This window comes from Coenobita brevimanus, chromosome 64, assembly GCF_032717465.1.
Source record: "Coenobita brevimanus isolate Jiangsu-jjx chromosome 64, ASM3271746v2, whole genome shotgun sequence".
In the NCBI taxonomy this organism is placed as follows: Eukaryota; Metazoa; Arthropoda; class Malacostraca; order Decapoda; family Coenobitidae; genus Coenobita; species Coenobita brevimanus.
This window is the reverse complement of record NC_137017.1, coordinates 9,157,218-9,229,306: the sequence shown is the minus strand read 5'-3', so window position 1 is coordinate 9,229,306 and position 72,089 is coordinate 9,157,218. Positions and strand designations below refer to the sequence as shown.

The window sequence follows — 72,089 nt, the reverse complement described above, 5'->3', positions numbered from 1 at the left end:
ACACAAATACCCAGAAAACATCACTGGATATTCATTACGGGGCTGGAAGTAATATACATCATGTGAGGTGAATGAAGAATTCTGAAGAAAAGTACACATTTTACAAGTACTATGTCACGATAATCGGTTGAATTATATTATCTGCACCGTGATAAAAATAATGTAATCTGCGGTGTGACGGGAGGGGCAGCTATTGATTGGAACACTGTTAATGTTTGGATGTGTTTTACCGGTTGATGACGGGAAGATATTTTGCTCTAGAATGGGAGACTGGTTAATTTCCACCCCTCCAGTGCGATGGTGACTTGCTTTGTAATTCATTCGTGCTATCACCAGGCTGTCTTATTCAGCTTTGATAAGACTCTTCGCAGCTATGGGAGGATTTTGTTCAAGAATTCAAGGCGACGAATTATGTTAACCCTTTACGGTAACATGATGTCTTGCATTTCATTCTTGCTACCGCCAGTTAATCTAAATCCGTCAATCGAAGAAACCTCGCGTAGGAAAAGTCTTAAAATGGTTTCCAGTAACTACAGAATCAAATTTCTTCTGTTTTATTTCTGTTACCACCAGACGACCAGAGGTGTAACACGAGAGGATTTTGTGACACGGACAAGGTAGGAAATGTTTTGCTAACTGTGTTGACAAATACATTTCAATCTGGAATTGGATATTACGTATTATTTTGACTCTTGCTGTAGGTCAGTGTTCTATATTTCGTTTTTGTTACCGTCTGGCGATATTATTCAACTCAGGAAATACTCCTCGCATCTCCATGCAACTACGGAGATGAGTACCATGGCTAAGCACCTCTGTTTTTCCAAATGATGATTTTCAATCATCATTATTTCTGTTAGAAATATTTCAAATTACCCCCAAAAAAAGAAAGAAAAGAAAAAAAGGAAAAAAGAATGAAAATTTTTTTCAGTAAGGTCAGGATTTTGGTAAAAGATTATGCAATGAAATTTGATTAGGAATTTGGAAACCTGAATCGTTCGAGTGCGGCCAAAATACAGTGCTACATTCGTTTTTAGGAGCGTCACTGTTAATCTAGATAGTTTTTAATATAGTCCTGTTGCTGCAAGTGTTTCTGAGAGAATATGATCGTCTGCTCACTGCCAGTATGGAACAGAAAGCTCATTAAGTTGCAGCGAAAGGGTGTTCTTACTGATTTCACTAACTCTGTAAGGCAGGGACAATCTTAATATTCTCTTACAACTAGCACCACTGACTTTAACTGAACTACGATTACGTTACAGGAATCTCTGTTTTAATTTCTTGTCTCTTTTTGTCGTATCGCACAGCAAGGATTATTAAATCATCATTCTCTGTGTTGTCGTGGACTAGAGACAATAAAAAATATTCCAATCACTTTCGGCATGGAATGTGAAGATTATTAAATTATTCTTCTCTGTTGTGTCGTGAACTCTGAGGGTTATCATATTATTCTTCGCATTTGTGCCTGCCCATGATATCAACAAAATCATAGAGTTTAATTATTAGGCAACACACTCCAGCCTTGCATATTTAACGACATTCACCAACCCTGCTGGAGGCAAGCAGATTGAGAGGACATATTTGATTACCTTCCTCATTCCCCACACACCCACCTCTTCCCCTTTCCCGTCCCATATACCTCCTCCCACTCTTTCCCCTTACCCATATCTTCCTCCCTCCCTTTTCCTAAACTCTCTCCAATTTTGCCTCCTCCAGTACTTCTCGTCCCCTTCCCTTCTCCAGCCCCCCTCCAATATACCTCCACATCCCCATCCTCCTCCAACCTTCCTCCCCCTCCTCTCTTTCCCATCCCCATCTCCTCTCCTTTGTCTGTCCTTTCTTCCTCTCTCCCTCCTTCTCTCTCAGCCTCCCCCTTCCCCTTCAACCTTACTTACTCACCCAGTCTCCCTACATCAAACCATCCCCCATCCCTTTCCCCTTCCCTGTCTCCGCTCACTCTTCCTCTTCACCCGTTACCATGCTCCCAACTTTAATTCAATTTGGAAAGTAATGTTTGCTGACTGTGTAACTGTAAGGCTTTCGGCGGAAGTTATATATAATTATGTGCGATATACTGATAAGAAATTAGCCGAGCCAGAGCTTATTACACCGGGAGGGCGCCTGAAATATGAAGAAATATTCGCTGGACAAAAAAATATGCAGAACCAATCCACGAGGGGCAAGGCTTATGAACTGAGTGACATCTGAGGCTGAATTTATAAAGAATGCCAACTGATCTACAGGATAAACAGGTCTCCTTATCAGTTAACCGTTTATCAAAGATCGCATAGTTTCTAGTATCATTTCTAATAACTCTTACTCTGCATATTAAGGCTTTGCTAGCTATATGTAAAGGCAAATACAAGAAACTCTATAGAGAACTTAAGCTTAGAGGGTTTATAAATGCGACGCCCTGACCAATAGCCATCGAGGGCAATACAGCGGCAGCCAATCACCGGCCGGCATGAAACGCAACAATCCTGGCCCACTATTTACGACTCCCCCGCCTTTATATATTCCCCCGAGCTCTTATTTCTCCCGGAATGGCGACCACAGCTCATTTTCAGCAACACGTAGTTCACAAACCCGGTGCAAGGCTGAGTTGCCGATTCAGCAATTTCGTACCTGGATCTGGAAATATACTTTACCATTTAGGGACAAGTTTATAGAATTCCTCACCTAGATTTATCAATATTCTAGCAGTTCTACCACATTTCCTGATGATTTTAGCTGGATTCTTAGGTTAGCAAGATTCCAGCGTTAAATTTGAGATCAAGTTTAGCCATATTTTTGCGCATCTGGCTTGGCATCTCCACCCAGAGGCCAACGCGACACTCACCTACCGAGAACTCGTCCCAGCGACATCCATCAGCATTATATCCCCTTACACTCCCGCCAAAACCAATAAACACGTGTCGATGTTCCATAAGCACGAAGAAAAAAAAAGGGAGAGAGAGAAAGAAGAGAGAGAGACCTGGAACCCCGCAAGCCTTGGAATGAATAAGTAAATAACAAATATATCCGATTTTTACGAGTGTTGATTGCGCTGGGCGAGGATACAGTGTGGGGCAAAAGTTCATCTGCTATTCCACTGCCCTTAACTTCACACTCAGTGCATGTCCGCCGTGTACCTACCCTACGCATCATATCAAAAGCGAAATCATCTATGGCCAGAGGCGCATACCAGGCCCCTCTCAGCTTAGGAATATCAGCCAGTGAAGGGAAGCGAGAGGCAGGAGAGCTGAAATATCGGAGCGAACTTTTGTCCCCATGTGCACCATTAGAGTGAGACACGCAGGGAAGGAAGGTGTTATGGGTCTTGTTTAGTGGTGTTTCCGTGAAGTTCGGGGGTCGTGATGGACCTCTAGCTCGCCCTCCCTACAAACGACCCTGACGAACACCTGAGAGAGAGAGAGAGAGAGAGAGAGAGAGAGAGAGAGATATGGTGTTGGTGGTGGTGGTCAAGTAATGCAAAGGTCGACTACTGTTCAAAAGGGCGCTAGATCGATCCGGGGCTAGGGCAGGGAACAATTTAAGGATCTGAATTTCGCTGAAACAATCCTAACAAATCTACAAGTCCCTTTCGGAGTGTCATAAAAACACCTCGTTAATTCTTTCACACCAGTTGTGAATGAGAGAGCTCTAACATGCATCTAGTATGGACGGTGGGTATTGGCGTGAAAATGCCGACGGGTGAATGTCAGTGGCCCCATTCATTGCTCATAGGAGGACTACTGGGATTAGTGAACGGACTCTGATCTATAATCTTAGCTGGATACACAATAAAAAAAAAAAAAATGAAGTGAAATCGGAGAGACAGAGGGATGGAGAGAAAACAAACTAGGTAGGTAAGACGTGGGGGAAAACAGGAAGGGGAGAAGCAGAAGGAAGTGGAGTGAAGGAGAAAGAGAGGAAGGCGAAAATGAAGGAGCGAGGCAATATGGGTGAGAGAGAATTTGCAAAGGGTACGAAAGATGGGAGGGGTCGGGAAACATTCGGGGTGACAGATGAGACTGAATGTTGATTACTAATGCAAGGATGAGGCTGACAAATTGAGGGACATACTATACAAGAGGAGGGAATAGAAAGGAGGAGGAGCGAGTAAGCGAGGGGAGATGGATAGAGAAAGATAAAGGACGAGGTAAAGATGAAGGAAAATATTAAAGAGAAGTAATGAAGGGGGGGTTGAGTGGAGGAGGTAGGAAAAAAGATACAGACTTGAAGTAGGAAGGAGTATAAATGAAAGATAGATAGAAGAGGAAGATCGTGAAGGAGGAAGGGGTACGCTGATCGAAAAAAAAAAAATGTACTGATCTTATACATGGACAAGGTGGAAAAGCTAAGGAATGGAAAATAAGATATAGGGAAGCAGAAAGAGAGGGAGAGTTCGGAAGAGACAGGACGGAGAGAATGAGGAGTGAGTATGAGGAAGGGAGGAAGGGACACATTCAAAGTGACAACGGAGAATGATATATTGATTTTTAGTACAAGGTGCAACGCTGTAAGGGTGATATGTAGAGCTTTTTATGTGAAGTGTAGCGCTGGTTTATGTGAAGGGCACTCTCGATAGTAGGTTGGTTTCTGATATACAGGGAGCAGGGCATATAACAGAGGGGGAAAGGAAATGGAATGGGAAGAGAAGGGAGGGTGGGGTGGGAGGTGAACTGGGATAGAAAGGAGAGGAGAGGGAAGGAGGAATGGAGAAAGATGGAGAGGAAGATGTTAGGGTGTATGAGTGTACGCGAGGGAAGGTATGGGTGATGGCGTGTGGGTGTTTATGATGATGGAAAAATAAGAGGTGATGGACACTGAAAATAAAGAGGAAAATGAGAAAAGTAAGCACGCACTGGTTTCAGATGCCTGCAATGATTTTATAAAGATCCGGCGAGGAAAAGTGTGCAAACTTTATGGTGGTAAGCATCAGCCTAACCTAAAAAGATATTTCATGAACAGTAATGGATATAAAAACAGAATGATAAGATAGTGGGTGTGTGGTAATATCCGGTGCTTGGAAAGACTGTTGGGGATTAGGGAACGGACTGAGCAACCAGTACTTAGATTCCGATCCACAGGAAAATAAAAAATATTTATATAATAAAATACAAAAAAACTACGATTCTTGCAGCTTTCACTTGAAGTCTTGCGGATCAGTCAGTTACTCCAAACAGTTTCATAGTTAGTCCAGCCAGTCAATCAGTTACTCGTTTGTTAATCTGTTAGTTATTCAGTTACTCTAGCTATTTAGTTACTCCAGTCATTTAGTTAGGCGGCAGTGCAGACAATGGCCGGTGGAATTCATACCTCGTCGTGCCAGTGATTATGACAATTATTCTGGACATCCCCAACGACTTTATTTAACTTAGTGGTAAAAAACACAATGAGTAAAAAAAATCTACAGTCCATTTAATATTTTCAGTAGGTCTACCAATGAGCATTCAGGTATCTTATGCTGGCTTCAACTATGAGTATACAGTATTTAACACAGCAGTGACTACCGGGACTTGACAGCAATAACTGCTTTCACCCTGTTCAGCACATATACCCCCTTGGCCGAACAAACTCGTGCTACGTTAACATGTACAAACTATTTTGGTGGAAATGAGAATAAAATATGTCAAGATACCTTGATTTTAAAATACTGACATCTATTGACAGGACTCCCCGAATCAGAATGAAACCCTACCTGCCATGCTAGGATTCCACACAATGTAAGGTTTGAACTGTTGGTTCGTTTAAGTCATCTGGATAGCTGAGATAGCAGTGCCGTTGTTTTGAAGGGAATGGTGAGCAAGGTTGGAAGTCAGTCAAACAATAGCTCGGTGTGAGGCAGTGTGGCTCTCTCAGGTGTCTACCCGAGGACTTGTGCTAGTCGGAGAGTGGGCAGACGCGAGTCCTGTCGAACATCCACGCTTTCTCATGTCACAAAAGGTATGTTGTTAGTGTTTAATCTGAGTTAATATCCAATGTTCAAAGTTCATACATGTATATATGAGTGGTTAAAGAAACTGTACAAGTTAATCAATCCGTTTTGTTTTGTTAATGTAACAATTCAGTTATTTAAAAATGTCGGCTAAATCGGTCAAGTGCTGTGCAAGTGAATGTTAGTATACTTCAATTGTGTGAGCTGATATTATTGGCTTGAAGCCTGAACTGTCTCCTCTGTGTGCTTAAGTTTTCACTTATTAGTTTTTACCGTATTGTATTATCTGGATCCTGACATAAATGTCACAAGTGATGTTAAATATGCCACCTTTTGACTCATGGTGTATGAGAAGTGTTGTTAGTTCGGGGGAGCGTTTTTTGTTCATTAATGTAAGGTAACTAATTAGGCATGTCAATTAGTAAAAGTAAATAAAAATTGCAGGAGTTCTTGTGAGCAGAGCGAGGGGACGGACTAAGAGGACCATGGTGATAACGTGTGTTCACTGCTGGTTCGAGTCTGGCGCCATAGCAGTGTGAGGCGTTGTCGCAAGTGGAGCATGGGGTGCCAACCTCAATTTATCCATCCATCGACTGTACTTTCTTGTTTGGATATGTGGCAGCAAGAGTTCTGGCATTACGAGAGTGTAGAACTGCGAGAATATTGTAATTTTGGGGGTAGTTGTCATTATTAAACTGGTTACCTGAACTCTGTAATGTTATTGGTGTATATTGAGATGTATTATTTAATTATACTCGTATGTATATATTTGTTTTACCTTTCCTTTATCTAATCCCTTACTGACGGGCTCGCCAGGATGCACAGTAATTTCTTCTGACTATATGATGAATGTGAGCTTTCCTAAGGACACGAATATATCCTTACAATAACGGAGTGAAACAAATGACATAAGACGCCACCGTACTAAGGGGGTTTAAGCTTCCTGGCCTAGGGCAAGGCGACTAGACTACTTCCCGACGGGGCGCGCATTAGAATTCCTAGTAGAGGTCCCGGGGCGGTCTGACTGAGGTGGTGGAGGCTGCGGTAGGTCGGATAGCCTATATAGATCCTCAGTTATACGCCTTGATTGCCTACACTATCTTTTTGGTGTGTCAGATGTTTACCGGTAGGTGTGAATCGGTTTTGATGCTTCTGATCAGTTTTGGTATTTTTTACTGTTTCCATATTTCGTTTTTTTTGTTTGATATTTCTAGGGTCAATGTATTCTAAATTATTTAAACTTCTCTGAAAAAGGAAGGTTTTAAGTAAAGCTGAACCATATAGTTTGGCAGTAGCATTCATCACGAGACTATAATCAGGAGACTAAAGGAATTAAAAAAATAAGAGAGGGGGAGCTAACGAAACTGGCTGGAGATGAAGTCACTCACACGGTCATATTGGAAGCTCGTTTGTACAGTTTCTTTACCAATTTACTTCTACATATTTCATGAACGCGTTGTCATGTATGGTATTATTGTAAACTTTGAGTAATACAAAAAGTAATGTTTACTATGCAAGATCAATCCACACCCACAAGTACACACGCCCACGCTCACAACCACAACTTCAACCACAACACTCACCCTCCTCCATCACACGCTCATCACGGTCCGCACAAAGGAACTCCCGTATCATTATCAGTCATTAACTCTCACAATACGCTCATTATTCGGTGGTCGTAATTATAAAGGCAAATAAAAACATAATTGCCTCTACAGCGGCGTTAATTTGTGCCGATGTATGAGCAATCAAGGGTTCACTCTACGATGATGATTTTCGACCGCCCAAGTAGACTGCATAAGTTTTGGGTCGAATTTGTCTTTGTGAACCTTTAGACTCCGAATTATTCTCTTAATTTTATATGGGCTTGCATCTGATCCAAGAGAAACCCAGAGCGCCACAGTGAAAAATAACAATTCAAGTTCTGACAGAGAGGAATTTCGTATTTAATCCCGCTTACGATAGAGGATTTTGTTCCATTCCCAAATACTAAACTACGCCACATACTACTATTCGAACCCATATAAAATTGTCATTCACAGGCACTAAGTATAAACAAAGTATGTCATTATAGTAAAATTAACGATAAAAATGACAAATAGAAATGGAAAAGTACAGTACTCTAGGTGAAACAGAATGGTTAGGTGAGACTGGTTCGGCGAGACAATACATTAGCCTTTTTACCTTGGCGAAAAATAAATAATTTACATCAACGTAAAATAGAGCCTTAAAAAAAAAAAAAAAAAGTGGAAACCTGAAACAAGAGGAAGCGCTGTATACTTGAAATAGTTTATAGGTTACACACAACCCTGGTATTTTCCTTAGGCTAATAATCCGACTCTCAGAAAAACAGAATAAAAGAGAAGCATCAAAGTAGTAGGGAGAGTAAATTTTTAGCGTTGTGAACTTGAAGGGGAAGTAGCCAGTGAGCAGGGTTACGTTACACATGACTGGCCCCCTACCTTGGCTAATAACCAGAGCTCAATATTCAATTACGTGGGGATGGGAAGTGCTGTTATGATGGCTTAATATGAGGCAGGCAGAGGAGAAGGGGGAGAATAAATAGATACTGAGGGAGGGGAGAACGAAAGAAAGCAGATGGAGTTAGTGAGAAAGAGGGAGGGGAGAGTGAGGGTAATAATCGAAGAAGGAAAGGGAAGAAGGGAGGAGTTTCATGTGCTAGCGTAATAATAATTTGAAATGAGGAGAGAAGGGAGTGAATAGAGAAAAGAAAGAATGGAAAGGAAAGAGTGAAGAGGGAAGGAAGATGAGAATGGAAAATGGAAGAAAAGGGAAAAGGTAAATGAAAGGGGAAAAATAACGAAAGGGTTGTAAGAGAAAAAGGGAGTGGGATGTTAAGGAAGAGGGGGAGGGGAAAGGAACAGTGGAGGGAGAGAAGGCAGACAAGTAGGAAGTACAGGGGGAGGATAAGACGGTGAAGAGTGGAGAAAAACAGCTTGGAAGAATAATAAAGGTAAAGAAGAAGAGAGGAGAGAAAGGGAGGGTGATGCAGAAAGGGAGAGAGAGAGGGGTAAGAGGAGGAGGAAAGGGGGAGGAGGGAGAGAAGGGGAAGGATGACAAGTTTCTATGATGGATGGATTAATCTTCGGTGAACACTGGGGGGAGGGGGAGGCGGGGAGGAAGAAGAGACAGACGAGATAAAGTGACACTAGGAAGACCAGGCAACAAATAACACTGACAAAGGGGAAAAGAAAATATGAAATATTAGGGTATACTCTCAGAGATACATTTCATGTTTGCCAAAGTAAGATACATAACGGTACTTCTGATAACGGATACTAGTAAAAAGGGCAAGCGTCTTATAACAATCAATGCAAACAAAGAAAATAATAGATGAAATATTCTACTGTAATTTAAAACGAGTATATATGTAATTCCAAGGGAAAGACAGTGGTAGATGCCTTTTCCTCTGTACCTTATCCACGCTCATAAATTACCTCGCATGCACTATTTTAAAATGGATTGGGCAAGATCAAGAAATAAAAACGTCAAAATCATGAGAAGCACTCGGCGTCAAATGTAATAACACAACCATATTTCCGAGTAAAACAGTAAGTGTATATCATAATCATTGCCAGTCTAATCCCATTGCACACTGCTCTGTGCGGTGGGCAAATTCCAGATGCAGTAAAATGAGACCGTAGACTGAAGAAAAAGATGAAAATGACTAGGAAAACGGACAATAATTAATGCACCATATCCGTACACACACAATGTAATGAGCCCCTTTTATGTGACATAGCCTCTTTAATTTTACTACTTCCAAAATAATTTTTTTCCCTTAGTTTACGGGAGACCTCTCTTAGTGAAGCGATGGTATCAGTTTTCCATTTAAGAATCTGGACCAATATTTTTTTTTTGTAATTCCTACTACTACTAGGTGATACTACGTCTTTTAGCGAAAGAATTAAAAAGCGACATAAATTTGCTCCTCGAAGTTAGGCAGCCAATGCAGGAAATGTGAAATTGTAAGAACCCTTAAAAAGTCCACGCCAGCTTCAGTACAAAGCGACACAAGCTGAAATATTCATGTTTTGATGCCATTGATCAGACCCGTTGTATTGGGGTTAAGAAGTGAAATGGCTCACATGAATGGGACTAACCTTTACTAGCCCAGCCAACGCAGCCAACACGTGCTGAAATATATACTCGTACATTTTGACGTCATTGATTAGCTGGGTTAATCAATGGAGGTTAAGAAATTATACTGCTTAAAATGAATGACAGCAAAACCAGTAAAATAGTTCAACTGACTTGAGCACATACAGCCATCTTCCTGAAATATATATCACTCACTAGTCTGCTGTTCAATGAAGGCTGAAAAATGGCGCTGCTTTAAATAAGTGTGGGTGTACAAAACCTATACCAGTTTCGCATTGACTTCATGCAGCACAGAGTGAACACCTGCTGGACTTTATGTTCTTATATCATTGATCAGGTCGGCTGCACAATGAGACTTACGAAAGAATTTATAAGGAGTGACTTACGTGGCTATCGATACCAAAGCACCACAATTATCAAACACACTTACCAACAGAAAGCAATGTGTGAGCGGGCATGGAACGACCACTAAACTCTAGACGTGAAAATTTTGGTTCGAGTTGCACTACGAAGCTAACTACAACGCTATCTCCACTAAAACACCACAGTTACAAAAAGTGGTTACCAATAAACAGCAGTGTATTTTCAGGCACGGCAGTAAAACCACGATAACTTCATAATGCTAAATACTAACGACTGAATGTTCAAGAGGAAAACGCCAAGAAGGGAATTTGTCTTATCAAATCCCCCCCAAGTACCATAATTAACAATTGGTCACCAACAGAGAGAATGTGTGATCGAGCAAGACACCATAATTACATTCGATAACCTTACGATACACATTTTATAAACGTGGAACACTTTTTAGAGGACAATGATAAAAGGCGATATCTTATCATCGCGACCCAAGTACCATAATAATCAAAACGAACTACCGATAAACAGCAATTTGTGATCGGGAATAGCAGTCACACCAACCCAAAACTACCTATTTTAAGTTTACAATATTATAATTTAAAGAAATAGAATATTCTCAGAGGGCAATAATAAGAAGTGAACTACCTTGCTATCGCCACCAAAGCACCCACAATTATCCTTAACAATTACCAATATAAAAGAAGGTGTTATCGGGAAAGGGACCGCACCAACTCACAACTACCCTCCATAACTTTACAATAAGCACATTTTATAGACACGAAAATTTCTGAAGGACCGTGATTCATGACCCTTTCACGTACTGGGATCAAACACCACAAGTTACCGTGCGTTACCGGTGATCAATACGTTTCCAAATACTTAGGTTGTGCGATAATATGACAATAGATCAAGCTGCCCATAAAGAGCCAATAGTTAGCTGCCCACTATGCAATTTAGAACAATTTTATGACCTAGTTTCGTCCAGGTATAAGACCGCTCACAATCGCCGCTGCCGTGATGGACTGCCTCGCTCCCCAAAGACCTCCGTATTTACCCCAAGATTGAGATAATTTGATAAACATTCGAGTTGCGGCGCCCGTTTTCAGGGTATATTGTGCCTGACAATAACCACGTCGGACTGCATCAATAGAAGGGATATTTATGTGGTGTGGTGTACCTGTGACGGTGGTTCAACGTGGCGGTCTATATAACGTAATCTATACAACTCTACCACTTTCGGCGGATCTGGTCAGGCACGATACGTATATCACACCGATCCAGGACGCAAGTTTCCGATCTGTAGTTGCTTTGGGTACGTTTTTCTTTTCCATGAAAGTTTAAGTAAGGTTAGGTTACATTAGGTTTGGTCAGGTTATTATTTATTTATTTTGAGCTAAGGCCAAGTTGGGCTGTGTAAGGTAAGGTCAGGTTGGTCTGTTTGGGGTGAATCGGGTTAGATTAGGTTATTCTGCTAGGATCAGGTTAATTTGTTGGGGCTGATTACGTCTGTTATGGTTAGGTTGGGTCAGTTGTTGGGCAATATTAGGTTAGTTTTTTCAGTGTTGGTTACGTTGGTTTGTTAGGGTTGGGCTCGATGAGTTCAGATTGGGTTACGTTAGGGTCAACAGTAAATAACAAAAGCAACCAACCAGGGAAGAGAAAAACATGCGCGCGTGAAGCTAAAAGGGCTTACAGTACAGAAATACAGACCCAGGACGAAGTAAAGTATAAAAGCAGATATATCTCACTGCTCATTGTGGCTGGTAGTGTAATATTGACGTGACGGAGTGAAAGGCCACGGGTTTCACTCAGCCTTTAGTGGCATTAGGAACTTGAAAGAAATGTCCTCATGAACTCTGGCAGTACAATAAATCTCATTCAGAAATGATATACAAGGTTCAGTCCTTACACTGTATGAATCAGCTGGTGAGGCTGGCTTGGGTGGGTAGACATAGCGGAAGTCATTTTCAGTGTTTAATCAGCTTTGTTCCAATGAGGAAGACGTGCCAAAGAACCCAGTAAGCCCACGAAAATAAGGCCCTAAAAGAAGCGCTTGACTTTCGGAACGCCTAAATGCATCAACAACAACATTTCCTTCTAATATTTAGCGTGAATTAGATTCTGAAACGTGGAAATGAAAACCTAACCTAAAAAAAAGGGACAAGAATAAGTGCTGAACACCAAATGTTCTCAGGTGTGTTATCGATAAATGATCTTCAGGTATTACCGTCTCTACTCGGTAACGACCATTCCTTCCGCAACACCATCCTGGGTCAAATTCTAGGTGACTTTGGAGATTTAGTAACACCTCTTCCTTGGTAATATATTTTGGGTTATTGCAATTCAATATCCTCATGTTACACTGCAATCACGTCCACTTGTTGTTGATGCAATTATGTTAATATTAAAAAACGATGTAAATATGTACGAGAGAATGTGACTGTAATAAATTGCTAAAAAGAGGATGCTATGAAACTTGTAGAATTCAGCCCCCTTACTCACACACAATTGCGTCTGACGTTTCCACATCGTTCTTGATCTGCCTCGTCTGCTTCCAACACTCTACATTCGTACATATTATCTCGCTCAAGTACTTTTGTTTTTTGCCTATTAACGACCCCTCTCCAGACCATCCTCCCAGCTAGCTTGACCTTCTTTCTTGTCTCATCTTCCAGTCTAATATCTCAACCTCTCAATTCAGTACAGCCATCTCCATAAATCAAGATCTATCTACAATCAGTGAATGGGGACAAAACAACCTTGTCTCTTTTAATGCTAGTAAAACTAAATATATACAGTTTACTAATTGACAGATATTGCCAGATTCGTACATTACCTTCAGTGCTACTAATATTCCCATCTCCAAAAGTATTGAAATTCTTGGTGTCTCACTTAACAGTGCCCTCAGCTGGACCTCTCATGTCAGATCACTTGCTAAAACCGCCTCAAAGAAACTTGGATTATTGTACAGAGTCCGTAACTTCTTCGCCGATGAGCAGTTAGCTATAATTTATAAGAGTCATGTGCGCTCTCAGCTTGAATATTGCTCACCCTTGTGGAATGGTTGTGGAGAGGTTGCATTAAGACAACTAGACAAAATTCAGAATAAAGCTGTTAGAATCATTAACAATCCTGCCATTACATATAAACGTGAAGTACGTGAAAGGGTACAGCAGGGAAGAAAGGTTGTTGGTACACTGAAAGCAGTGATGAGAAATAGGGAGGTGAGTATGGAAGTTAAGAAGTCACTGCATGATGGTATTGTGATCCCTACCCTGACGTATGGAAGCGAGGCGTGGACCTTGCAAGAGGGGAACAAGTCAAGAGTGAGAGCAGTGGAAATGAGTTACTTGAGAGGAGCATATGGAGTGACGTGGAGGGACAGGTTGACGAATGAAGAAGTGAAGGAACGTTGTGGGGTAGATGTGGATGTGGTTGAAAAGATTAGGAGAAATACACTGAGGTGGTTTGGACATGTGGAGAGAACGGAGAATGAAAGACTGACTAAGAGGGTGTATGTAGGTGAGGTGGAGGGAGGGAGAGGGAGGGGTAGACCGAGGATGAGGTGGAGGGATGGAGTTGAGAGGTATATGAGGGAGGGGGGGGTGAGTTGGGGGGAGGGTAGTCGAATGGTGGGTGACAGAGTGACTTGGAGGCGTTTTGTCTGCGGCCACCCTTTGCGGGATTAGGGCGTCGGGCTATAGATAGATAGATAGACATATAAACTACCTCCCCTGCAAGTAAGAAGGAATGTTGCCTCCCTTGCATTATTTTACAGATATTTTCTTGGCAAATGCTCAGACGAAGTTGCGTCCATGGTGCCACCTCTCCATGCCTTCCCTCGTGCTACACGGGCATCTGGTAGCGCTCATGACTGGAATGTCACTCAACCATATTGCAGAACTTCTGCCTATCAGAATTCTTTCATTCCCCGAACTGCATCTCTCTGGAACTCGCTTCCCCAGAGTTGTTTTCCTCCAAATTTCAACCCACAACTGTTCAAGTCGAACTGTTACAGATATTTTATGAACAGAGGACACCAGTAATCTGGTGTATGGATTATTTTTTTTTACTCATTTGTTTTTCCTTCCTCCGTTCTGTTATTAAAAAAAAAAAAAAAAGTCACTCTGCAACCACACACTTGTTCACGACAGGATCCCACCTCCCAAATGCCACCCTCCCTCATCTGCTCCCTCACATTGTCCTTCTACTGTTAACATCACTCGAGTCATATTATTCTATACTCTTTTCACTTTAGCTAGGCGCAAAATTGATATCTCTCCATCTTGAATGATAAGATGTAACAACAGAGTAACATTAGAACAAGGTGCTACTCACGAAGAAGTGACAGAGAAAGGACGTAGTCTTGTTCTTCCATGAGTTACGGGAAATGGGCCGGAAAAGAACTGAAATCGCCACCTTGTGAAAATGAACTGTAGTCATTATCCTTCAGGTATTTTTGTCCCTTTTTCAGTAACAGCACTAATACCTATAACACAAAAACCTTTCATACACTATTTACTAATTTCCTTCTTGTATTAATTTTCTTGTTCCTATTCAATAACAAGCCCTCCACCCGCGACACACAAACCTGACTCTCATGCACTCTTCTTAAGTTTGTCCCTCCCCTCTCTCTCTCTCTCTCTCTTTTTCTCTCTTTCTCTCTCTCTCTCTTTCTCTCTCTCTCTCCCCTCATTTACGACTCCAGCCCCACGACATCACCCTCCCACATATACTCCTGGTCGTTTAGGCTTACATCAGCGTCCAGTCACTCAATTCTCCTACTCTTTTTCTATACTTTTATCACTTTAACTTGCCTCATATTTTCATCCTTTTGCAGCTTAGGTTCACACTACTCTGTGACAGAAAAAAGAAAAAGCTACAGCATTGCATATTTTCCATAGCATTTCTTTCTAGTTTTCATTATATTCCAGTGTCAATATTTTATTACAACTCAGCATTCAAGATCGAGAAACGGCAATTTTAGGCCAAGTTACAGTGAAATGCGTATAACTATGACTTCCTTAGAAGAACTATTGCAACAGACAAACTGCCATTGATAGATTACTCTTTTCGAGGTGTGTGGATCCAAGGCAATTGTAGTTCAGGGCTTTTAAGGGTAGGAGACCAACAAACGCATCAGGTAACATAACATGATCGAAAACCTTCAGTCACTTAGGAATAGTTAGCGACTGACTGAAAACAAAAAAGTAATACATTGAATTAAACAGCTGCAATGAAGACTTGAGTACTAACTGTATGGAGATATTTCTGTCCCAGATGACCTTAATAAACTTAGGGATCATGCATTTGGCCAATTAGTCTATCATCATCATCATCATCCCTAGATTCTCCCCTCTAAAATATGGAGTGAGGCAGGATCCACAAAGGGCATGCACAAAATTACGAGAGCTACCGAACAGCATGCCTGGTGTAATGAGTCACACGCAGTCTTCACACAGTATCTAAGACTTCGAAGTATTGAGTCTACCTCGGAAGAATAATAATCTCTTATACATTTTTAAAAATTTCATTACATTAGATCCGCTTCAACCACACATGGGACTGACTAATTCTGCCAACTACAGTTAAAAAAGGGGCAGAGTGGGAGAAGTCAATAAACAGAGGAAAACAGAGGAAATGGACAGAAGCACGTAACCGTTCAAAACAGTTACACGGATGACTAAGAGAAAATAACATTAATGGTCGAACACGGAGGCGATTTTTCTGCCACCTTGGATGAACTCTGGGATTAAGTGACTGGCAACAAAAAAGAGAAAAATCGTGCTAAGTAACTGTACACAGTTATATAGTTCCATAGATGACCTGGATAGCCACCTTGGACGAACTCTAAAATCAGGCTTTGGCAAAAGACTGGAAAATAGACAGGAAGAGGGTGAGTACAGTACAGTAAATTGCACGGGGAAACGAGATGAACACTAACAGCATGAAGACCCGAACAAGGCATTTACGTTGCAGCCCCTCTGAACGAACTCAGGAATTAGGCGTCTGGCAATAGACTGAAGAGGGTGGGTGCATTAGACTGCTGCACGGAGGGAGGACCTAAGCAATAAATAACATGAAGAGGCAGCAGCATCCGTGGTGGGGGTGTGGGGGAAGAAGCATAGGGAAGGAGGGGAGGGGAAACAAAGGAGAGGTGGGGAAGAACTGGGGGTGTGGGGCAGGGGAACAAGTGGTGGGCTGTTTATCTGCAATAATGAGGGCGGCGCCGGGGGGCTGCTGCTGGTGTGGGGCTGCCCTCCATCACTCACGGGCCCTTACCGCCGCCCCGCACCGCCCCGCACACCCAGGACCACCCGCCCCACAACCCACCCTAATTTGACACCCGAGTGGCCCGCCCTGTTAGAATATCTCCATTAACCACGTCACTTCACTCCCTGATTGAGCTATTCATGGTTCCCTTTGATATGCCGGTCTCTCCTCCCCATTGGCGAATTGATATCGAAGCGGCCATCCAGCGAGGAGGGCGGCGCGTAACTCCACCCAACTCCAATGTCTTGGCCAGTGGCTGAGGAGAGGAGGCGGGGCAGCTTGACACCCCGCCCCATCACGTGTGGTGGTCGCCGTGTGTGGTTGGCTGACGGCGCCTGTAGTCACTGGCGGGCGGCAAACATCAAAGGCGGCCATTAGGCGCGTGAAGGCCCTGGTCTATCATTAACCAGTCGACCAGTTGGCACATCTTCATCGGCGGCGCTGGACCCGAGTGATTACTCTCCGCCTGATGCCACCACCAGCATCAGTCTGTCGGTGACCAGCGCATAGACCGGAGGCAGTGGCAGTGGCAGTGTGGGCGGTGAGGTGAGACTGTGAGTGCGTGGGGTGAGACTCTGAGTGCGTGGGGAGGTGAGACTTTACGTGCGTCAGGCGAAACTGAGTGCGTTGTAGCGCTCGGTTGGTCGGTCGGTCATGGAGATCCGGGTGGAGTGCGTGGCCAGAATGGAAGACAGCGACTCGCCCGCCTCGCCCCGGGACCAGCGGCCGCCCAGCCCCTGCGAAAGTGAGATCAGCGTCGGGTGCGAGGGCGAGGCGAGACAGGACCTGCCGTCGCCTATGGACATGACCACACAGGCTGACACATCTACAGAGGACGAGGAAACAGAGCCACATTCCCCCTCCACATCACGGGGGGCGCCGTCCCCTACCCTATCCTCTGGCTCCATACACACAGAATCCTTCACTTATCTATCAGATGACGAGTACTTTAGACCGCTCAAGAGACTGGCCATGTCAAACACATCACCACCATCGCAACCACAGCAAGGACAGCCACAGAACCCACAGCAACAAGCGCCCGTCTCCCCACAGCAAGACCATGATCCCAAGCCCTCACCCTCGCCGGACCCGGCGCCGGAGCAAAATGAGGGTGGTGCGGGGTTAGCGGTACGAGGTGAGGTGGCGGGAGTAGATAAACAAGCGGCGGGTCTGCGTTCATTTTCCATCCTTGACATCCTTTCCTACAAGCCCTCCCGCAGGAAATCGTCTGTACCGGTGAAGATAGTGAGGCCCTGGGACACACGGGAGGAAGGAGCGCCGGACAACCCTCCTAAGGCAGCGGGGGTGAGTGAAAAGAAGACCGGAAGCAACGACAAGGGCAGCGCTCTGGACGCGCTCTTCAAGATGACCAACAAGACCTTAGACAACCTTAACAAGGACGAGAAGACTGGTGAGTGTTCTGCCTTCATTAATGATATCTCTCAGCTATTTTATGCCTGCTGCCACCGGACGACTGTATTAATTTGTCCTCAAAAGGTTTAAGTCGCCAGTAATTCCCTTCAGAAAATGAGAAATCTTCACAGAGTAGTATTATATCATTTCTACCGCCAGACGACTTTATTCAGCTAAGGAGTGACTTTCCCTCCATGAAAAAAAAATTACCCCACTAAATCTTAGCTAAATCACTCTTCATGCCACCATAAGATTTTACACTAATTTACTGATATCATACATCATCATCATCATCATCCGGACTTCCTTTCCCACCCTAGGGCACGGTGAGGAGTAGCATTTTACCAAATTAAGACTTTCCAATCTCTTCACTAAGAGAACTCTTCCTCAAGCTGAATAAAATCGTGTTGCGGCATTACGTATTAATCTGGTAAAGCTGTCTTCGTAGAGAACGGTTTAAGGAGCACTGTTGTTGAAATAAACTAACGCATAATCTTTTATTTCCCCCATTTAAGTGAATGTACCCGTGGCTAGAATACTGAAGGATAATTAAGGGTATATGACAGCCTACTTCCCTCGGCAGCATTTCAGTACTAAATGCCCAGGTGACATGGGTGGTCTTCTCGTGAACTTAGAAGACTCCCTTAAACCTCTTCCATTTCAGTTTATTTTCTACCTATGCCATATTAACCCTATCAGTATGGTGACAATTTTTTTAATTCTTGCTAATCTACACCATTCTCTTCAGTATTGGCAAAAGCTGTAGAGGTGCAGTGGATAGGAGGAAAACCCTCCATTAACCTCTTCACTATTTGGGGTCTCCTATCACGAGCAAGATGTATTTTATCGTACTGGAGAGCTAATAATTCAAGTAGTTTTATTCATGCAGCCCATGCCGACATCAAGGAGACATAAATATGATTCCGGTAAGAAAGTATTTGTGACATATGCAATATAAATCACTAAAGACAACGTAGAAGGGAAAAGGAGGGACACAAAAGGAAGACCGGAAGAGGATAAGAGAGGGAATGGGCGTGGACAGGAAAGAATTAAAGACCTAAGAGAGATCAGTAGGAACAACAGGGAAAAAACAAGCAGGAAACAAGTAAGGAAAACATGGGAAAGATATGGGAAAGGATAGGGATGTATAACAGAATAGTGAGGAATACATACACAGCAACAACAACAGCAAAAACTACAATAGTCTCACCGGTCTGAACTTTTTATCAAGTTAAGAATATAAATAAATCACTAAGATAAGGCAGGGGCAATGCAGAAGATAATTGTTTACATGGTGGGTGAGCAAGTAAGTGAGACTGCAAAGCTTACAAAATGCTGCCTATGGTTGAGTGTCCATGTCTGTAATATTACCATTCATCAAAGCAACAAGTGTATATAACAATCCTTTTCAGTATTACTTTGCAAACAGTCATCATCACACTAGGAAACACACACACACACACACACACACACACACACACACACACACACACACACACACACACACACACACACACACACACACACACACACACACACACACACACACACACACACACACACACACACACACACACACACACACACACACACACACACACACACACACACACACACACACACACACACACACACACACACACACACACACACACACACACACACACACACACACACACACACACACACACACACACACACACACACACACACACACACACACACACACACACACACACACACACACACACACACACACACACACACACAGTTAAGAAAACGAGTCTTCTGTGTACACGCGTGAGTCAAACACAACACTAGCCAGAGGAAATCAGTTTGTTTACATGTGCTGAGCGTGATGGGGGTCCCTCTCACGTCCGCAAGCATGACACTTCGCTAGGACGACACATTTTTTAAAAGTTTATTCTTGCTACTATTTGCTTGCTGCTTTTCGAATAAGGGGAATTATTATTTTTTCTTGACATCCTTTTTCGACTTTATTCAGCTTTAGACACATTGACCTGGTGAGGTCAGATATTGGCTTCATTAGTAACTTAATACGAGTTACCTCTCTGAAGACGAGCATGCATGAGTCAAGCACAAAAGAGTCAATGAATCAGCTTGTTTGGTGCTGAGTGGGTTGGTTCTCTTACAAGTCCGCAGGCAAAGAAGACATGACACTTACCAGGAATTATATCACACGAGAAGAGGGAAACAGCGAGGGTTTGTGGCTATAGAGGGATTGCGAATGGTGACGGTTTGCGATGGAGAGACTTATGAGTGATGAACTGTGATAAAAGAGGGCTGGAGTGATGATGAATGGACAGAGAAGCTCAGAGGGATGATAAGTTGTGCAACAGAGGTCTAGGGTGATGATGAGATGTGACAGAGGACCTTGGAGTTGTGAGGAGCTGTGATACGCTAGACACAGTATGATGTTGATACGTGATTACTGATAAAGAGACTCAAACAAATGGAAGTGAACGGTGATGATTTGTGGCAGAAAGGCAAAAGGGAGTGGTAACAGTAAGGCTTGGAGAGGTGGAAGGGAGTAGTGATGATTTATGACACAAACTTTGAAAGTTTATCTTAGACAGACAGACAGGCAGATTAAACAGACAGACAGACACACAGACCGACAGACAGATATAGATATATACGAAAATACATACGGTAATAATAGAAAAAAAAAATCCATATCTCAACCTTGTCTCAACTGTTTTCCTACATTTACTACAAAATTTATTGGCAATTGGACCACAGAGTAGTAATTAAGGCCAATACAAAAATAATTATCACATTTCTTGCATGTCCTCTCCTTGGTATTCAGAGTACATACATACATACAGTATATAGATAGATAGATAGATAGACAGACAGACAGACAGACAGACAGACAGACAGACATAGATAGACAGATAGACAGACAGACAGACATAGATAGACAGATAGACAGACAGACATAGATAGATAGATAGATAGATAGATAGATAGACACTCATCAGTTCCTTCAGCCCAAGGTTTTCAACTATATTCTTACTGCTGCACGATCTCATTCAGCTTAGGAGAGTACCACAGAACTAAAGGGGATAATGAATGCTATATACATGCAACCACTTGAGTTCGAAAAAACTCCTGACTAAATAAATTGTTTGAAAATAACATGAGTAAAGTATAAGAGGTACAGCAAAATACATATATTTTTTTTTTTATCACAAGCTATAGTTTATCATAATCATCATCATTCCAGGACTATTTCCTACCCATATCAAGGGGATGTGCACGATCCAGAAACAGGAAATGGAAAAACAAAAGTACGAGGAACTATCATCTCCATAATATGGGTTACACGTCCATTAACTCGTCACTTTGTATAAATAAAAGACAGAAAGCTAGGGTGTGGTGGTCTAATTAATACAAACTCGTTATGTACAGTCACCGAGAGGGCAAAAAATGATGATTTCCGCTACGCTTAACGTTTTTAAATATTACGAAAGGCTTTGAAAGATTAGAAGAATTATACAAACATGTGGAAATGTTGTTTACTGAAAATATTTTAGGGTCGACTTCGTCTCTAGGTACGAATACAAACTGAGCATGTGTGTATATATAGCAAGGTGAGAGGGAGGGGGGGGGAGGCAGGGAAGGGAGGGGGGAAAAGGTGGGAAGGGAAAAATCAGGAAGTTGTTGCACCCCCACAAACATGTCCATATCTGAGTATTATTCTTTCGTTTAAACGATTCATGACGCTATGAAATCAAGACTGATTAAAAATACTGCATTCAGCAAACGAACGATCCCTTATTCTCTCCGACAAGGAGAGTATGTTTTCAACCCTGTTTGTTTGTTTGTTTGTTTGCAGGAATACTCAAAAACTATAGATTGCCCATGTCCCAGGGAACAATCGGTTAACTTTTTGGACCGATCCGGATCGTACTGCGGATTCTGGATCCGGAAAACATTTTCTGTGAAACCCTGATCAATGATGAGAAAACCTAACCCATTATGAATACTGGTTTGGAAATTACGTTGCCTTTGTCGAAGAGATGCGCTCCACTGAGTGCCCCTCTAGCTATGATGGCAGAAACTGTGCCCCAATGATCTAAAATACAGTTACGGACAACAGTTCTCCTTATCCATCAACAGTCCATCTACAGACACAAGGTGCTGGTGTCTCCTCCCTATAGCCGGCGTCAAGAGAACAAACAGGCAGGAGTGGATCAATGGTGCTTAGTCGACGGGGACCACAAGGGGGGCCAAGAGGGTGGACGCGCCTACCTACTCACGCACTCGCAACGCACTGATTGAGTCACTGTGGCTATCTTGCGTACGAGGATCATGCGTACCACATCATGCGTACACGGATAATGCTGTGTACACGGATCATTCATACACAGATCGCGCGTACAATGGATTCTGTTCTAGACGGCATAGAAATTTTCCCAGCATAGTTTTCTTGGCGATTTATTATGCGTCTTACATCGTACCTTTCTTGATATCATCTACTCATATTTAGTATCGACAAATTTAGTTTCGGAAACGTACAGGATGATAAAAAGACATAACAGACAAAATAATTCGCTAAGGAAGAGGAGATACCAAACCTGAGAAGTGACTAAGAACACGGGTCTCATTCCCAAGGCACTGATTGAGTCGTTGTGGCCATAATGCATGCGTGTATTAGGAGTACAAGGATCATGCGTACAAAATCTTACGTCACGTTTCTTCTGGGTCGTGTGCTTATACTATTTCTTCTTCCATTAGTTTATACATTCACTTATTTTTATTTATTTACTCGCTTATCTGTTTAGTTTGGCTATCCACTTACTCATTTGGCAAGGGTAGGAGACACGGGGAGGGTTATTTTGAGTATTTTCTTTAAAATTATTATCTGAAGTTCGTTTTGAATATTATAAAACCGCCAGCAGAAAAAAAAAAAAACACCTTCTCAGGCACTATTTTCAAAGCTTTTCGATTTTTTTTTTTTTTTTTTTTTTTTTTTTGCCGGAGGGGGGATAAACCCCATACACAGGTTAGTGTCATAGCTGCTTTTTATCTGTGCGTGTGCGTGTGCGTTTAAGGGGGTATTACTGAATCCAACGATAGACACGGTTTACAAGAATACTGTCTCACATTTTTCCACTAAAAATTGCATTCATACATTCATAAAACACGAGAATGGTACGCCCAACATTGCTATGCTCTTAACAATATACGTGGCAGTAATGATCCTGTCGTTAGCTGCCTAAATAATAATCTAGTAAAATTAAAATATTGTTGTACAGTTCTCTTGATCGCTATTTCTTATGGAATTTACAGAAGGAAAAGGCCATTGTTTATGATTCATTATCTTGTCTAAGGTTTAAAAAAATATCCTGACGTAAATGCATTAACACTTTATCGAGCAAAAACAAAATCGTTTACAATAGTAGGCGCAGCTTCAATATACACTCCAAGCTTTGTGTTTCGTATGTTTAAAGTGATCGGGATTTATATACTGGAGAATTTTTTTTTTTTTAATTCCACAAAAATCCCTCAATGGTGGAAGGGCGCGAAACATTCCTAACTTTAAACACATTTTAGGCTTTTGGCTGCCATGCGATTCACTCGGCTGAATCAAATTGTATGACGTTAGATGGATTACATGAGAAAATTAGTACCTCAGTCATATAGGTTTAGACTGCTTTTTTTTTTCCCTCTCTCTCTCGGCGTTCGGTAGATTGTAATAAAATATCTTCCATTTTTTACTGGAAAATTTTCGGCACTGCACAGGGGCCTTGTATTATTTTTTAAACCGACATCAGAAGATTTCGTTCGGGCGAATGAATAGCCACCATCAATTTTAAAAGTTATGTCGATTAACCTTCCACTTATAGACACGCTTAATTTTATCCACACCTAAACTACACAATATTGTTCAACTAAACGAAATCTTTGTAGGAAGAGAAAGAGCAATTGGGAAAAATTTATGGATATAATTTGGCATATGAATTTTACGTAGGGAAGCTTTTAACGAATAATGCTTAATTTTCCGACCTCTAAACGGAGATGGAAAATTCATATAATCCTAGTTAAGATTTGCGGCAAAAGGTCACTGTTCGTTAGGGGCCGCACTCTCGTGAGCTTAGAAGCATCCCTAACGCCTAATTTTCGGCGATTTATTTTGGCATATACACCTAAACTAAGCACCTCTACATTAATATTATCTTTTTACTGTTGACATGGCATGAAAGATTAACATAATATTAATAAATTAACTGAAAAGGAAGTGGTAATACAGACACAAAGGCTTTACTGTATATTTCGTAAGCTTGAGAGACTAGCACTTCCTCAATGATTTATTTTACATACCATACGTACTTATTCTCTTCCATGTTATGCCTCTTTGATATCACCACAGATTCCATAAATAAATATGCAAGGAAATATTAACGGGCCATATTCAGACATAAACTAATAAAGATAAGTGCTACGGAGTCCTTAGCTGACAATATGACCCCAAATCCATGAAAACAACTTTCTGAACTAGGAATCTGGCATTCGTGACGAGTGATTGGACAGTTTTGTGCCACGAGAAGAATACTCTCACACGTAACAGGAGAACATGTTGGACTAAGAGCAGAAGAGTCTGACGTTTTTAAGTACAAAGTTAGATAAGCATAATAAATTACCTCCGACACTCTTCACCACAGTGTTAGATTATCAGCAGAATAATTTACCTTTAGCGAGAATAGATAAGATGTTTGGTTATGGACAGAGGACAAACAATAATCGTTGTAATAGGAATGGAAAAATTGGCAGTAATCAGATCAGACAACAGGAGAGTGATGCCTTCCGTGGGCGAGAACAGTTGAAAGTTAGGTTACATTTTTTTTTTTTAATGCAGCACGACTGAACCAAAGGCCGGAATCTTTCAAAAATTTTCTCTCCCAAAGAAACTTGAACAATGGCATGCCAATATCGAGACCGTTCATTTTGAGATTCCTGAACACATGGCACTTCAAAAACTGAAGGTCGTGGGAAGTGGGAAAGACGTGTGGAAAATTGTTCCAGAGTTGACGAGTTGCAGACAACACTATGGCTCCAGTTATTTAGACGGACAATTATGAAACTAACAATGCCCTGAGAAGTATACTGGGTGGCAGATATAACATCGCTAGGGCTCAAAACTTATTGCTCACCGTCTTATTTATCGTGATTAAGTGTATCGGTATTTATGTCCATAGCTTTATATGAAGGACTGAAACCAGCAGTTGACTCCTAGATTCCACCGAGACAGAAAGGCTGTGGGTGTAGGTGTGTGTGTGAAAAGACGAGAGCTGAGAGTCCGCGTAGAAAGTTGAGGGGAATGTTCAGAGTAAGTAGTTAGCCATTCCTGACATGAGATTATATAAAAAATAAAATATTATGAGTAGTGGGGCTTACCACTTGTTAAGACACATCACGCGTCATTCGGATATAGGTAAAATAATATGACAATGATGGGTTATTATTAGTAAGTTTGACAATGATAGGTATGAATAAAAGGCCTTGTCAGTGTTATATTATGCACAGGTGAGAGTTATTCACGCCGTCAGATCAGATAACGCTGTATTGTGAGATGAAGTGAGACATCCCGGGAGTGATATAAGACCCTACCATCAAGGGGCGGTATTCATAAACGATCTTAGCCATTTCCTACAATAAAGCAATCCAGAAATTAATTGTGATCAAGACTCCCATGTTTTCGCTATGTTTTTCACTTTAATATGCACTTGTTTCGTAGCAAAATGTTTGATATACTTTATGGGTGAAAGTAAGGGTACAAGCAGACACTTATTCACAGCTTAAAACTAAAGAGCGTTTGTGGATATGGCCCTGTGTTGAGTCTCGTGCCTGGTGTGGTTCTCTTCTTCCTGCTCCCTGCCTCCTCCTTCCTGTTTGTACACTTCACTCTCCATCTTATCCATTTCCCTCTGTTTACAATGCTAGCGTACACCTCTCCTCCTCCTCCTCCTCCTCCTCTCACCCACATCACCCCATCTCCTTCCACACGGTATCGCTGTTTCTTAACCCCTTCACTTCAATGGGTATTTTGTAGACATTATGTTACTGCTCCTGTTAGATGATTTTGCTCTACTTACGAAATGTGTCCTAATAAAAGGCCAAGTGAAGACCAGAAAATGTCCTGATAAGTGCCTAGTGAGGTTCAAGAAATGTCCTTTAAGAAAAAAAAAAAAAAAAAAAAACTAATGACCATATCTAGTTACTCCTGCTCGGAAATTCTCTCCTATGCTGAATATAACAGTCTGAAGACCCTATAACTTAACTGCAAAATTTGTCGTCGGAGTGAAGGGGCCAAGTTCGTGGTTTCTGCCCTTTTTCCAGATTATCTTATTCAACAAAGGGAAAATGCGCATCAGACTGAAGGACTCAACCATCATTAACCTCTCGGAAAAGGGTTTTTTTCTTTAAGCTGACCAATATCATCTGTTGGTAGCCTGGGTAAAATACTTAAGCTGGTTCCTCCATAAAGAATAGTTAAGCCTTTTACGGCTATTGTCGCACTTCGAGAATCAATCTAACGTTAGACGATGTTTTTCTGGAAAAAAAAACAAAATCCATCATTGACAGCACACACAAATCCTCCATACAGTTACAGCCTCCAAGCTAGAGCCAAAATGTCGAAAGCGATTCCTAATGATGTGCCCAATAATCATCAGGTTACCAGCCAAATTGTCAGAACTGGCCACTATCAATGTCTCTGATAATCGTGGCTAATTGCACTCGCGGTAAGGCAACGAGGAGGGAGCAGCAGGGTCATTAAGCACAAGTGTCATTAAGCACAAACCCCAGCAATCATGGCCGCGGAGTGGAGTGGATATGAGAGGGGAAATGAGCAAGGGAGGTGGGTGACGCAGGACTCAGGACAGCATTCCCGTGGGCTTCGGAGGCTCCACGGAACTCCCTCAATACCTGTGCACTTCTACAGCTGGCACTTGTGTAGTTTATTTAGAGTATTATCAGACGACTCCATTATGTTCAGGGACATTCTCAGACTCAGAGGTGAAAATGATCTTATCTTTTTCACCCCTGTTGATTGGAATTCGTGCCGTTTGAGGGTATTTTCAAAAGTTAGTAAAGGAGCAAATTCTCAGGTCTGCGTCATTTTTTTTTTCCTTTTTTGCGACTACTGTATGAGCCAGAAGAGGAACTACGGTATGCTATGAATCATCCTTGCAAAATCCAACGTGCGGCAATTTCGGACACTAATGGCTTTAGCCTTTCACTGCTGTAGATGCATTTAGGAACCACTTTGTACGGAATACATACCGATATCAAATGAGTCAAGAGGACAGAACTAGGCAGGAGAAACAGAAATGGCAGAAAAAGGTGGGAAAAATGCCATGAAAGAAGGAATATATAAGAAAGAGAGAAGAGAAAGGAAGAATGGCAAGAAGAAATTGTCTTGAAAGGAGCAACAGGCAACATAGAAAGGATAAATATATGGATAAAAGGTCATGAAAGGAAGAACAGACCAGGAAGAATAAAATGCGGGGAAAAGAAAAGCGAAAAACAAGAAAGGGAGCTGAAAAGGACAGGCACTGGTGACTAAAGGTGGCTCAATTACCTGGGATAGATCGGTGGCAAATGAAGTGTTCTGGGAATTAATAAGGGTAAGAATAACACACGAGGTCGGTGAGGGAGAGGGGTGTGTGAGGGGAAGTAGGGAGGGGAGTAAAGGGGAAGAAGGAGAGAGGGGAAAGAGGGAGATGGAGAGGAAGGGAGGCACAGCTATGACGGGAAGAGACGGAGGGAGAGCGAAGAGTGGAAAGGGGATCTGAGAGCAACGGAAGCATAGACAAGTACGGAGGGGAAGAGGGAAGGGTGTGAATGGAGGAGGAATAAAGGGGGAAGAATGTGAGAGGAAGGGAAGAGGAAAGGTGTTATGAAGAAAGGGGAAGAGCGTCAAGAGAAGCAGGGCGGGAAGAAGCGTCGTGAGGGAGGGGACGCAGGAAAAATGGAATCGAGGGTAAACAAAAGGGGAAAAAGAAAGGGAATGAAATAGAAAGAAGGGAAAGAGAGGTGAGTGGGGGGAGGGAGAGAGGGAGGGGCAACATCACAGCCCCTCTCCCCCACCGTATTACTCGTGACAAGGACAGACTCGCCTAATAATCGTGACTAAAGTTCTCTGTAATTTGTAAACTTTTGAATCACGTTTCCGGGAGAGCAGGAGCGGGTTGAAATGACAGGGGTGGATGGGGGATAGAGGGGGGAATAGCGAAAGGTGGAGAATGGAGACAGAGGGCTGGTGGAAGGGACTAGGGGATAGGAGAAAAAGGGGAAGAAAGATGGGGGAAATGGGATGATAATGAGGGAAAGGGAGGAGACAAATGGATGGGAAGGACGAGAGGAAGGGGAAGGAGGGAAGGCTGTGACTTTAAAAAGGGAGACAAATGTGGGATGGAAACTAGGGGAATAGAGGGGAGGGAGGCAGGAAGAGGAGAAGCAGTGTGGAGGAAAGGGGAGAGAGGAATGGAAAAAGTAGGAGGAAGGGGAGGAATGGAAGGAGGAAGTCGTGGAATAAAAAGAGTAAGGGGGGTGGGTAGAATAGTCTGGGTCAGGGAGGGGGGGGGAAGTGGAGAATGGTGGGGAGGGGGACGTAGGTAAGAAGATTGGTGGGGGGGCGAGGGAGAGAAGGGGGTAGGGAGTAGGTGGAAGACAAATGTTTATGGTAATGCAAGAACAAAGTGGCATGCTATATGACAATCATCCCACACCACCACCACCTCGCCTCACATCCATTCACCTACTTTATTTGGCCCTATGAATTAAGCTGCATGCATCCCTGTTAAAAGCAAGTCGTCATTTAGAGGAAAAGAGAGAGAGCGTTTGACAGAGTTATGGGTCCTTTAGGTGAGAACCAATCGATGTATATTCGGAGTGGTGGGAAAAAAAAAAAAAAAGATATATGTAGTCTAGTTTATCTGCATATTTGTCGTTTTCTTTCATTTTTAACTACCCATGGCTATTATTTTATCTCATTTCATCTTTTATCTACGTAATTGCTTGTAACTTGTTCAAGAAAAATTTAGCTGAAGAAACAAGTCTCTACCAGCGAAACAAACGAATGATGACGCCTGAGGTTGATTAGGAAGATTTCTAGATCTAACGAGAATCTGACAATGACACAGAAGGACTGGCACCCGTAAACATTAAGGAGTGATAAAAAATAATGAAGGATAGCATGTCATATCGATTTGTATTAAGTTATTGGTTGTAAAATGTCATACAGGTACCAATGAAGGTGTGTCCTTCATAGATGGATAGACAGAGCTTGGAAAGGCAGCACATAAATAGAACTGGATATGGCTGACAGATATAGACAGAAAGATACATATAAAATTTAGACAAAAGAAGGACATATACATATTCACTGAGATAAAAAAAAAGAGTGAAACAGAAAATATTAGCTAGACAGACGAACAGACACTGACTAGATAAACGGAGAGAGAGAGAGAGAGAGAGAGAGAGAGAGAGAGAGAGAGAGAGAGAGAGAGAGAGAGAGAGAGAGACATGGGTAGCCTACAGAAATGTAAATATGATAAACATATTGTAATATAAAGGCAAATGAACAGAAACACAAACACAGATGACAATAAATAGGAAATCATATTCACGGAAAGAAAAAATAAAAAACGGAGGGACAAAAAAAAAAAAAAAAGTATTGACCAAATAGACTGAGCAACAACCAGCCAAAAAAAAAAAGAAAAAAAGATACAGTTAGCCTGACAAAAGCAGCCGTTATTGTATTAGGGAAGGAAGCGCTAAATACAGCAATCGTTAAGAATATCATGTTAGCACCAGGGAGATCACAAGGCACAGACGGTCACGGGGTAATGGCCAGGATCTCTGCCTTTATAGCACAATGACATACCCCAGAAGACGTATTCAGATGCAATGGGATAAGCTGAGTTGATTTCAGACATAAACTCACACACACAACACACCCACAGACGTTTACGCAAATATAATCATACGAATACACTAACAAATAACATGTGCCCGTACCCATGTCTACAGTATATACACACGAAGCTGTCACATCACACACACACACACACACACACACACACACACACACACACACACACACACACACACACACACACACACACACACACACACTTATAAACATGCACACACACACACGAAATAAAACATAAAATTCTCTCTCTCTCTCTCCCTACATTAATAAATACAATCATCTGAGCAGGAGTTTTACCCTCCGTCAAGAAGGTCAATTATTGATCAATGGGCCGATGATATTTAGTTCCTTTGGTTAATAAGACCCAGTTGTCCTTCACATTTTTCAACACGGATATTAAAGGATAATTAGTAATCATTATCATCATTGCCAAACTTTTCTACACCACCCTACCTCCTCTATACTTTTTCTTTCTCGCCCTACCTCTCACTCTCCTTCCTTCATTCCTTCCATCATTCCTTCGCACACCTATTGTAACAGTTCACAGTTCTCCCCTCGCAAACCACATCTCCTTCAACCCTCACTTCCTTCCCTACGTATCCCCTACCTATCCCCTCTCTCCCACCTTGCTTCCTTCATCCATAACCACACCCCAGTCCTCCTCTCACAAACCACACCTCTCTCATTCTTCACTTCCTTCCGTACCTCCCCCCCTTCCCCACACTTCCCCCCCCCCACCCCCAACAAGCTGATCCGTCGACGCCATGAGCCCGGTAGTTAGATAGTTAAAGCGCAACTCCAATTAGCATATATAACCGGGCAGGAGCGGAGTCGGGGCGGACATGAGACCTGACAGGGCTGTATTGGTAATCCCTCACTTCATCCGGCACGATACGACTGTGGCGGTGGCTAGGAGAGAAGGGGGAGGGAGGAGAGGGAGAAGAGAGTGTGTGTGAGATGGGAAAGGGAGGATAAAGAGGGTTTGAGGGATTGGGGAGGGAGATTGAGTGTGTGGGATAATGGGAAACAGGAGGGGGAGAGAGAAAGAGAAGAGAGACTAAGAACGGAAAGAGATACAAAATAAATTTTGTTTTATAGAAAGAGGTAGGGAGGGATTATGATCACCCAGAGCCACAGAAGAACCACAGAAGGAAAGAAAACTATGACTGCTGACAAAAAAGCTGGAGACTAATATGAAATTCTAATCAGTAAGGACAATCCAGTTTCTCAAATGATCAACAGTGCAATTTGGGAACCTGCATGAGAGAAAAAGTCTCTCTTATGCTCAACACCATGGAGCTAATGTTTGTCTGTACGATCGTTTTTATGCTTCCGATTAGAAAGTCCCTTCCCTCAGGCCCAGCAGTCATCAAGCATGCCACACACCTGCACATGTCACCGCTTCAGTGGCAATACCTACTACCCGTACTGCATACGGCCTAGAGCCGTCACATTCAGGATTGGTGTGATGGCATTAGTGAGGCAGCTGTTAGCACCTGTCAGAAGATTTTGTAAAAGGTCAATAAAGGCTATTTTAACGATACAGAATCAACACACTGTTCCCAACTCCAGCCTGGGCTTGATTTCGCGTCCATTGGGATCAAAGCCCACTGTTCCATCCACTGCACCACCGCCTCCCCTTGTCTGCAAGTACTGTATGACATAATGTGCGCAACAGCATACATAGGTCGGTAACACTGTATAGGAATTAGGTTAAGACATTTATCTTAAGAGCATCCGTTTAGTGATCCACAACATTCAGTAGGACGGTGTCTTTCATAACCAATTTTTGTTTCCTCTACAAATTTTATATAGTCCACGAAGGAAGTTATGTGACTGAGGAGTTAGTGATATACCATACACCTCCAGCTCGTAAGGCCTCCCCTAAGTTGGACAAAGTTGAATGATAGTAGCAGAAATTGTATGTAAAAAAAAAAAATCATGTTCAGTGAGGATGCCAGAGATCGAGCAGCGTGGAGAGCTGCCGTTATGTGACCAAGGTCGACGGATGCAAGCATGTTGGAGCCTTCAAAAACGAAACGAAACGAAACGGGTGATCTAAACAGCCTGTGCCCAGAAAAACTCACGTGTGTTTCGAGAATCTTGGAGATGGAGAGCCACTTCTTTATCATTCTCCCTTTCCCTATCAGCCTGGGATCGTAGCGTGTAAGTGGCTGTGTATCTTCCTAATCACCATATTTTCCTTCTTAAGAAATACTTACATTGGTCGTTTTCTTGGTGACTCAGAAACTCTCTTAACACCTCTTCGTCAGCTACTAATTTAACCTGTCACACTTTCCTTTTCCTCTTGCGTATTTAATGATGAGAACTATGTCGATACTGGGAAGATATACATAGCATACATGACGAGTAAGGTGTAATAATTAAAATAAATTGCTGATCAGCAGGTGATAGGGTGCCTGGGAAGCTCACGAGAGAATGGCATCCCTTCATCTTTCTCCCTTTTCTGATCAGCCTGGGATCATGGCGTTAAGTGGCTATGCGTCTTCCTAATCTCACACATTCTCTCTCGATTACTAGATGATAGCCCTAAATATCATAGGTCTGAGTGGGGGGCTTTACACTGATTTTAATTTCCATCTAGTGAATCTCATAATCTTCACTGCGTATCTGAAGTAGGATGCGTTTGACATTGGGAACGTCTTATTAGATACAATCACAAGCGCCAAAAAAGTTATTACCTGCTCCAGAAAACAGTCACCATAAATATCTTGCAGATCGTTTGGAGCCTTTTCTGATTTTTCGTCTGTGTTCTCTGTACGTACTTGGGCCAAATGCCATTCTGCGTGTTTCACATAGCTCAAGGGCAGAAAAGGACAATACACCTAATCATCCTTTTCCTAGCGTTTTCCGTTAATAACACTACATTCGAATACTAATTAAATCTTATAGCTCACTGCTGAGAATGAAGAGATGGCACTAACGGGCCAAGTAAAAATTAAAAGAATATATTATATGTAACCCTTGAAACTTCAACTCGAGGTATCTGACATTATCAACGTCATTTTAGATGGCATTACATGCAGGGGGAAAAAAAATACCACGTACGCAAAAAAAAAAAAAAAAAAAAAAAAAAATTGATTACAAAACACCGTCTAATAAATTTTCCCCGTTAAACTTGAACATGAGGCGTTTGAGCTTGCAATGCTCTCTTGAACAACAAGCAAGAAGTATTACTAGTAAAGATGTAAAGTCATCTTTAATACTGTGGAAGTGGCGTTAGGGTATATGCAGATCTTATACTTCCGTCCAGTACATTTAGCTACTCCAGGAATCTTCAGCAGAAGGCATCTGACATTTGGAGCGCCTTTTCCGATGTAATAAAAAGTGAAACATAAAAATATTTACGCAAGAAAATAATAGTTTTAACACCATGCATGTGACTTGGCGCTGTATCTTATGGTTATCACTATAAAATTATATTAAAGTATATGATTTTTCACAGAAAATGAGGTGGATAGTCTTCATAAACAGCAAATACCGTGACATTATATCATCACACTTTCCATATTTTTAGAATTAGGGATCGAATTGAAAAAGGCTATATATTTTCAATTACTCTCTTCAGTATAAGTATGTCAGCCTATATCATTATCTCTGCTGCCTCATACCAGGTTAAAACTAATCTCCCCGTAGTGAAGACAGTAGAAAACATTCATTAACCCTTTCAATAGGACAATCTTTTATAAACCTTATTTCTACAGCCGAATATACACTACTTTTCGGAAAGGCTCGATCCATCTACTAAATTCATTTCTTGAATCTTAACCAGGATGCCTTTGATATTCTGAACGTCTTCTTAGATGTAATCAAGGGCAGACAATAAGATTACTTAAACCATAAAAATTTTACTTTTAATATCCGGCAAAAACAAGGAGCCAATTCTAATTTTAAGTTTCCGACTAGTAAATCTAATCCACGAATGTTGAACAAGAGGCGTTTGACATTATGAACACCTTCTTAGATGTAATCAAATGCAGACAGAGATTATCACCAACGCCCGAGCCAAATAATAAATTTAGAAGTTGTTGGCAGGATATCTCGGGGCCTGAAAATAGGTCGGGGCGGAAATTCTGAGTGATACTAGTAGGTGAAATTATGTGGTACAGCTCATGTCTTGCCAAAAAGTATAATGGTGGGTGTTCTCTTTGCCCTGAGATAATAGAGGTGCCTTTTACAGTGCTAGTGCTTGGGTCTAAAGAGTGTTCCGTTTTTACTTGCAAAATTCACATTCAGTATGGGGATTCAGTGTCTTCCTAAGGTTTAGTGAATACATCTCGGAAAAATGAAACCATCTGACACTCGTAAATCTTAAATCAACTTCAAGCAAATCTAGCAAAACAGTCGGTTACCTGAGTGCCATAATGAAACAGTCCATATTAGTTATCGCTATACAGGCCACCGAAGTCATAGAAAAGGGAACAGTTACCCTCATAGTTTCTGATGCGTAGCATGGACCATTCACTCACACTATAGAGTGAAAAGCCATATGGTTTTCTGTATCGGGGCCTAGGTGCGTTGGTGTAATGTAAATGATCTATATTCTAAGCCTCTGTCAACTCATCATCATTCCTTCCCGCTCCTCTACGCTGTTTCCCTTCATACACTTTGCCACATTTTTCTTCCATCGCTCACTCGCCTGGAGCACTTGTAACATTCCAGAACACAAGAAAAATCGAGCCTTGATAAAGTGGTAGTATATTCCTCAACTTTCCCTCCCTCATCCCGTCTCTAGTCACGCTTCCACATTCAATACAGGACTGTCATTTTCGGTATGGTTGTTTGTGGGCTTGCTTGCGTGAAAATATCCGTATATAAAGTTTTTAAAAAAGGTGGCTAAAATTTGTAAACAATATAAACCATGCTGACAGGAAACAAGAAGAAAAATATCAGAACTCGAGAAACCACACGTGGCTGAACATCCCTTATAGTATAAAGCGTAACCAGAAGCGCAAAGAAAAAAAATCAGACACACAAAAAAAGCAAACCATTCGCAACCAGCAACTAAAAATAAAAAAATGAAGAAAGAACCAATCGCCCACGGTTAGCAAACGTAACCGAGAATGCAAATAAAACAAAAGTGGAAACATTATTAATAGGCTGGAAACGTGAAATAAGAACGATGAGCGAATTAAGAAAATGAGAAACGCTTAACCAATAGGAAGGAAACGCAAATAAGAAAGAAAACAGAATGTGTCCTAGAACGAAAATAATAAATGAATAAATAAGTTAATAAACAGAAACAGTAAAAATGGAACCATGGCCAATAGGAGTGAAATGTAATCGAGGACGCAGCAAACTTTTAAAAACATTCTCTTCCATTTGAAACGCAATAACAACGTCATGGTGAACATTAACTGCTACTCCTATCCCTTTAACACAATTAAAAACTCGTTTCCTTCCCCAACCTCTAGTGCCCCTAATCATAATTTTCCCCTATCCTCTCACCCTCTATATACTGTTAATGTTTCCATCCTCTGTTCTCTCCCTCTTACCCTGTCCTCCTGCTTCTGTCCTCACTCTCCCCCATGCCTCCGCTGCTCCTGCCCTTATCCCTGTCATTTTTATCACTCTGCTCTTGCATCTCTTTCTTGTCCTCTACTAACTTTATTATAACCGCTTCTATTCCTTATCCTCTCCCCTTACCTTACTACTCCTGCTTCTCCCCCAAATTGCATCTCCTAGTTCGACTGCTCAAATCCTCCTCTTGCTAGGCTGCTACTCTTTTTCCGCTCATATCTGTCCCCTTATTGTGCTTCTCTGTCGCTACTATTTGTCATGTCCCTGTACCCATCATCCTGTTCCTGTCTCTATGTTCCCTGCGACATTTTTTCGTTCTGTCTTCTCTCCTGCGCCAGTTCCCCTACCTCCTTTCTTGTCCCTCCATCACTTTTGTTCTGCTACTATTCTATCCTGCAATTCCATCTCCGTCCCTGTCCTAAAAATAAAAACCTATCCCCCCCTTCTCCCAGATCTCACTCCCACACCCACGTCCTATGCATTTTTTTTCTTAATAATTCTGCTACTATTGTCATACAACCCTCTCCCTGTCCCTATCATCTCACTGTCACTAATCATCTCCACCTTTATTCCTCCATTCTTCCTATCCCTTGCTATCCCCGTCCCTGTCTTACTGTTGTATTTACTCCCACTCTTCATCCCCCACCTGCCCTGTCCATACTCCTACTCGTCCTATCCCTTTCCATCCCCGTCCCTGTCTTACTGTACATACTGTTATATCTACTCCAATTCCCCCACCCCCACATGCCCTGTCCCCACTCCCACGTCCGGGTGAGGGAGACGAAGGCTGTAATCACCGCAGCGACTGTGTAATACCCGCATATTACCCGCTTACCACCGCTGACGGAACTGAGTGACGGCGAGGAGCGCTTGGACTCCGTGTGCTCCGCTGAACTGTATGTTATTTTGTTGTGTGTTCTGGGGGACGAATGGAGTGCGGGGAAGGACTGAAAGACAGAGAGAGAGAGAGAGAGAGAGAGAGAGAGAGAGAGTGTGTGTGTGTGTGTGTGTGTGTGTGTGTGTGTGTGTGGAGTATATTAGTTTCTCTGTACACTCGTATGCTTTATTATAGTTAGTGACTGAAAACAAGAAGAGAAGAGTGGCAGTCAAGAGATAGGGTGCGGCCGAAGTTTATATAGTCACGCCTAGGGTATTTTATTAAATTGCTGGCATATTTCTTTGGTGGGGAACACATTTTCTAATGTACGGTTAACCCCTTCGCTATAGGGTGGCGTCTGTTGTAAAATACTCTTAAGAACATCAGACAACTTTTCAGGTTTGGGAGCGATGCGATGTTAGGAATAAATAACAAAGTTTCCCATAACTCTTTCATTTAAATATTTCGTTTTGTCTACCACTAAAGGATTTCATTCAGCTTACGAGAGATCCCCTAATAGTGATCAAAGTATAAAATTATAGATTAAAAATATTATAAACAGAGAACCAAGCAACAGACAAAGTGACAAGCTAAGAAATAAAAAAAATATGCTTTTGAAACATTATGACAGGATGGTGATTCTTTGCGCCAAGATGAAAAGTGATTTTTTTTATAGATGCATAACTCAGGGAGAGGAAGTAAAGAGATGGAGTGGAAGGAAGAGGCTGACTGTAATTCATGGGAAGGAGTGAAACGATGACTGAACGGTGCTTGCTTTCACTGCGAGAAAACGGTCTGTTATTTTTACTTGTGTTTTGTTTACTGGATGCTCTTTTCATATTTCTTCAATTTTGAGGCTTTCGTGTTCCTACCTATGGATACTTTTGATCGCTGTTTTAATAAATCATATAGATGATAAAAACGCCATAAATAATAATTAAAATGATAGTGAAGTACACGACATGAACTGCTATGGACACAGCGATTCGTTTGTGGCCACCCCTAAAGGGATTAAGATGTCTGGCTGTAGACAGACTGACAGATAGGCACAGAGACAGACAGACAGCCAAAGATACATAGATAGGTGCAGACAGATAGGACAGAGAGATAGAAAGATATAGATAGAGACAAACACAGAATTGCTGTGAAAGACACACTGGGAAATCTTTTCAACGACCAGGAAAAACAACAAAATCAGACATTTCTTACCCGGCGATTATTTTTCTTTTTTAGTGACGAATGACGACTTTTTTCTGTCTTCTCTCAACACTATAATATTTAATGGTCCAGCGCGTCGCGTACCCGAGCTGCCTCCACGCAGCACAGGCCGTCAATGAAGCGGAAACGTGTGGAAATAACGCCGCCTGAAATACCGGGTTTTAAAAATGTCTCGACAATCACAAAGGGAGAAAATGCTTTAACCACCGCAGTGAAAAAGTGTGCCAACAGAAAACTGAAAAATCTACCTTGGCAACCACATGTGAAATCAGTTTTACCATCGACAGGCAAAAAGTATCCAAACGATCACCATCAAAATTTGTATTAAGAATATGCAAAATCTGCCTTGCCTATACACATACCCTGAGATGGGTGGGAAATTATTAAACACGTTCATGTCGTGTTTCTGCCTGTGAGTGAGTGGGTCACCATGTCATGCAAGGGACCTGCCTCAGCAGCACGCACACATGTGAGACCACATGTAAGAGCATACTACCGCACTCTGCTATATCCATTCCCTGGTGGGATAGAATTTTGAACCCACTGCACGAAAACTGGTACATGCACGCTCTACCAACCAGACCACCGGGCGCTCCAAAATTTGTCGTAACAACCACAAACAAAAACTCTGGTATTTATCAGTCTCCAAAACGAGCAAAAGTCACACAAGGAAATATTGCCATGTGCTTAACAATTTAACTGCCACGGAAGCGGCTAAGTAATTTATTCCGGCTAACGCGGGGTAACAGATGGACAATTAGGGTATCAGAGTGGCAACCCGGAGATGGAGTGACAGAAAGAGGCAGACAGGGAACAAGATGGAAGGTTGAACTTCGCAAATGTGTTGGGAATGGATGGAGAGGCTAACAACCATTAGGTCTGAGCGAAGACAAATTGGGGTGGCCTCCGTCAAGCAGTGCACTGTCTCAGGCTGATGGCAGTTGGTAGTTGTGGCCCTAGGTTCAGCCAAATTGGAACCCAGTGGACTGCAGACTGAAATTGTCCCTATCCTGCAGTACACCATAATTACCTTCAGGGACACAGAAATATTACTGAGCCTTCTACTTATATCGGTGTCACCACACGAGGGCGTTCCTCTTGGAGCTGGATGGATCACGCTAAAAATCAACAGGTCTGATGAATGAAGGAGGAGGCCTAGTTGTGTGGTGATGATGGCAATGCAATATGTTGATAGCATGCGGCTGAAGGAAACAGTACAGAATAAATTAACCCAAGTTCATATATAAACACATTTGTAGAGGATTTCCAGTAACATGCTACTACGGGAAATAAATGTACAATTCTCTCTCTCTCTCTCTCTCTCCAAAAGAACTAAACGTAATACACCAAAAGCAGACACATGGCAAAAACCCCCTTCCCTCAGACATGCACACGAGTTCCCTACGCAGAGAAACGGAAAGGTGAAATATGGAAACAGGAACAAGAGAGGCAGTCAAGGAAGCGCAGTGCCTAGGGTTCCGCTGGGTGAGGTTTGTGAATGAGCAAGTGTTGGTTGAAATGCATGACTGAGTATCCTGGTTGAAAATAAGCCGTATTCTCGTAGGCACAGGAGCCTCCGTAACATCTTTTCCTTACCGATTTATTTTGCATACTTCACGAAAGCTTTCTTGAATGTTATCTGTATCTGTTTAAGACTGACGCGGTTTGCTTTAACAGCTCACAAAGAATATTAATGGATCACATATAAAAAAAAAAAATCGCTGAGGAAGAGGTGTTTGGATGTAGTTCATAGACCAAAGGAAGCAATACTAATGCTATTAACTTGATATAATGTGTGCGTGTGCGTGCGCGTGTGTGCGTGTGAATCATTCACACGTGATACCAGTTAGTCAAGTCTAGAACAAGTAATAAAAAATGTGAGCATTAAAAGAAAAGTATCATTCTTCTCTATTTTTTAGGCATGCACGGAAATGCCATGATGTCAAACTATAACTGTGAGTCATGAGGTTGACAGGAAACATCGGGATCTCCATTTTCAGTCTTGCTCTTCCCAGGCGATATTACTTAGTACAGGAATAATATCTTGTAATAAATGATATAATGAAGACTCTATCAAACCCCTTCAAATCGAAAAGTGTTAAGCTGAATAAAATAATCCAGTAATTTCAACGTTGCAATATTAAAAGCGTCATCGTAGTGAAGGCGTTAAATATTGAAACGCTCCATTTCTTGCATTCTAAACTCTGGGCAAAATATTTCGATAATGCTCGTAGTGTGTATGCTTTACGAAGGCTATTATTTAGCAAAGTTTTTGCATCTTGGACACTCTGAGGTCTAGCGATCTAAGACACCATTCGGGGTGATGGTCGTGATCCGTGCGGCATCGATTCGAATTCCTAAGAGGCAGTAACTGGTTTTCGGGCCAGGTAATGCCACCAAGAGCACAGGTCGGTCACATACCCTCAAATACGCTTATATTACAGTAACTCAGCTCCGAACCTCGAAAATTCAAAGGTAATAATTGAGCACGTGTTACCAGATACCACTTGCAACAGATAATTCGACCATTAACTCAAGTGATATGGAGGATAAGCTTTCTGGTCACTTGCTTTTTATGCGGTAATATACATCTAGGGAACAACAGCCAACGATTTCGAAAACTTGGATTATGAATGAAAGGAAGTATGATAACTTTTTCTTGAGGCATTTTGATAAGAGTTCTCCTTTATCCCCTTTGTAGATCCTACCCATTCTATCGATAAGACTTCGGATTAAGGTGTAATGATGATAATGATGATGATGATGATAGAATGGGGGATGAACTGGCGTTACCTGAACATACGTTTCATTAACTTATGCATTTATCACCAGGTAAATAAAAGAATACTAGAAATAAAACTTAATATACCGGTACCCGATAGTGAACAGGTTATGATGAATTTTTTTTTTTTTTTTTAGTGGCATAAGGAGTCAGTCAATTCTTTCGAAGTGGTGACTCATAATTCCATGTAATCGATTATGACTCATTTTTACGTATCAGTTTAGTCATCTGGCGTCATCCGGAAATCTGGCGTCATCCGGAACTGCAATATTTCTCCACAAAGTCGGAAATTAAAAAGAAAAAAAAAAATCCGAGGCTTGAATGACGGAGTGAATGCAGATGACTCTGTTTTGCTGGGAACTGTGTGTGTGTGTGTGTGTGTGTGTGTGTGTGTGTGTGTGTGTGTGTGTGTGTGTGTGTGTGTGTGTGTGTGTGTGTGTGTGTGTGTGTGTGTGTGTGTGTGTGTGTGTGCGCGCGCGCGCGAGTGCGTGCGTGCGTGCGAGTGCGTGCGAGTGCGTGCGTGCGTGTGTGTGCGTGTGCGTGCAAGAGCACGTGTGCGCGTCCTGTTACCTCTGTCAGCATCCTTTCAGGAGCCGTGATGATTCAGTAGTATGAAGTTTGTTAATCTGCCAAAGGTCTATCGCTCAAGATCTAAGCTGCTGCAGACATTTAAATAAAAAGTTTCACAGGCAGACAATCAGCTAACCAGATGAACAGACAGACGGTCAAAAGCGCTTACACAGAGCAACAGCCATAAAGACAAAATCACATACACAAATACGCAGGTACACAAACAGATTACATAAGGGCATTACAAATCGCCTCGGGCACCAGGGAATGACCGTGAGTGACAGGAATACATCATCATCGCCATCACCAACTTCTTCTGTAATGTATGACGAAAATAACCATAAAACAAACAGCAGGGTATAGCATGACAGGGGAACATGAGACGCTGACAAACACTCCTTGGGTTATGGGTGACTTTTTTTTTTTCTTTTAAGATCAAGGGTTTCTTTTTTCTTCTTTGTGCGTCAGTCTATGTACCTTTGCTTGCCTGTACATTTTTTTCTGCTCGCGTTTTTTATAAGGCAATCTATATGTATCTGTAAGTCCAACCATCTTTCCGTCAGCAATAAATACATGTCAGTATCTGTCTGTCCACCTACTTGTTTATTTGTCTATCGGTCTGGCTATGTACAGTATCAATACATCATCATCTAACCATCTACCTAATTCATCTATGTAAATTTATTGTCTGACGCCGCATCTTGTCGTCGGTATCCTGGACAGAAGGACATCCAGACATTCATGCCCATATTCAATAACGCCCCTCCTCTCGTGACACATCACCCTCCGTCATGTACACATCCACCCTTGGGTCCTCATGTTTTTGGTTAATATGAAAGTACATTTAGTTTTACATAATCGTAACAACGAAACTGTTATTTTATAACTAACATTCCACATGAAATCCGCTGGAGGATCAAATCTTCACCTTGGAGGGGAAGTGGAAGACAAAATTAACCCTTCCTCCCATGCAGGCAAAGTACAGATGGAGAAAGTGTGTCTGTAGTTAAATTTATGCATGTGAAAGTTGAAGTGCTTTATTGGTTATGAGTATGTGTGTCAGGTATACGACATCGGAATAAAACAGCAGGGTGCGATCATACGCACGCATGAAAGGACATGCTACCAGGCGCCGCTTTATATGTCAGTCACTGCTTGGGTTTCGAGTCCCAGATTAAGGAGAAGGCTTGGTTAACACGCTACTACCGACAGACAGAACCATTATATATGTGAAAAGCTGAGCCATATTTAGACTCAGTACTGAAGAGTACCTCTATATTACATAACATTATAGTTCGCTGATGTTCATATATTCACCTATTATTATATTTTACAACGGGGTGGAGCTGAGGATTATGGAGGCTTGAATGATTTGTGAATGCATGAATTACGATCTATTTCCACTTTACGCCGATGACAATTGTCTTTTTTGTGGATACCGCTCACCTTATTTGTAATAGTAGGAATATAACCCATGTGAGGACGATGATACTGTTTTCTAAGTTAGCTCTGCCGTTCATTCTGTGTCGTGCGTCCATCATATATTTAAAAAATGACATTGAACCTCTGACGACTAGAAGTGTCCCCTGAGGCAACTGAAATCATACTGACCAAAATTCCTGCTAGCCGACATTTAAGAGTTACCAAGGTACTTTGCGTTGAAAGGTACATATGAAATTATTAATCTACTTATACGAGTATATTTTACTAAATAGGAAGTGGAACAATAGTAACAGCACGATGATATATGGACCTCTGATGTGAGCAGTGAGACAAGAGTGCAACAGACTGAATAGTACTATAAAACAGAAGGAAACAATTACAGCAGATAACTGACACAGCAATGAAACAGTGGAACAGTAAAATACTGAATGGAAAAGATTGGAACAGTGAAAATTTAAGAGTGAGGAACGAATGAACTAACGATTGAAACGGTGGAGAAGAGTGGGACATCAAGTGGAAGAGTGAATAAGGGGTAGGGGGGAAAGTGCGACCCCTACCATTGGTCCGCTTGTCACGTAGGGCTGCGGTGGCCAATGGATAGGGGGACTGGTGGGACCCTCACTCGATACCTGTAATTATCGGGACTTGTCATTGCCCTAACTGCCAAATTGCATGTGGGAACCAGGCACACCCACCCACAACCATGCACCCCCCTTCCTCACAACCACACACCCCCCTTCCCCACAACCACACCCCCCCCTTCCCCACAACCACACCCCCCCCTTCCCCACAACCACACCCCCCCCTTCCCCACAACCACACCCCCCCCTTCCCCACAACCACACACCCCACCAACCCCTTCGTTCCCTCCACTCCCACCCCAACACACTCCCATATGACCCCCCACCACACTCATATCCTTACATATCCCCTCAGTCTCCACTCATATTTTCCTTCTACCATACTCACATACCCCATTCCCATACCCATTCCTTATTCTTTCACACACACTACCACATCAATATTCCCACTCACTCACCCCCATACGTACCTTCACACTCAATCATCTTCCAAATTTTTCCTCCACCATCTCCATCCGCCCATATACCCTCTCCCCTCACTTACACTCCCCCACTTCCATACGCCGGCCCTTCATGACTAGTCTGATTATTTAGTATGACAGCAACAGAATAATATATACTTGTGTTCCCATCACTCCAACACGCAATATCTATAGCCCATTCAGCACCAGGACGCATTTGTTAATTTATTTATGCAATGACGGATAATTCTACTCGTTTCAGGAGAGAACCTTTTGTCTCTAGGGATTACTTGCATCAGTATACTGTCATAGCGTTTTTATTTTGTTTTATCTAGGTAACGCAAAATTACTTAATTCGACTTAGGATAAATTTCTGCTAGGAGAATGGGTAAAATTACGATGATAAAAATCTGCTTCCTTACCGTACTTTTACGCATCTCTCTTCAAAACCAGTATGGCAAGTTACAGTGAAAGTAATACAAATACAAAATATTTACCTTTTACAAACAGTTTCATACTAAACAGGGCATCGTCAATAATAGCCACTGCATCAACCGCTCTTAAGTCACTGGGATCTTGATTGCTTATTCTTGCATGGTGTCCTTTGCAAACACTAATTTTTCATACTTTGTCCTAATATGTTACTCCCGACATTTACTGACCCCTTTAATAATAAATAATACTTTCCCTTTCCCATGTGACATTAAAGTTGGTACTAAATTTAGCGCTTTCACTGCACAAAGTCTCCCTTTAGATGAATTAAATCTTATGGCGACAGCAAAAATAAAGCAAACGTGATCATACTGAGGTAATAACTTTGAAAGACGGTTTATTTGGGGAACTATAACTATTTTTACGTGAAGCGCTGCTATTAAAGTGGAAGTAGCCATAATATCATGAAAATATATGTAATCTCTTCATGTGAACCGCTACTTCAAAATTAATCCACTGCTATAACATAACGTTAGGGATAAAGAGAGTATCATCACTACAACACACGGGCATCATTATCACAGTAAATTACCCTTGCAATCACGGCATTTACCTGATATAAAGTGCAGCTATCAGGTGTCATTAGTGCAGCTCTCATTTTTAAGCCTTTCACTAGTACTGCATCGCTTGACTATCTCATAATAAATACTGACTTTTTTAGTTTAATACTTCCCATCCGGTGATCTATTCTTGTAGCTTAGTCCTGCTGCCTCCAAGTGAAATTTTCCAGTTTAGGAGCGCCCTTTCGACCTAGAGGTGTTAGAAATTGCCTTCACAATTCCATTCCTACAAGAGCTTTACGCAACGCTACATAAGATTGTTAGGAGGTACCACGAATAAACTAAGAAATACGTATCGGGTTGAAAGGATTAACTGTTTTTAACCCCTTAACTGCTAAGGCCTCGCCACCCAGAATCACCTGATGTTGCCTTGGACTGAATAAAAATAGTGTTATCGTACTGGAAAGATAAACGTTCACCTTTTAGAGCACATTACAAATACAGAAACGAAATACGGTTTATCTAAAAAGACCATAAGTTCAGAAACACTATTTCAAACAACAGAATTTCAATATGCAAAGCAAGAGAAATGTGAAACAAACTTTGCTGAATGCTTCTATATTCCATGTCTTTAGAACCTGTAACGTCTTTGGCAGCGAGGGGCGTAGACATTTTTCTAGAACCCACAGATGAAAGGACTGAAGAGGGAAAATTTTCAGAGATCTTAGAACAATGACACAATGCTCATATGCACTTAAATCCTAGGGGGAGGAGGGGGAACGTTCAATATTGAGGCACAACTACAAGGTATCAGATATTAAACTGTTCAACAAGAGGACGTTCATTATACTTCATTCCAGTCAACCCACACACGATTCTTGAGGGAAGATATTCCAAGCTTGATTAGTTAGATATGAATTTTAATCTTTTTACCGCTAGAAGACCTTCCTATGTCGATTTAAACTATATAGGGCAACAAAATCAAACTACGAGAGGGCGTCATCGGGCTGAAGGTTCTAATTATCGTTGCTTGTGAGATAATTACGTATCAATTAACACAATAATCTGAAGTCGGGGCACGGGTGTTTGGGTATCACTACAGATGCTTACGTGAGAGAAGACCTGTTTACTCACAATGTTTGAGGCACCCAGGATAAAATAGGTAGTGAGAAGGCCGCTAACACACACACACACACACACACACACACACACACACACACACACACACACACACACACACACACACACACACACACACACACACACACACACACACACACACACACACACACACACACACACACACACACACACACACACACACACACACACACACACACACACACACACACACTATCCAGTCACCTGTGTCTTCAATGAGTTACCCTCGTTCGTTTTCGGTGATGGAAATGAAATTGATAGACTGAAAATACACACACACACACACACACACACACACACACACACACACACACACACACACACACACAATATCCAGTCACCTGTGTCTTCAATGAGTTAGCTTCGTTCGTTTTCGGTGATGGAAATGAAACTGATAGACGGAAAACTTTATAACAAAGAAGAAAAATAAATAAATAAATAAAAAGGGGGAAGGCGATGGAAAAGACTCTGATATAAATTGATAAATGTTCATGGTTATATCCCAGTTTTGGTGAAGACGCTTTGTATCATGGGATGAAAGAGGGACGACTCTTCACCCTTTTGTACTTGCACCTCCAAATGATATTATTATTCCTAGGAAAGACGCAGTAGTCACGATGGGATATGAAATTATCTCCATTTACATCTACAGTCCCCCCCCAAAAAAAAAAAAAAAAAAAATCGCTTTCTTGCTCCCACCAGACGATATTATTCAACTTGAGAGACTCCTCTATCATGATGGGGTTAATTTGGATCAGTTAAACCATCACTGGAATACTCCAGTACGAAAGGATATTATCAGAAAAGAAACGGGACAGGAATGCAAACATGAAGGGAAAGAAGGGCAGGGATTTGCAGAAAAGGGACGGAGGGACAATAATATAAATGAATAGACAATGAAAAGCTTTGAAAATTCATTGTTACATCCCCAGGCAGAAGTCAACCTAAAAAATTTCATGTACTGAACAGTTACCGATCGTATATACAGTATGACATGATCGGATGGTGGCGGGGGGGGGGGGGGGAGAGGAGTGATATGAGATGGTCTTGAGTTTGAGTGGCAGAGAGAGAGAACTAAAGTCAGCAGAGGAGAGAGACAGATAGCATCAACACAACCACAGAAAACAGGGAACAGAGAACAAGGAATAGATAACAGAAAAATGAAAAACAATTACATAAGTTGAGAGAGAAACTCCACACGTTTTGTCACCCTTCCCAACGCGGACCATAATCACACTTTTTGACGTGTTCCAATTAGTGTCCGTGCTTTGATTTAACACAGGCGGGTTTTTTACTAATCACCCAGCACCCATTACACATAACTTTTCCATAAATTTTTACCAGTGAACGGCAATGGTGGCGGTGGTGGAGGGAGTGGCGATGGAAAGGGTGGTATAGATAGCAGTGTTCGATTGCTGATTATATAAAAATATATATACTGATACCTCGTTTACAGGTCGCAGGCTGAGTTCGGCAAAGATATGTAGCCTGGGAAAGATCTTGTGGTAAAGGAGCTACATTTTCCATAAGCCCTTTCCTTTATAACTGCGCTTTTTTTCATGGTATCGTCAGACAATTTTATTTAGCTTTTTAATGAAACTTTAGGCAGGTGAGAAATTAGGAGGTACCTTCACTGGTTCCTGACCCTATATAAGAAATCAAATATAATCGTCTGACAATAGTATCAATGATATAAAATAAACTGGGCACTGAATTTACGAATATAACCATTAAAATGCATAACTCTGAGTAAGCCATAAATCTGTCAGCCTGTATCTTCAAACACCTTTTTCTTCCCTCCCCAACAGATGCCGTCAATCTCTTCAACAACCGCCAACCGCCAAAGAAGAAGCGAAAGAGCCGGACCGCCTTCACCAACCACCAGATCTTCGAGTTGGAGAAGCGGTTCCTCTACCAGAAGTACCTCTCACCCGCGGACAGGGACGAGTTGGCGCAAAATCTTGGTCTTAGTAACGCACAGGTAAGTTTCAAAGCGATTTTAATTAACATGGGAATGCTTCTTGACTTGTACGCTTAAGGACGACAAACATCTTGATAATGTTACAGCAAGATTATTTTTATTTTGGGGTGGGGTTGGGGGAAGGTCTTGTGATCACTAACGGTTCAAGACGTACGAAATCAGCTTTATATTTTTGCTAGAGTTAGATTTTACTTAGCTAGGGAAAGGCCCTGGAGCTCTAAGGCCAGAAATACTTCTTGCACAGACGCAGGGATGAGCTGGCGCAGAACCTTAGTCTTAGTAACGGACAGATTAGTAATAAGTATTTCAGAACGACGAAAATATTAGAATTAGACGACGTTATTATCCATAGTAGAAATCATCACTCATTCTCAATGGATTCCAGGGTGGGATTCATAAGCAAACTTACTTGAAGGAAAATTAAGAACAATGATCCGACGCCTCCTTTTCTCTGTCCTGGCTGCGAAAACTTAACTTTGTTACGACATTTTCTGTAATGTTAATGAACAAGCAGTTAGAAAGAAAAGCATAATAACCCCCTCTTTAATCTTAGAGCACAAAAATAGATACCAATCTTTAATCAAATCTCTCTACTTTTTTCACCACTCCAGGTGATCACGTGGTTCCAGAATCGTGATACACCATCCAGGCTTTGAATTTTAATCTTCCGATCTTACGTCCTGTAGTTAGTAGCAAGAGTTTAATATAATCAGTGAAGTACGTAGGCGAACTTTACTTTCCTTATTTTATGACCTTCCCTCCTTCTGTCTCCCCATTCCAGGTGATCACGTGGCTTCCGAATCGCGATTACGTCGTGTAGTTAGCAACAAGTGCTTAGTATATTATGTGAAATGTATATGCGATCTTTATCTTCCTCATTTTGTGATCTTCCCCCCTCTTTCTCCCCATTCCAGGTGATCACTTGGTTCCAGAATCGACGCGCCAAGTTGAAGCGGGACATGGAGGAGCTGAAGCGTGACGTGGAGTGCACCAAGGTGATCTCGGGGAACAAGACGCTGCTCGAGGCCTCCGTCAACGTGGCGGCGCTCCTCAAGGTTAAGGACTTCCCCAGGATACCCATTACCTCCCTGCCGCAGCAATAGGGGCGCGCCAACCCCCCGCCGCGCCCCCCGCCACCTCACCATCCCCACCCGCAAGCTCTGGATTTCGAGGGGCGTCGCGTCTTTCCGTCAGCGTCGTCGTCGTCGTCTGCGTCGGCTATTCCGTATGTGTTAGCTAACGGAGCAGCTGCTAGTGTGATGTGCCTGTCTCTCCTTAACGCGCAGCAGGATTCCATGAAGGCACATGATGGTTCAGCCAGCGGCGACGTCTTGTTAGCGTGTCCAGAGAAGGGCAAGTGTTGATAAAAGCGTCCGGAAAAGATGGGAACATGTTTAGTTGTGTGTCCGTCAGAAGGAGATATAAAAAAAAAAAAAGTGTTGATATGTCAGGAAAAGGAGAACTAGTCAGAAATATGTGAGCTGAAGAAACGTGTCCGCCAATATGTGGAAAAATGGCAACTCTCCGTCAATGAGCGCAGGAAAAGAGGGACATACGACAAACGGGTCCATTAAATGAAAAAAACCGATTGGGAACACGGAAAAAAAAAAAATCCGTAAGCGAAGGAAAAACTGTTTGTGTGCGTCCATCTGTCGCTGGAAATCCTGGTGGGTGAAACTTGAAACTGAAGAAAGGCAATATGAACAGCCCCGTCACTCTGTCTTTCTCGTTGGCACGGAAGACTTCATGGCATTTTTTTTATTTTCTCGCTTTTCCACTACCCTTTCAGACAGAGGGCGCCTTCTATGTCTTATTCTTGCTACCTCCAGACGAATTTATTAAACTTTTGAGGATCTTAAGAAGCGAAGAGGTTTTAGGCTACATCTGACCCCTCCAGTTCGAAATCTTCCCTTAGTGGAATAAAATTGTTTACGGCAGCAAGAATAAAATAAAGTAGGTCATTACAGGGATGATAATTTTCATTGTCTTGTAGTTTTTATGTATTCTGATATCGATAAATCATACATCAGTACTACACAAGATGATAATGATATGATTGGCATAATAATTCGCTGGGCAGAGGTGTTATGAAAACCAGAGAGAATCACTCAGTCTACCTGTCTCGTCTGTCCTTCCCCAGCCACACACCTGACAGACTCGAGGTTCGCTGCTCATACAACCCGTCACTCCCATCCCGCCTCGCTTCGACTGTGACACCCGGAGACGAGGAAGCAACTGAGCATCGAGGTGTGAATATTTCGGGATCCCAAAAATAATGGATACACATACCGATACGAAAAACATCTACATCAAGACAGTGTCGAACACCTAGAACACAATCACGCACTCCTACGGAAAGCCGTTCTACTCTCATCTAGTTTCGCTCACACCTCACTGTTGTAATGCAGCCTAATGTGATGCTTAGCCTAACCACACTTTCATAATTTTTACCTTTTCTCTCTATGACCATCAGAAAATAGAGGGTTGCAAACACCTTCGCCCTCTCAGTTTTTATTCTACAGCAGCCATAATCAAACAACCCCCAATCACCGGCTCCTCGCCTTCTGTCTGACGGGCATTAGACGTGAGGGTGACGGGGCGCGAGCGAGGTTGTCATGTCACGTCAGTTTCCTTGCAATGATGCACAGATCTCGGTGGCAAGGAAGGCTTCGTTGCACATCTCCCTTACCAATTTATTTTGCACAGAACACCTTCAATGGCCATATATGTTTCCAGTACTATCATACAAGACGATATAAAGGACTAACGCGCAAAATAAATTAAGAAAGAGATATGACGAAATCTTCCTAAAACCAAAGAGGATTACTACCTGAACTTCCTAGAATGGACTCGTTAAACATGACCCAAGATGCGTGTGTCCCTCTTGGCAACCCAAATACTTGTGACAGCGAAGCAACAGTAAACCTGATGGACGCTAGGAACCAAACAGCGGGAAACGATAAAAACGAACGATGCAAGTTAATGAGTGAAAGCAATGGAAGCGATGAACTGTTAACAAAGTTGTATCCAGAGATTATTAAGCTCGTCTAGAAATATAAGAGAGAAAAATTCTCAAACTTAAGGAAGTAACGGATGCTAGGAACTTTAATTACATACTGAAAGGGAAAATGACATGAATGGAAGTGACAGGGGTGAAGTAACAATTAACGGACACTAGAAAATATACGCAGTGATGAAGATGGAGAGACAGAGAAGTAAAAACTAACAGTGGCGCATGAAAAACAAGCGAAGAACGCTGTGAAATTTAACCAGCAGGGACGAAAAGTACGAAATAGAGGGAGAGCCCAAAGAGTGTAAGGTAGGGGAGTGGTGCTGGGTATAGGGGCGGTAGTGAGTGATGCGGGTTACGTCAGACGCGGTGTCCATCCCTCCACACCACCAGCTGACTCAAGGGGGCATGTGGTCTAGTGGGGTCAGCAGGCTCCCTTAACACCTCTTCCTTACCGGTTTTATATCTGCACACGCTGTACGATACTTTTAGCAAACTAACAGCAACGTGACTGACAGTGAAAGCAACCAAATCATCCCTCAGACTACGAAACAAAATCATCAGTTTTCAGAACAGGTCCCTATTTTTGGGTCTTGTGAAGGAACAGACTGAGGTGATATTGATGGTAAAAGAGGTGTGAATAATATTACACTAATACTAAACTGTATTAATCTGTAAAAGCCTATGGAAAAGGTACCAGCCAGCCTACTGAAAAAATGGGACTGTGTGGCTGGGAATCTCCTTAGCATTTCTTTCTTAACAATTTACTTTTGCGTAAGACATGTTCATATTCCTGTCTATCATTACTTCTACCCACAACGTACAGAGGAATATTAAGAACGTACAAAACAATATGAATCGGTAAACAAGAGGTGCTAGTCTAAGAACCCTATGAGGATACGAGCCAAGTTCCTCATGTGGCTAGAGTCGGCGAGGATGGGCTCATCTCTTTCCTCACCCCATCCCTCATCATCATCATCATCATTATTATTATTCAGCAAGCCGTCATCACCAGCATCAAATCATCATCAGGTTATTATTATACTATGTGTCATCTTAGGTAAGATAGTCATTTTCAACACCGAGCAATTTCTTTTTCCTTCTCTTTTGTTTTTTTTCTTTTCCACTGACGTGTTTTAGTGTCAGTGATATATAGTGCGGTAAGTGTGCCGTGTCGGAGCTGTGTCTCGCTGTGGCAGAGAATATCACTCACCTCACATCAACTTAGCACCAATTCTGTGGCGCAATATACTGTACGGTAGGAAAAGGGGAGAATGAATTAGCCTTATAATTCACTCATTTAAACTCAGTGTTATCTGAGATTAACTCTTGGGAAAAAATGAAATAAATATATCATTTTTCATGCCTTGAAACAACAGTTAATTGTGCCTACCTTTCTGAAGGGAAAAAACGAAATTAAAGCAATAATCCACTTCTCCAAACAGTCCAACTGAGCATAAGACTATAATCTGTAAGACAAACAAAGCCGAAACTGTCACAGTCTCCTATATTATAAATTCCTAGCCCGTAAACCACTGATAAAATGCTATGCGAATCTACTGTACCCTTTTGGAAAAAATGAATAAGAAAATAAACTAAATTATTAACCACATTTATATCTTACTTAAACACCCTAACCCAAACAATTTACTGTTTTTTAAATCTATTTCTCATTTACCTAAATTTTGTACCATAGACGAGGAGACAGTTTATATATCCACCATTCATATTTATTACTGCATACACCTGCTCTCCTAAACTTTAGTGAAAGTTTTTTACAGTTACATACCACAAACCTCTTCAGTGTTTATGGAGGAGTGTGCATGTATGGAAAAAATAACTGCGAAATTTTAATAGGTTGGTGAAGTAATAATTAGAAATGCAGCTGTAATGATATAAAATATCTCCCTACCTTTTCACTGATATAGAACCCATATGCACCTGTCCATTAATTACCGCTGGAGTGTCAGCATTTTTTTCTTCTTACCTGAAAAAAAGATAAATTATGTTAGAATAAGAAGAGGACTTACCCACAGCAATCAATGTTTGTACTTTTCATTAATAAAAAATTCAAACGATCCTGTAGTAATAAGCGCCGCTTGGAGAGCAAATGTGACTTTTATTCTGCATAAGTAAGGAAAATAATAAAACCATTTTGAGGATTTAAAAAGGAGCCTTCCAGAGCAATTCCTCTCATAAATGCTTGTATATCTCATTAATAAAGAAATCACATTAATTTGTTTTCGTTGATTAATAATTGGTTACCACAGTTTTTCCCCTCGTTTCAGCACCTGTAAGGAAAAAATATAATTGGTTAGGCTAAGAAATAAAACACTTCCAAAGCAGTCCTTCATATAAATGTTCGTACCTGTCACTCGCATACGACCCACCTGGACCTCCTTTCGTCAGGTGCCAGTGAGCAATTAAATTTCTTCTCAGTTTTTGTTTCCTCTTTGTTACTGTGCAAAAATAATGAATGTATCTGTTTATTTTGTAGTAGGTGAATCTGGAGGCTACTTGTCATTCAGCCAGCATTTTTTCTTTATTTTGGTTTTGTCCTTCCACGTTACACATCCAATAAAACCTTTTGTTATTTATCTCATAGTAAAGGGATTCGCTGGATATTTAAATCCGACTACTGCCAGATGATATTATCCAGCTTATATTTATCACTGCCCTCTAATATGAAGGCAAATATTCACCTCATAATATATGTTCGTAACTCCTCATTTTGTAGAAAACCTGAATAAACTTAAACTTACATAACTGCCAACTAGACAAAAACATTCTACTCTCCTTCTTCCCCCTCCCACCGCTCTGCCTTCCCCCTCGCTATATAATCTCCCCCACCACAACCACCTCAAGTCATCTGTGTATATATAATTCATCATTCTGCTATGTATATAATGAATCCGGTGTTTATACTCGTAAAGTGATATTTGTGTAAACTATATAATGAATGTGTAAATTATAACTTCTTCTGTGTATAAAGTTCGAGGGAAAAAAGTCTCCTTATAATTTCAAGGTAAAATTAATGAAATATTCTAGGTAGATGCTGCCTTTGGTATAACAATGCTTTGGAAATATACCCAAAGGCAGGAAGGATCTCGGCACTTGTGAATACGCGAGAAAATAGACCTTATCATCTTCTCAAATATGTCTAGGATAATTCTCGTAATTTTGGGGGAGATTCATTTTTTTTAACTGATAATTAGAAAATCAAATTAATAAACTATATCCTTCTTTTTAAGTAACACAAAATTCGTCTTTACTTGGACACTGACACATTTCACTGACTTACACTCTCTCAGACGCTATCTCACACACACACACACACACACACACACACACACACACACACACACACACACACACACACTACAAACATTCAAGTTAAGGATCTCTCTCTCTCTCTCTCTCTCTCTCTCTCTCTCTCTCTCTCTTTCACACACACACACACACACTACAAATATTCAAGTTAAGGATCTCTCTCTCTCTCTCTCTCTCTCTCTCTCTCTCTCTCTCTCTCTATCTCTCTCGTGTATAGCAAGTGCCGGCTATTATGTACAAACTGTAAAGGTGTATCATAGCACAAACTCCTGTAAATAGTGTATGTTATGTGAATATGTGTAATTTAATGTAGAAATAAACATCTAGAGTCACGAGGGCTGGATTTTTATTTAGATCCTTCTGTGGAAAATCCATTCAACAAAATTACGTCTCTGTATAGTTTATTTTTGTTACCAACTTTTATTCACATTAGGAGAGCCCCCTGGTTGTATGAAAAGATTATTGTAAACTGAATATAACAGACAGGGTATAGGAAACAAAACATATATACAGAAAATCAAAAATTAAAGACGTCCCTTCAGTATGATGATTTATACTTTAGTACTATCACTCAAAATTTAGGAAAGATTTTTGATATTCAAGTAAAGCCTCTGTTGACATTTTACAGACCATGTCCTTGAAACTGAATAAAATCTTCTGAAAATGGCCAAAATAAACAAAATATCTACGTAAATGGTTTATAAACCTTAATAAATGCCAGGCTCGTCTCTTTAGCATTTACAAGAAGGATAATCCCACACTTCATTTTGGACGGCCAAGACAAATGGCAGTCTAAGCTTTTGTGTACTTTAGAGTGTGTGTGTGTGTGTGTGTGTGTGTGTGTGTGTGTGTGTGTGTGTGTGTGTGTGTGTGTGTGTGTGTGTGTGTGTGTGTGTGTGTGTGTGTGTGTGTGTGTGTGTGTGTGTGTGTGTGTGTGTGTGTGTGTGTGTGTGTGTGTGTGTGTGTGTGTGTGTGTGTGTGTGTGTGTGTGTGTGCGTGCGCGCGCGCGCTTTAAGCTGAATGAAACTGAGTTAAAAAATGAGTGTCCAAGGCAATAAGGTAAAGTAAAAAACAGGCAGTACAAACTAATAAACATAATCATACACATACCTGAAATATACAACTAGCTACGCTGCCTCGTGTGAGAGGTGGACAGGTGAGAGGAGGTGAGGCGACAGGTGTGCCACGGTAATGCGGCAAATATGTACAGTCGGGGAGTCACCTGTTCTCCTGCTTTGGTTTGAAAATTATATAACACTAACAAACAAGTCTATTTTTAATTCATGCATTTCTTTTTCCACTGCTCCTCCTTTTCCAAGATTTATTTAACAGGTTTATTGAATTCAAGGACTGCACAAGCATGGCAATTTTTTTTTTCTTTTTTGTTAGTGAAAAAGAGGGCTAAGATCATCAGAGCCTCATCAGATTGGTGGGGTTTTAGAGAGACATTTGATTTTTGTGCAGATACCCTATACATAAATCTCTCTCTCTCTCTCTCTCTCTTTCATTTTCCCACATCATTTACATAAACAAATATCCCCAGATCAACGTTCCGACACACACACACACACACACACACACACACACACACACACACACACACACAAACACACACTAATAAAACTGCATCATTAGGACAAGATACTGCTGTAGTAGATAGTGATACAGGAAAGAGTTTATTGTTGTAATAATTAGTGTACTAATTAAGCCTAAGATAATTACGGTCGCCGCAAGGTTTCATGGCACGCACGCGCGCACGCACACACACACACACACACACACACACACACACACACACACACACACACACACACACACACACACACACACACACACACACACACACACACATGCCCCCCTTCTCTCTCTCTCTCTCTCTCAGCTCCAACATAAACACACGCTACACACACAACCCATTTCACCACTCGCTTCATCCCCTCCTCGTTCCTCTCGCTCACCACAACAAAACCACATCAGCGCCTCCTCCGCCACCCCTCTAGCGCCTTCCCCATCAATTCCCTTCCCCGCCATTGCCCCACGACCCTAAGGAAGGACATGAGGGTGCTGCCGAAGACCTCATTTGCTTCGTCAGTGACTGTGAAAAGTTGGGAAAATTTATGGAGAAAGGAAAGGGGCTCTCGATTTTCGTCAGTTTTTTTGGTGTTGGTCAATCGGTTTATCTGCCTCTCGTTGGGTTAGTAAGTGTGTCTGGTTAATTTTATCTGATTATTCGATGAGCATTATTTTTTTTTAATCAATGTCAGTATGGATAACACCTAACTGTGAGCACACCGCTCGCTGGTGCAGTGGTAACGTTCTCGCTTGCCAACTGGTGGACGGGAGTTCGCGCCTCGCTCAGGTTGCGAAAAGTTTCATTGACGAAGTGGGTGGTTACTGTTCCCCTTGAGCAAGGGGACGGGTGTGTGCGTGTGTGAAGGTCACAGCCTTGCCCTTAGATCGGACTATATGAGCTCCCAGCTCCCTTCCAGGAGGGTAAAAGCTGACGATCACGACCATCAAGTGATCCTGACCGACCCGGTGAATTACAACCATAAATTTCGATGACTTCACTTAACCCTTATCAAACCTAATTTAATCTTATCTAATCTAACAAAACAAAACCTAACCTAACTTTATCTAACCTACGAGAACATGAGGGGACAGAGACCTCATTTGCTTCGTCAGTGACTGTGAATATTTGGGGAATTTTATGAAGAGGGACCTCCAGGATTATGGGCATTTTTTCAGGCTTGCTCAGTCTTTTTTTCTTGTTCATTCAGCTTATTCGTCAACTCACTAATCAACTTACAATGGTTCTTTTTTTTAATCCATCAACCACTGAGGAAAGTTTGGAAAAATTATAACTTTTTTTTTCTTCTCCCAGTCGGTTTACTTACATAGTGTTAATCATATTGGCATGTCTGTTTGTCAATCTCTTAGTTGACCATACTTACTGTTTACCTATTTTGTGTGTGCCCTGGGGAAGAATGACACGCATCGAAGGCTTTTAAAAACCAAGAATTTTTAAGGCTTGAAATTAATCTATCATATCCTAACCAAACCAAAGCTAGCTAACACAGCCTAAGTATGGATATGGGTGCCATCCAACTTCATTTTGCCCCCTCAGCGGCTGTGGAAAAGTCGAAGAAACTTTTGGATAAAGCCTTCCTATTTTCCCCCCTTCTCAGTCGGTTTATACAGCTACGGTTAATTTTACCTTTATGCCTGTCTGTTGGTGATGATACACAAATCTTTACTTTAGAAGGTTCTCTTCAGGGATAGTGAGGTACTGAAAGCGATTTTACCATAATTACATGTGCACTAGACGTGTGGTGGACGAACGTTTAATTTTGTGGAGGAAGAAACTCGGCCAGCTACGATTCAGATCATATTATCGAGTTTAAGGAAGCTTCCTAACACTTCTTCCATACGAGTTTATTATTGTACATGACATATTAGTATTTTCTTGCATGTTTTAATGAAAATTATGCTGATACTGACCATGACAAACAACCTAAAAGGAAATATTAATGAAGAATTTGATACGAAATGTGATTAATATATATATATATATATATATATATATATATATATTTATTTATGGAGACTTTCTGGGGCGTAATAATTAAAAAAAAAAAAAAAAAACACCAAGGAAGGAATTCTAAGGTTCCTTTTAAGCCCACAACAATATGGTCCTCTGTATGCATAAATCACCTCCAGTGGGCAGCTTCGGACGCAGAACAATAAACGCCTGGGCCCAGATTCTACAAACCGTCATAGCTAAGTCCGTCGTACATATCTAAACAAAATGGCGCATTTTAGACATAACTCCGTCAGAAACTCGTATGGTCGACCATAAACTCCTATGGACGACCATAATAAGACGCGCGATGGTATGTTCGGGTTCACCCTGTCTTAACGCCGCCTATGACCGTCAGAAGTGTGTCAACATGGCCGCACCACAGCAAGCAGATCCCCAGCCGAGGAATATTTTTCGAAGAAGGGACGTGCTTAACGAGCTCAGTGATGCTGAGCTTATCAAGAGATACCGGCTAGACAGGGACGGTATTTTGTATGTCACCAATCTTGTGAGAGACGCCTTATCGAATGACACCAAGAGGAGAAACCCACTCACCCCGGAGCTTAAGGTCATCATAACACTACGTTATCTTGCTACCGGAAAAATGCAAATGTGCAGAGTTTGGGCTTTACAGTACTTGTAGGGCTAGCCCCAGCAGGTTAGGTTAATTATGGACGTCTAAAAAATATTAAATAATAAATAATTAAATATAAAATAATAATAATAATGGGATAGGTAAAGTTTAGACTGGTCGAAAAAATAATACTTTAGGTTAAGGTTAGTGTAAAAAAATATGAAAATATTAAATAAACCAGAAACAAATTATAGAAATATATAACTCAACCTAACCCAGATGAACTGGTTATTGTCCCATTGCTGTCCATAGCAATGAACATTTTCTTTAACTTTCTTTGGACTTAAGAAAATATTTGTAATGTAGGTTAAGTATATTATAATAAATAATGATATGAATAAAATATATATATATATATATATATATATATATATATATATATATATATATATATATATATATATATATATATATATATATATATATATATATAATAAAATTTAACCTAACCAAGTTTAGCCTAGCCAACAAAAAAATACTAATATGAAATTAGATGAAATTAATAAGGTAGGTTAAGTTACTAGTCAGACAGTGTTTTTGGTTACACACTTTTCAACGGGAATACGTTTCAGCGCATTTTCTCACAAACGAATTCCTATTTTACTATGTCTAACTTCCCCAAAAGTCGTAATATGAAGTTAAAACAATTTAAATCCAAGAAAATAATGCCAAGAACCTATTTTATTCCATAAATTTAAAGTTGACAAATTGTGAGCGGTGCGTTCTAGCAGCTGACGGTGTTGTTGGATTAGTGAGGTATGGCCGACGACTTCCGACGGCCATAAGACTGACTGTCATAAATTTGCTTAGCTATGACGGTTAGCTAGGGTCGACCATAAGCACTATGCAGAATACAGGCCCTGTCCCTTTTGTCTCAGTTGTACCTCCCGGGGATCGAACCTCCACCCATCAGGTGACAGTGAGGAGCGACCTGGCCTGTCATGTGAGACGCTTTATTTACCTATCAATCTAAATCAGAGGAGCATGAGGAACACAGAATGAGGTGGAAGAAGAAAGTCAAGAGGAAGACTGAGGACGAAGTGGAAGTATAAACTGGAATATAATCAGCCAAAGGAGTATCGCCAACCACTCTTCTCTCTTTTTTTCTTTCCCTCTCTCCCTTTTTCTCTCCTCCCCTCGTCACCCTCTCTTCCCTCTCCGTTCCCCTTTCTTCATCTTGCTCCTTCTCTCTTCCCCTCCGTCCTCTTTTTCCTTCTTCCCACTTACTTAATTTTCCTTTTCCCTTTTCATCCACTCGCCCTCCTCCTTTTTTTCTTCCCACCCTTTACCCTATCTCTCAGTTTTGCTTACCCCCCACCTCCCTCCTCTCTTCCCTTCCCCGCTTCCCCCCTCTTCCCGTTCCCTACCTTTCCTATTCTTTCTTCCTCCAAGCTGGTATGATGTCTTCCTGAGCGTTTCCTCCCCTCTGTCTCCCTCCCTACCCCCGTTTCTCTTACCTTTTTACCCTCATTTCTCTTCATTTCCCCTCACTTTCCTTCCATCCCCCCTCTCCTCACCCATCACCCACAAACCTTTCCCCCTCCCCTATTACTATTTTCCCCTATACCCTCTCATATCACTCTCACCCACTTCCCTTCCTCCCTCTCCTTTGTCAGTCTCCCTCCTCACTCTTCTACCGTCCCTTCTCCAATCCCTAACTTCCCTTCCTCTTCCTTGTCCCAATTTTCTTTCCCTACTCCTAAGTTTCTCCCACTCTCTCCCTTCTCCCCCTCTTCTCCCTCCCGCATCCCCTCAGGACCTGTCGACGGGCCTCCCCCATCATTACCCCATCATACCATCACTTCCGGCCACAAGAGGGAGTAAGTCGTCAAAATGGGGGAGGGGAGAGGAGGGGAGGGGAGGGGAGGGAAGTGGGGCTCTGAGGGAGGTGAGGGACAGTGGAGAGTTAGAAGGAAAGTATTGGGAAGGGTAGAGGAAGGGGAGGGGAAGGGAGAATGCATTCGGAGGAGAAAGAGAAGTGAAAGTGAGCGAAGGGAGCTGAGAGGAAGGAAAATGAAAGATACGGAAAGAATAGTGAGGGGAGAAGAGTGGGAAGGAGTAAAGGGAGAAGGGGAAGCGAAATGATGATTTGAGAGAGAGAGAGAGAGAGAGAGAGAGAGAGAGAGAGAGAGAGAGAGAGAGAGAGTCACCAGTGTAGAATTAAGACATTACTGAGTCCGTGGGGGGAAGGGAGAGGAAGGGGTGTGGGAGGGGGGAATGGGGAGAAACAAGAAGGGCAGGGGGAGACAGGCATGGGAATGGGTGTGAGGAGTGACTCACGCATACAGAACACGGGGCAAGCAAAAGTAAGACAGATTTTACAGGCAACCATCCAATTTGACTCCATCAGCCACACCCAGGCAGCTCTAACGATGAGGGGACACGTAACACCTTATCAATATGTCACGTTTTTCTGACTAATTACGGCTTGCAAGAACAACAGTAAAGCAGGAAACACACACACAGCTAATAATCTTAACATGTTGGAAGGTAAGTAAAGGGAGAAAAATTACTACAGAAGGTAAGTAAAAACGGAATAATAACTATACGAGGAGAGTAAAAACGAAAAAAAATAACTAAGCGTATTTTCATGTGTATACAAGAGGCACATTAATATTATTCTGAATTAACAAAATCGAAAGGTTGTTAGATGAATGCATTTTCTACTTATTTTTATCCTTTTTATACTTATACATAAATATCCTAAGAACTTCCCTGTACAAACTAACTACAACTTTCTATACATACTTGATGACCCACTCTGAGTAAAAGGCACATCAGAGGCCGATCTGGATATCCGCGGGTAAGTGAGACATATTTACCACCATCCAGGGAGCTATCCGGCCGGCCACCCTGCGCGTCAACACGGGAGACAAACTCGGTCACGGTTCAATCCGGTGCTTCGCTGAGTCCGGACCGCATTAGGTGGCCGAAATCTCGCAATACATCGTGTGGAAGGTTGGCCAAACAAGCCTGTGTATGAGCCGTATTTTCATCGCCACAGGAGGCTTGGAAGCATTTCTTCCTAAGAAATTTATTTTGCTTCGGCCTATATAACTATGGTGACATAAACCCGAATACAAGGATTTCACTATGGTCAGCAAAATCGTCTGGTGTCATAAATAACATCCGAAGACTAAACAACAGCGAAAAATCGTCTGGTGTTATAAATAATATTCCAAGGACAGATAATACCAGCTAAAAGGTTAAGATAACTTTCACTCAACGAAATCATCTGGTGTATCCCTGGCTTATACACCTACAGCAGCAAAAGAGCAACTTCGTGCACATAAATTACGTACAAGACAATATAAAGGTGCAATATATTCATATATAAATATATATATATATATATATATATATATATATATATATATATATATATATATATATATATATATATATATATATATATATATATATATATATATATAATAAATCGTCTAGGAGGGGGTGCTAAGAAAATTCCATATAGGCGAACGAGTATAAGTGCTCATATATATCTTCCGGCAAGGCCCTTTTCTTCCGGGGGGAGGAAGAGAGGCTTTTTCGGGAGGAGGGGGGGAGGAAGCTTAATTTTCCGGCTCATTTCTTGCGTAGTGAACATCATCGATGCTTCAACATCATAATGACCCGATCACAAATCACCAATGAGCGACGTATAATTCAAGGTGATTATAGGAAATTACTGCCTTATACACACACACACACACACACACACACACACACACACACACACACACACACACACACACACACACACACACACACACACACACACACACACACACACACACACACACACACACACACACACACACACACACCAAGCAAAGCCTTCGTGTCAGAAGTTAACGATTATACTCTGAGTTCTTAGTCCCCGCTAATACCAGAGTGTGACCTGTGCAAGACGTGATTTACCCATAAGTGTGGTGATTTACAGCCCCTCCACCTCTTTGACCCATAGGGGATTATGATTTACAGGTGTCCTCGTTATCCCTACGTAAATGGAAAAGGATGTGTGAGTGGGTGCTGGAGTGTTGTGATGCAATAATGTTTTACCTATTTACTTTTATGCTGTTTTTTGTTTGTTTAATAATTTGCAGCCATGGCAAGGGCTCAAAGACAACATACACCCATGAAATCCAAACTATGAGTGGTCACCCTTAAGCTGAATATAATCGTTTAGTGGTGGTAGGAAAAATATATCATGATTTACCCATACAAGAGATGATTTACAGCCTCCACCTGTAGAGACTGATTTACAAGGGCCTTAGTTTTTTTCTGCTTGGTTGGGGAGAAGCGACTGATAGGGTGTCATGATCTGCCGATTTTAATGTATTTCCTTACTATCTTAAAACAATAATATTCAGCCAGGAGAGCTTTCGTAGTGTAGGGTTTAGAGGCAATCTCCATTATACCCTTAACTACGACACGCCTCCTAGCTAAATATAGATGTAATTGTCTGGTGGCGAAGAAATACGAGAAATAACTGTGATTTACCTGTACGAGAGTTGATTTACAGCCCCACCGCCAACTATAAGGATATGATTTACAAGGGGGTTTGGTTTCCCTGCTCGAGTGACGAGAGATGAGGGATAGGCTGCTGTGCTCTAATGCTAAGAGGCCCTGGTGACAACTAGTGCGTTAATGTATGACGTGATAAAGGACTGTAATGTGATGGTACGCTAGTAACAATAATCTGTGGCAGAAATAGTACTTCCCTGTTAATATATCACATCAATACAGTGGTATAGCTTTGGTCGGAGAAGGGCGTCAGCTTATGCCTCAAGGTTTGAATCCAAGAGGTGGCCACATACTTACAACAGTGAAACGCTGCCAGAATCTTAAAATCGTCCCCTACGGATAAAGTAATTTGAATTACTGTGGTCTGGCTCCCTGTCCTCCCCGGCCATGAGACGTGTGGGACCCTAAAGGGTTTATAAGGGATTGGCTGTCTTTTTTTTTTTTTTTTTTTTTTTTTTTATTGCGCAGTGTAGTACATGGAAGTCTTGAATGTTTACTCTAGCCAACAGATTATATCCTGCTTAGAAACAATATATCGTAGCGAATGCCACAAAACATTTCCATTAACCCACACAGTACGACGATTATTTCAACTTATCAAATAAACCGACAGACGAATTTATTCATCTTAGACGAAACTTCGATTAGTGCAAATGTTACTCTGGAACCAGTTGTGTGATGTAGCAGATTTTGATAATAATGACAGTAGCACAGTCATAATATTCCATGCTAAGATGAATGCAATTAAATATCAGGTTCCTGTGACACTCTAAGCTGAATAAAATCATCTGGAGTTTTTTTTTTAAGAATACTAGAGCAGTCCCGACTATGAAAGTGTTAATACGAGATAAAACACTGCTATTGTAACAGGGTGCTAGGTGTGCTGGTAGTGCAATAGCCTATCAGCAAAAATAATTGCATCACAGTGTTAATGTGGAAATGATACGGAACTAATGCGTTGATATGTTATGAGATACGGGGTTACAAGTGATGGTTGTGCAATATCTGTATGTCTAATTGAAGCACACAGTTAATATAGAACTGATATGAGAATAGTGATAGGGAGACTAGAAGTAATGGTAAGACCGTTTTACCATCTCACTGAAGAAGCGTAGTGTTAATCAAGAGGTGATGAGAAGCGAGACGTTGTGTTAGGACTGATAAAAATCAGTGATAGCATCATATAAGTATATTCCATTCAATAAATATAGTATTAATAGCAACGTGATAACGGATTGTGGTATAGAATCGGGAGCAGGAACTGGTAGTACTACAAATTTCGTATGTGAAATTGAAGCATAAGTGATAGTACTAAAATGATAAGAGATTGATGTGATAGGAAGCTAGAAGGGATGACAGAGGTGTGTTAATATCTGTATGAAGAAGTGGTGTTAATAGGGAGATGATTAGAACTGTGATAATTTGGTAGAACTGATGACAAGCACCCGTAGTGAAATATTTATACAGTACATCAAGGAAGAGTATGATAAATTGTCCATCACTAAAATCAATAACCAATACCTGTTAATTGAAGCTGATAATTTTTCACGCTACCGGTAGGTAATTCTGGTACTAATTAGAGATATATATGTGGCACGTGATAAGGAATCATGATACCTTGATGATAAAGTCGTAAGTGGCGAAAGGGATGCTTTAACACATATATCTCACTGAAATATTGCGTTCACGTAGAAAAGTACGTAAGAGTCTGCGTAAAAGTGATGGAGGGAGTGATAGCAATGGTGAAGAAGGATCACAGTTCAGAGGGATAATGCTGGTGGAAGTACTACCGATGGTTGTTACTAATTTATTAATAACAGCAAAACATATTTAATAACTATGTCACAGCAAAGTCTCACCTCATAAAACTTTAATAAATCTTACAAAATAAATGAAACTCTCCTATGTTTTTCTTCCTCCAGTATGCTATTTTTATTCTATGAGTGGTTATTAGTCTCAGTAAAATAAAAAACTGGTTTCTCGTGTACTTAACACAACTGTCCTAGGTAATATATATATATATATATATATATATATATATATATATATATATATATATATATATATATATATATATATATACACACACACACACACCTCGTATCTCAGGTATTAATTACAGACACAGGTGAGGGAAAGCAATAATGAGGCCCAGGTGTTAATGTGTCATAATAACACGGACAGCTCTGGTGTTTGCGTTTTTAACTGTCACCGTGCGAATAACGTGGCTATCTGTTTTTTTAGGGACCACTCAAACAGAAACCAGCTGATGGGACACCTTGTTTAATCTAGCGCTCATTCATCCTTACTTCTTTTCACACCTTCACACTTTTCCTCTCCTTCCTCAAACGTATTTTCTTTCCTCTTCTCCTTTCCTCATTATACGTTGTATGCATTCCCACTCTCTCCCTCTCTTCCTTGGGCTAAAGTTCTCTCTCATTATCCTTTATTTTAATTTCCTACATTTTATATATATATATATATATATATATATATATATATATATATATATATATATATATATACTGTATATATATATTCGCCCCCTCAAGCGAAGTACAAGCTTCTCATTCAACATCCAATATTTCCAGTAAAATTTCCTTGCTTCTGTCCTCCCTCACGCCTTCCATCTTCCCCACCCTGTTACCTATCTCATCTTTTCCACCATTCCTCTACCTAACCATCTTTACTTTCCACCTACTCACCTCATTCTCTCTCTCTCTCTCTCTCTCTCTCTCTCTCTCTCACACACACACACACACACACACACACACACACACACACACACACACACACACACACACACACACACACACACACACACACACACACACACACACACACACACACACACACACACACACACACACACACACACACACACACACACACACACCTTCCATCATGCCCACACCCCACCCTGCATCATTTATTCACAGTCTCGTTAATGAAGGCACCAAGAAGCATTAGTCTCCGGCTGCGACCGATCGTTGGAAAGGTAATGAATGGCACTGTTTAGGCCACGCTCGTTTGTCTATGAATACTGTGTGTGTAGGGGGTCAGACAGGGAAGGGGGGTGTCTTGGTTGTTATAAGTCATTTCTCTCTCTCTCTCTCTCTCTCTCTCCCTCTCTCGTCAAAACTGCTCATGAATACATCCTGTACGGACTGGCAAGGACAAAAGGACTTCCAAGTACTGCCATCCCTATATAACAACGAGCCCTCTGTCCACGCCACATCGCCCTCCCTCATATACTCTTCCAATTTACATCCCCGTCGCTTCAGACACCTTTCTAAATAATGACGCTGCTTTCGTGTCCCGCTACCTTCCCTCATACGCTCTGCCTCACTCACCTCCTGCATGACACTCCGCTTAGAAATGATAATTGGGTGGTTAATCTTGTCCCGGGGCTCAATTAATCACAGCTAAACACCTTGATAAGTAAGTACCTGGGTTATTGATGGGCTGGGTATGATAGCGGGAGTAGCAGTGGAATTGGAGGTCTGTCAGTGGTTAAAGAGTGTGATTTTAGCATAAACAGACACACAAATATACACACAGACAGAAACAGACACACGACAGAGAGACAGATATGTAGATCGGTAGACTGACTAACTAACAGACAAAATGATAGACAGATAGACAGTTAAAGACACGGTACTGTAAAACCCCAAGTTGAACCTAACGATATGACTGAGTTTTATATCTTTAGTCCTGCTGTAAATATATTTTATTTCAAAGTCTACTGGTCTCAGAAAAGCTCTCGTTTAGTTCATAATAATTACAGCTTATCTTACCTCCTCTGTCTTACACACACACACACACACACACACACACACACACACACACACACACACACACACACACACACACACACACACACACACATTCCTCGCAATCACACTTCACAGCGCACTATCTTTCTCCCAGTCTTACATCTTTAGTTAATCCATCACTTCCATCTTTCAACCCTGTACTTGTCATTCCGTAATTCATTTTTCGTTCTACCTTCTCAACCTCATCTCATTCCATATTTTCCCCTTCCACAACGTCGCAGGGAGTGATAAAGCCACCATAGCCTCAGCAAAATTAAGAGCCTCCCCCCTTTCCACCATCCACTCAATTTTTACCTCTCGATTCCCCTCTCATTGCCATCATCATACTCCACATTTCACGTATCCCAGTTCCATTCCCCCTCTCCTCATACCTTCATCGTGTAGCACTCCCCGTCCGCCTCCATTCTTGCCATCAGCATTATCTCACTTTCTCTTTCTCGCATTCTTAAAGTGACTCGTCGATCATAGCCACACCAATATTAGCAAACCGATCCTTTTTCCTTTCACTTCCACACCCTCTTTTCATTCCCCTCCCATCCTTCCCGTACCCGCATTCCCTCCTTCCTTCCTTACTGCCTTCTCATCTTCTTCCCGTGCTTCTCAATAATGGGCGCGACGGAAGGAGTCATTATAACGCTCTGGTCACTTATCTTTCCGTTTCTTAACAGAGATCAAAATGACGTTAGGTGGTTTTATTTTCAGCTCAGAGAAATCCATCCATCCACCCATCATCCACTTCGTTAAAGTCCCATCAGAATCGTAAAGATCCGTGACAAACAACTCAGCCCAGACAATTAAGGTAATGGTGACCAGTCGTTCCTCCCACACTGGCACTAGGTGAGGGATGAAAAAATCGTGAATTAAGACTTAAGGGCCACATCCAGCTGGAGCGCCTTATCGTCCAGTGATTGGTTACATGATCACCCAATAGTAAATGCTTTCTTGGGGTACATGAATCCACTTAGCGTAGAATTACCTGAAGGCGGCATAATATTGAGAGAACGGAAGTTGGGTGACTGCTCATACCACAGTCAAAAGACGATAAACTACCTCCCTCAACGCTGGAAAAGAAAATGAAAAGCTTTGTAATGTATTTCAGCTAACACCACACGATTTTACTCAGCTGAAGAAAATCCACGAAGGCCAAAAGGGTTAATAAGCATAGCTGGGGGAGGGGGGAAATGGGAGGGGGGGAGCATGTGGGTCAGGGGTTCCTCATAAAACGCAAGGACTTCCCCCTCTAATCATTGACATCCCAGACACCATTACCGATCATTATACTCTATTCATTTCCCACACCTCTTGAGTTATAGTGTAAGGGTGAGGGAAAGAGTGTAGTGTTTGGTCCTCAAGGGACCTGGCTATACTTCATCCTCTGTGGATCCAAGAAAACTTCATTTTTATTCTTGGTACTGCCAGACGATTTGACTTAGCTTAGGAGTAATTTATTGTTTTATGATGAAAATAACTTTTCAACAAGTAATAAAAATCTTATCTACTTTTTTTCCGTTGCTATCTGACAGCTTTTGAGCGGCTTAGCGTTGCCCATGAGTATGATCACACACGTAGTTATATATATATATATATATATATATATATATATATATATATATATATATATATATATATATATATATATATATATATATATATATATATAAAATGATCACTACTCTTTCATGCTTAGTATTCAGAAGGTAGGACGAGAAGTTCTGAAATCCGTTGCTAGTGTCACATTTTCAGCAACCATAACTAAAACAGTTTACAGGTCTGTGCTATGCTCTACAGAAGGTCCTCGGAAAAAGAATGGTGGCTAGATTTATCCCTTTCCCATGCTGGCGAAGTGCGAATGGGGAAAGAGTGAAAGACTGATGCCTGTGAAAGTTTGAGTGTTGTAATGGCGATGATTCTGTATGCCAAAGGCTGCCTATACATACTGTATATATAAAGGGAAATGTCTGTCTATAAGCGTCCACATTCGAAAATGATCACCGTTTCATTCCCAAGCAGGTGTATGAAGTTGTGTGTGAAAAGATCGGAACCTTTGATTGTGATTTTACAAAGATGTTAATACTGTAGTAGTAATCAGACGCGGTCGACTGGTCTTCTGACACGAATATGAAAGAGATCTGGGCGGTGAAAGCGTGTTGAACATAGCTAACGAACATCCCCATTTAAGAGCAGGGAGGTATTCAGAGTGTAAGCCATTTATCACCAGGTATCATTTAATTACCTCACCTGATTATGCCACACTAGTAATTTAGCCATCATTAGTTATGCTCTGATGACTCTTACACAGCTTAGCCAGCTGTCGGGTGAGAGGTACGGGGCGGAGGGTGGGGTGGGATGAGTCTGGTATGCAACAGTGCAAGTATAAGGGGAAGAAGGAATGTGCAATGAAAAGGTGAGAAGGAGGTAGGAAGAAAAAAAATGGAAGATTACTTGAAGGATGGAGAGGAAATATAGCAATGGGCAAGGGATGGAAGGAATGAAGTGTGAGGAAGAGATAAGGAAGCTGGAAGAAAAAAGGAGGAATATGTGAATAAGAAGAGGAAAGACGGTAAGGGGTAGGTGGGAGAGGAGGGGAGAGGGACAGGCATATGGCAAGCAGGAGTACAAGCATGGAGGGAAGAAACTAGGAGGAAGAGAAAGAAATGAAATAAAGAATGAAATAGAGGAAGGTTAAGACAAAGGATGATGAATACGGCCAGGAGGAGAGCAACAACGACAGGGAGGAGGTGAGTAGGAGACAAGGTGATGGTATGCAGGGGGGAAAGAAATATGGGAGGGAGAGAGGGAGGTAGGAAAAATATGGAGCTGGGGGGACGAGGAAATGGATGAACAGGAGGAGAGAGGTGAGAAGGGCTAAAACGTGGAGGAAGGGTAATGCAAGAGCGCGAGAAGGATACATAAAAAAAAAAATGAAGTAGAGAAAGATGAGCAAGACGTGACAAAAGATGAAGGAAAGAGGAAGGAGAGAGGAGGAGTTGGTATGCAGGGGTTCAAACATGGAAGGAGGGAGTATGTGAGGGAGAGGAGAAAGTAGGAAGAGAAATAAGGAAAGTTAGCACAGAAAAAAGGAGGGAAGACTTAAGCACCACCCCTCCCCCCAAAAAAAAAGTGGGGGGAGGGTCAGTTTGGGTGATAAAGAATACAAGCAGAAACAGAGGGAATACGATAGGGAAGGTAGTGTTAGTAAACGGATGAGAAATGCAAGGAAGGTCATTTCATAAAAACAATTTGAGAAGCAATGAAATAAGAAACCCGTGGAATATTTAAGACATGCACACTAAACTTATCGTCCGTTGTCATTGTTATTATTCAGCCTGACTGTTAATCTCTTCAGCCCGAGGATGTACTTGTCATTTTATTCTTGACCAGAAAAAAACTGATGTAATATAAGGGAAAACTCTTGTCATGAATGGGATAATGAGGACTTCAATCATCCACTCTAACAAGGTGGAGATTTTCGACCTCAGGCAACTAATATTCCGTAGCTCAGTGGCTGAATGAGACAATACTATGGTTTTACATCCTTTCCATGTTACTTCTTCATGACTAGCGCCATATTCAAGTGTTAATCTTATGCTACAGGTCTGAAATCAGGATGGACAGATGGCAAGCTTTCGCCAGGTTAAACCGAACAGAGTATAGATAAATTATCTCCAGCTGGAAAAACCTAACTTAAGCTTCATACAATACTCGAGAGATAGTAAGCATAAATACAATCTAACGTCCTCTGACTGAAGTGAAGCTTGGACCCTGTTGGAAGGATACAAGGCATGGGTGACAGCAATGGAAATTAGCTTTTTTTAGAAGAGTATGTGGAGTTGCATTCAGAGACAGACAGACAAATAAGGCAGTAATTGAGCGGTGTGGTGTTGATTTGGGTGTGACTGAAAGTGTTAAGAGGAATATCCTGAACTGGTTTGCCATGTGCAGGGAATGGAGAATGAAAGGACTGTATAAGAGTTACGTGAGGGGATGGGGAGACCAAGGATGAAATGATGGGATGAAGCAGAGAAATATATGAGAAAGGGGAGTGTGAGTTGAAGGAAGAGCAGCCAAATGGTTGATGATAAGCAACGTGGAAGCGATTCGTTTGTGGCCACTCCTTAAGTGATTCGGGTGTCTGGCAATAGATAGATAGATAGATAGATAGATAATGTGTAACATCAGGAGTAATGTTATGCAGGAAGTCCCGTATGTCAAAGGCTGTGTGAAGGTGTACTGTCCAGGATATATCTCTACCTAATGTCCATGTTCTGATACACTGTCGGATATTTCAAGGTAGTGTCCAATATCTCTAGCTAATATCTAATACTCCGAAGGCAGTGACCAATAGCATCTCTTGGTAGTTTCAGAGTGTCCAGTCCCGAAGATGTGTCCAAAAGTGTCCGGTATCTGTATGCTATGCCTGTTGTGTAGCATGAGGCATCGTAGTGTCCGGTGTCCCTAGGTAGTGTCTGATGAGCCTACTGAGATAGTTTCCAAGTAGTGAACAGTGCCCGAATGGTAGTGTCCAACGTCCTTACAGTATCCTGGTGTTCAAGAGAGTGTCCAAAAAATATCTCCAATAGTGTCCAATGTCTTTACAGTAGCCTTGCGTTCAACAGTGTCCAAAAATATAGGAAGATATGTTCAAGAGGCCGTGTCGAATATCCAGGGGTAATGTCTAATCATACCCAGAGATAATTGTTCAAGAGGCTGTGTCCAATATCCTGAGGTGATGTCCAGGAGGTATTGTCCTTATGCACTGCCAGGTCGTAACTCAGAAGCGTGAGGGAAATGGAAGCGTTATTGATGGTGCTTAATTGTCATGTAAAGAGGGAGGAAAGCAGGGGGAGAATTGGCGAAGGACTGTATTTACAAACTCACTTCGATCACATTTATATACTCTCTTAGGCTTCACTTGCGTATAAGATTGTTTGTATCTACCTTTGCCTTCACTTATACATCTACCAAATATGAGAGTTGACACCAAAGTGATGAAATATGGATCACAAAAAGATCTGTGAAAACAAGTCTGTTACAGAGATTTGGTTATTCTGAAAACTGATTACAATTCTTTATAATACATTTCCAGGTCTTTGGTGAGTGGAGTATAAACGGTGGAAGAGAGGTGGAAAAAGACAGACAATACGTGAGAGAGAGAGAGAGAGAGAGAGAGAGAGAGAGAGAGAGAGAGAGAGAGAGAGAGAGAGATGGATAAGAACTTGAAGACAGGATGCTGGTAAATTAGAAAAAAGAGAAATCGAAAAAGCAAGGTGTAACAGAGAGAAAGAAGAGGAACATATCATACGGAAGAAAGGTGGAAAAGAGACAGGAAACGTCAGTGAGGTGGAGGAGGGAGAACAGAGAACAGGAACAAAATGTGAAGAACAAGAAGATGCGTAAAGAACAGTGAAAAACTGGGAATCACACGCAAAGACCCCATGAACAGACGACATTCTCTCTCTCTCTCTCTCTCTCTCTCTCCTGGCCGACTGGTGGAGGGAGGGGGGAATCGACCAGG

General features: G+C 41.6%; 1 protein-coding gene across 1 annotated transcript; it reads left to right on the top strand.

Annotated features, from left to right (window-relative positions):
- Nucleotides 1–17,323: 17,323 nt before the first annotated feature.
- LOC145404688 (uncharacterized) lies at nucleotides 17,324–48,760 on the top strand. The gene is made up of 3 exons (XM_080276241.1): nucleotides 17,324–18,080; nucleotides 47,485–47,657; nucleotides 48,572–48,760. Exons 1-3 carry the CDS (start codon nucleotides 17,324–17,326, stop codon nucleotides 48,758–48,760), a joined length of 1,119 nt encoding a protein of 372 aa, XP_080132367.1.
- Nucleotides 48,761–72,089: the final 23,329 nt, after the last annotated feature.

What these genes read in the sequence shown, in the direction of transcription:
- LOC145404688 (XM_080276241.1), top strand. Translation starts at nt 17,324, where the DNA reads ATGGAGATCCGGGTGGAGTGCGTGGCCAGAATGGAAGACAGCGACTCG. An exon ending in TAACAAGGACGAGAAGACTG is followed by an intron (nt 18,081 to 47,484) that starts GTGAGTGTTCTG and finishes CCTCCCCAACAG; the next exon opens with ATGCCGTCAATCTCTTCAAC. An exon ending in TTGGTCTTAGTAACGCACAG is followed by an intron (nt 47,658 to 48,571) that starts GTAAGTTTCAAA and finishes TCCCCATTCCAG; the next exon opens with GTGATCACTTGGTTCCAGAA.